This window comes from Bufo bufo, chromosome 2, assembly GCF_905171765.1.
Source record: "Bufo bufo chromosome 2, aBufBuf1.1, whole genome shotgun sequence".
In the NCBI taxonomy this organism is placed as follows: Eukaryota; Metazoa; Chordata; class Amphibia; order Anura; family Bufonidae; genus Bufo; species Bufo bufo.
In genome coordinates this window covers 841,273,039-841,345,127 of record NC_053390.1, presented here as the reverse complement: position 1 = coordinate 841,345,127, position 72,089 = coordinate 841,273,039, and the positions used below count along the sequence as shown (strand labels likewise).

Genomic DNA, 72,089 nt, shown 5'->3' with positions numbered 1-72,089 from the left:
ATGACAACCACGCCCCTTTGGGTGTGTCCTGGGGAAGGAGGCGGCCCTAGAGATGCTGATCACGTGTCTGAGCACTAATCCCACCGACACCGGGTCCTTCGCCGACTGCCAGGAACTCTGCAACCGAGACTCAGGTCACTGAGGGGTTAACTGCATGACCAGCCCAAACCGTTGACATCACAGAGCTCCGCCCCCTCATGTGACTGATCACATGACTGTGACATCACCACCACAGGTCCTTCACAGCTAATGATCTGGGCGCTGCAGAGAAGATCCTGGCCAGGTGAGTGTGGCTGCAGTCCGCGCAGTACACAGGACGGGGGGAGGGGCTTGTCTCCTACATACCGCCCCCCGTATTCTCTGCAGGAAGTCAGTGACGTACCGGTCCCTTCTGCAGAGCGGGCCTCGGGGGCAACAGATCGCGCTGAGCCACGCCCCTCCGCAACGGTGGCGTCACTGGCCAGGGCCTTGTTCACAATGATAATTAGCATAGTGAACGCCCATGGGGCGGGGTTCTGCCAGACTCCTGTACCGGAAGTGAGGCAGACGCACCGGAATCAGCTGGAGGAGGGGGAATGGAACTGCGCAAGCGCACACCCACTGGGTTCCCAGAGATAATTGCACTGCAGGAGAAGAAGCACCTACTTCATGTGCGAAACCGTACACCGCGCGTGCGAAATGTTCCATCAGATCTCCATACCCCTGAGGGCGCACATAGCAGAGCTGAGGGCGGGATATTGTAGACACCACATAGCAGAGCTGAGGGCGGGATATTGTAGACACCACATAGCAGAGCTGAGTGCTGGATATTGTACACACCACATAGCAGAGCTGAGTGCTGGATATTGTACACACCACATAGCAGAGCTGAGTGCTGGATATTGTAGACACCACATAGCAGAGCTGAGGGCGGGATATTGTAGACACCACATAGCAGAGCTGAGGGCGGGATATTGTAGACACCACATAGCAGAGCTGAGGGCGGGATATTGTAGACACCACATAGCAGAGCTGAGTGCTGGATATTGTAGACACCACATAGCAGAGCTGAGTGCTGGATATTGTACACACCACATAGCAGAGCTGAGTGCTGGATATTGTACACACCACATAGCAGAGCTGAGTGCGGGATATTGTAGACACCACATAGCAGAGCTGAGTGCGGGATATTGTACACACCACATAGCAGAGCTGAGTGCTGGATATTGTGGATACCACATAGCAGAGCTGAGTGCTGGATATTGTAGACACCACATAGCAGAGCTGAGTGCGGGATATTGTAGACACCACATAGCAGAGCTGAGTGCTGGATATTGTAGACACCACATAGCAGAGCTGAGTGCTGGATATTGTAGACACCACATAGCAGAGCTGAGTGCGGGATATTAGGGGATTCCACATAGCAGAGCTGAGTGCTGGATATTGTAGACACCACATAGCAGAGCTGAGTGCTGGATATTGTAGACACCACATAGCAGAGCTGAGTGCTGGATATTGTAGACACCACATAGCAGAGCTGAGTGCTGGATATTGTAGACACCACATAGCAGAGCTGAGTGCGGGATATTGTAGACACCACAAAGCAGAGCTGAGTGCTGGATATTGTAGACAACACATAGCAGAGCTGAGGGCGGGATATTGTAGACACCACATAGCAGAGCTGAGTGCGGGATATTGTACACACCACATAGCAGAGCTGAGTGCTGGATATTGTAGACAACACATAGCAGAGCTGAGGGCGGGATATTGTAGACACCACATAGCAGAGCTGAGTGCGGGATATTGTACACACCACATAGCAGAGCTGAGGGCGGGATATTGTAGACACCACATAGCAGAGCTGAGGGCTGGATATTGTAGACACCACATAGCAGAGCTGAGTGCTGGATATTGTACACACCACATAGCAGAGCTGAGTGCGGGATATTGTAGACACCACAAAGCAGAGCTGAGTGCTGGATATTGTGGATACCATATAGCAGAGCTGAGTGCTGGATATTGTAGACACCACATAGCAGAGCTGAGTGCGGGATATTGTAGACACCACATAGAGCTGAGTGCGGGATATTGTAGACACCACATAGCAGAGCTGAGTGCGGGATATTGTAGACACCACATAGAGCTGAGTGCGGGATATTGTACACACCACATAGCAGAGCTGAGGGCGGGATATTGTAGACACCACATAGCAGAGCTGAGTGCGGGATATTGTAGACACCACATAGCAGAGCTGAGTGCTGGATATTGTGGATACCACATAGCAGAGCTGAGTGCGGGATATTGTGGACACCACATAGCAGAGCTGAGTGCGGGATATTGTAGACACCACATAGCAGAGCTGAGTGCGGGATATTGTAGACACCACATAGCAGAGCTGAGTGCTGGATATTGTGGATACCACATAGCAGAGCTGAGTGCTGGATATTGTACACACCACATAGCAGAGCTGAGTGCGGGATATTGGGGTCACCACATAGCAGAGCTGAGTGCTGGATATTGAGGACACCACATAGCAGAGCTGAGTGCTGGATATTGAGGACACCACGTAGCAGAGCTGAGTGCGGGATATTGTGGTCACCACAAAGCAGAGCTGAGTGCTGGATATTGTGGATACCACATAGCAGAGCTGAGTGCTGGATATTGTGGATACCACATAGCAGAGCTGAGTGCTGGATGTTGTGGATACACATAGCAGAGCTGAGTGCTGGATATTGTACACACCACATAGCAGAGCTGAGTGCGGGATATTGGGGTCACCACATAGCAGAGCTGAGTGCTGGATATTGAGGACACCACATAGCAGAGCTGAGTGCTGGATATTGTGGATACCACATACAGAGCTGAGTGCTGGATATTGTGGATACCACACAGCAGAGCTGAGTGCTGGATATTGGGGTCACCACATAGCAGAGCTGAGTGCTGGATATTGGGGGTCACCACATAGCAGAGCTGAGTGCTGGATATTGGGGACACCACATAGCAGAGCTGAGTGCTGGATATTGGGGGACACCACATAGCAGAGCTGAGTGCGGGATATTGGGGACACCACATAGCAGAGCTGAGTGCTGGATATTGGGGGATACCACATAGAGCTGAGTGCTGGATATTGGGGGTCACCACATAGCAGAGCTGAGTGCGGGATATTGGGGACACCACATAGCAGAGCTGAGTGCTGGATATTGGGGACACCACATAGCAGAGCTGAGTGCGGGATATTGGGGACACCACATAGCATAGCTGAGTGCTGGATATTGTGGATACCACATAGCAGAGCTGAGTGCTGGATATTGGGGTCACCGCAGAGCTGAGTGCTGGATATTGGGGGTCACCACATAGCAGAGCTGAGTGCGGGATATTGGGGTCACTAGATAGCAGAGCTGAGTGCTGGATATTGGGGGACACCACATAGCAGAGCTGAGTGCTGGATATTGGGGTCACCACATAGCAGAGCTGAGTGCAGGATATTGGGGTCACCACATAGCAGAGCTGAGCGCGGGATATTGTGGACACCACATAGCAGAGCTGAGTGCTGGATATTGAGGACACCACGTAGCAGAGCTGAGTGCTGGATATTGTAGACACCACATAGCAGAGCTGAGTGCTGGATATTGGGGTCACCACATAGCAGAGCTGAGTGCAGGATATTGGGGGATACCACATAGCAGAGCTGAGTGCTGGATATTGGGGTCACCACATAGCAGAGCTGAGTGCTGGATATTGGGGTCACCATATAGCAGAGCTGATTGCCGGATATTGTAGACACCACATAGCAGAGCTGAGTACTGGATATTGGGGTCACCACATAGCAGAGCTGAGTGCTGGATATTGAGGTCACCACATAGCAGAGCTGAGTGCAGGATATTGTGGGATACCACATAGCAGAGCTGAGTGCTGGATATTGGGGTCACCACATAGCAGAGCTGAGTGCTGGATATTGGGGTCACCACATAGCAGAGCTGAGTGCAGGATATTGGGGTCACCACATAGCAGAGCTGAGCGCGGGATATTGTGGACACCACATAGCAGAGCTGAGTGCGGGATATTGAGGACACCACATAGCAGAGCTGAGTGCTGGATATTGGGGGACACCACATAACAGAGCTGAGTGCTGGATATTGTGGACACCACATAGCAGAGCTGAGTGCTGGATATTGGGGTCACCACATAGCAGAGCTGAGTGCGGGACATTGGGGTCACCACATAGCAGAGCTGAGTGCTGGATATTGGGGGATACCACATAGCAGAGCTGAGTGCGGGATATTGTGGACACCACATAGCAGAGCTGAGTGCTGGATATTGGGGGATACCACATAGCAGAGCTAAACGCGGGATATTGTGGACATCACATAGCAGAGCTGAGTGCGGAATATTGTGGACACCAATTAGCAGAGCTGTGTGCGGGATATTGCGGACACCACATAGCAGAGCTGAGTGCTGGACGTTGGGGTCACCACATAGCAGAGCTGAGTGCTGGATATTGTGGACACCACATAACAGAGCTTAGTGCGGGATATTGTGGACACCACATAGCAGAGCTGAGTGCTGGATATTGGGGACACCACATAGCAGAGCTGAGTGCTGGATATTGGGGACACCACATAGCAGAGCTGAGTGCTGGATATTGGGGGATACCACATAGAGCTGAGTGCTGGATATTGGGGGTCACCACATAGCAGAGCTGAGTGCGGGATATTGGGGACACCACATAGCAGAGCTGAGTGCTGGATATTGGGGACACCACATAGCAGAGCTGAGTGCGGGATATTGGGGACACCACATAGCAGAGCTGAGTGCTGGATATTGTGGATACCACATAGCAGAGCTGAGTGCTGGATATTGTGGATACCACATAGCAGAGCTGAGTGCTGGATATTGGGGTCACCACATAGCAGAGCTGAGTGCTGGATATTGGGGGTCACCACATAGCAGAGCTGAGTGCGGGATATTGGGGTCACTACATAGCAGAGCTGAGTGCTGGATATTGTGGACAGCACATAGCAGAGCTGAGTGCTGGATATTGAGGACACCACATAGCAGAGCTGAGTGCTGGATATTGTGGACACCACATAGCAGAGCTAAGTTCGGGATATTGAGGACACCACATAGCAGAGCTGAGTTCTGGACATTGGGGTCACCACATAGCAGAGCTGAGTGCTGGATATTGGGGATACCACATAGCAGAGCTGATTGTGGGATACTTGGGGCATATTACATATCAGAGCTGAGTGCGGGATATTGGTGACACCACATAGCAGAGCTGAGTGCGGGATATTGGGGGATACCACATAGCAGAGCTGAGTGCTGGATATTGGGGACACCACATAGCAGAGCTGAGTGCGGGATATTAGGGGATTCCACATAGCAGAGCTGAGTGCTGGATATTGGGGACACCACATAGCAGACCTGAGTGCGGGATTTTAGGGGATTCCACATAGCAGAGCTGAGTGCGGGATATTGGGGACACCACATAGCAGAGCTGAGTGCTGGATATTGGGGACACCACATAGCAGAGCTGAGTGCGGGATATTAGGGGATTCCACATAGCAGTGCTGAGTGTGGGATATTGAGGACACCACATAGCAGAGCTGAGTGCTGGATATTGGGGACACCACATAGTAGAGCTGAGTGCTGGACATTGTGGACACCACATAGCAGAGCTTAGTGCGGGATATTGTGGACGCCACATAGCAGAGCTGAGTGCTGGATATTGGGGGATACCACATAGCAGAGCTGAGTGTGGGATATTGGGGGATACCACATAGCAGAGCTGAGTGCGGGATATTGGGGACACCACATAGCAGAGCTGAGTGCGGGATATTGGGGACACCACATAGCAGAGCTGAGTGCGGGATATTGGGGACACCACATAGCAGAGCTGAGTGCGGGATATTGGGGACACCACATAGCAGAGCTGAGTGTGGGATATTGGGGACACCACATAGCAGAGCTGAGTGCGTGATATTGAGGACACGACATAGCAGAGCTGAGTGCTGGATATTGGGGTCACCACATAGCAGAGCTGAGTGCGGGACATTAGGGTCACCACATAGCAGAGCTGAGTGCTGGATATTGGGGGATACCACATAGCAGAGCTGAGTGCTGGATATTGTGGACAGCACATAGCAGAGCTGAGTGCTGGATATTGAGGACACCACATAGCAGAGCTGAGTGCTGGATATTGTGGACACCACATAGCAGAGCTAAGTGCGGGATATTGAGGACACCACATAGCAGAGCTGAGTTCTGGACATTGGGGTCACCACATAGCAGAGCTGAGTGCTGGATATTGGGGATACCACATAGCAGAGCTGATTGTGGGATACTTGGGGCATATTACATATCAGAGCTGAGTGCGGGATATTGGTGACACCACATAGCAGAGCTGAGTGCGGGATATTGGGGGATACCACATAGCAGAGCTGAGTGCTGGATATTGGGGACACCACATAGCAGAGCTGAGTGCGGGATATTAGGGGATTCCACATAGCAGAGCTGAGTGCGGGATATTGGGGACACCACATAGCAGAGCTGAGTGCTGGATATTGGGGACACCACATAGCAGAGCTGAGTGCGGGATATTAGGGGATTCCACATAGCAGTGCTGAGTGTGAGATATTGGGGACACCACATAGCAGAGCTGAGTGCTGGATATTGGGGACACCACATAGTAGAGCTGAGTGCTGGATATTGGGGGACACCACATAGCAGAGCTGAGTGCGGGATATTGAGTACACAACAAAGCAGAGCTGAGTGCGGGATATTGGGGACACTACATAGCAGAGCTGAGTGCGGGATATTGGGGTCACCACATGGCAGAGCTGAGTGCGGGATATTGGGGACACCACATAGCACACACCCCCCTCAAGCTGATTCCGGTGCGTCCGCCTCACGTCCGGTATTGCATTCTGGCAAGGTATAGGAGTCGTTAATTTCTAAGAATAATTTGTTTTCCCTTAGTCCTACCAGTGGCTTAGACTGGTATTCTGCCCCCCGTGGACTGGTAGGACAGGTGGAAACTTTATTGACACTTAATAATTAAATAATTAACTAGACCCTCCAACCCCAATAAAGAGGGGGTCACCCCCAGTCCCCTTGTGTAGTTACAAGTAGAAATAGGCAACAATAATGTATAACAACCAATAACAAAGGGGAGGGGGGATATTTGTGTGCCACTGTTAGGACTAAGGGAAAACAAATTATTGTTAGAGATTAACGACTCCATTACGTCCTAACCAGTGGCACAGATGGGGATTAGCAAGTAGAAACCCCCCAAGGGAGGGCCCTCATGCCTGGCGGAAGATAATACTCTCCGGCCAAATGAGGAATAGCTATCTATCCTAGAACCTACTCTATAGTGTGAGATTAAAGTGGAGTGAGAACTCCAAGAAGCCGACCTACAGATGACATCCAGCGGAATCGAGCTTCTTTCTGCAAAGGAAGTAGTCACCGCTCGAGTAGAGTGGGCCTTCACAAACTCAGGAAGCTCCGAACCCTGAGACACATAAGACTCCTGAATTGCCTCTTTGATCCATCGACTGATGGAGGGCTTAGAGGCTTTCCTACCCTTGTGGATACCGTTCCAGGTAAATCCTGAGACATCTCAAGACATCGAGGGTATGGAGCCCTCTTTCTTCTGAGGGGAGAGGAGCCAAAACTGGAAGAGAAATCACCTGGTTGATGTTGCTGAATGAAGGCACCTTTGGAATAAAGGTCGGTAGAAACTTGAGCAGCACCCGGTCTTGCAGGAACTTGGTGTACGGCTCAAAAGCAGAAAAAGCTTGGAGTTCCCCAACTCGTTTTGCAGAAGTGATAGCTAATAAAAAAGTAATTTTCCTGGCAAGAAATTTGAACTCCACCTCTTCTAAAGGCTCAAAGGGGGGGGGATGATAACCCCCTGAGCACGACCGTTAAATCCCATACCAGGATAAGTCTGATTACTGTAGGCTTTAACCTTGAAGCTCCCCTGAGGAACCTCTTGATAAGGGGTTCTTGAGAAATGGAGCTGTTGACAGGCCGAGATCGCAGAAGCTTGCACTCTGAGGGTCGAAGGTGACAACCCTTTATCCAGACCATCCTGCAGGAACTGTAGGATGGTAGGTATGGACACATCAGTGGATGACAGTTGACGACTTGAACACGAATTTGAGAAAATCTTCCAAATTCTTGAATAAGATCTGTTAGTAGTCTCAGATCTGGAGTGCTGTAGGGTTCTCAAGACAGACCCCGATAGCCCTTCTATTCTGGGAAGGGACTGATCAACCTCCAGGCTGTCAGGTTGAACATTTGAAGATTTGAGGAGATCTGAGTGTCCCCCGACACCAGTACTCCCTCTGGTGGAAGTCTCCAAAATTGACCCCGACTCATTTGAATGAGTTGGGTAAACCAAGCTCTTTTCGGCCAGTATGGAATAATAACGATGACTGACGCTTGGTCCTGCCTGATTTTCATCAATACCCTCGAAATCAAGGAAATTGGAGGGAAGATATAGGCCAGCCTGAACCTCCATGCAATTGACAGTGCATCTATTGCCACCGGGTTGTCCTCCCTGTAAAGGGAGCAGTACCTCTCCACCTTGGTGTTGAACCTTGTTGCCATGAGATCGATCTCTGGCATGCCCCATCTGAGCATTATCTCCTTGAAGACATCTGGATGGTGAGACCATTCTCCGGTTGGAAGACCTCGCCTCAGGCGATCTGCAATCATATTGTCTACTCCACGAATATGATGGACTCCCACGGTTCAATATTGTGGACTCCATATTGTGGACTCCCATGGTTCAATTCTGCCCAATCCAATATCACACCTATCTCTCTCAGGTGACTTTGTGCCTCCCTGCTTGTTGATGTACATTACAGCGCTCATGCTGTCTGACTGTACCTTGACCACTTTGCCTTGAATGAAGGGAGCGAAATGAAGAAGGGCTAGTTTGATCGCCCTGATTTCTAGGAGATTCGATGACCATAACATCTCCTGAACTGTCTTGTCCAGAATTTTAGCTCCCCAGCCTACTAGGGATGCATCTGTGGTAAGTATGATCCAAGTGGGTTGGATCAGGGACTTGCCGTCCTCCAGATGGGTCCACCACCTTAGGGAGGAGCGGGCACGGTAAGACAGGGAGTGCACGGAATTTAGTCCCTCCGGACTGTGATTCCACTTGGCTAGTACCTCCGATTGTAGCGGACGTAGGTGCCATAATGCCCAAGGAACCGCCTCTGCGGTTGAAGACATTAGTCCCAACATTCTCATCAAAGTATGGATGGTTACTTTCTGAGGTACTAAGAGAGAGCGGGATAAATTCTGAACAGATAGCCTTCTTTCGGGAGTAAGATGAATAGTAATTTACACTGAGTACACCACGAATCCCAGGAACTTCACTGAGGTAGCTGGCAGGAGATGCGACTTGTCTCTGTTGATTATCCATCCTAGCTGGTGGAGGAAGTCTACAGCCCATTGAAAGTGTTGGGACAGGATCGCTTGGGAAGGAGCTCTGAAGAGCCAGTCGTCCAGGTATGGAATGATGCTCAGACCCTGAAGTCTTAGAGCTGCCACCATGGAAACCACCACTTTGGTAAATGTGTGCCGGGCCAAAGAAATTCCAAACGGGAGGGCCACAAACTGAAAGTGTTTTAGGACTCCCCTGACCTGGACCGCAATCCTTAAGAATCTTCTAGACCCAGGATGGATGGGAATATGGAGGTAAGCATCTTTGAGATCCAAGGTTGCCAGGAAATCTCCTGGCAATAGAAGATTGGTCACTGACTGGATAGTTTCCATCCGGAAATGCTTGCGTTTGATGAACTGATTGAAATATCTCAGATCTATGATTAGAGGCCCTGGAGGATTTGCCCCCTCTACGGGAGCTCCAATCTCTCTGTCCCTCCATAATATGGTCAAGCTCTGTCTAAAAGAGTTTGCTGGGTTCATATGCCATGGTGCTGAGATTATGCTTGGAAGTTGTATCAGCCTTCCAGGGTTTTAGCCAGAGCGGACGCCTGCCTGCGGCTGAGAGCGCCATGGTTTTGGAAGCCAATTTTAGTTGTTGTGGAGCGGCGTCACACAAAAAATCTATGGCCAGACTGACCGTCTTACAAGAGGCCAAGATGTCATCCCTAGAGACCCCCTGGTCCAGTTCAGACTGAACTTGGGCGAACCTGGCCTTAAGAAAGTTCGCCTCTTCAGGACCGAAGCAGAAGGGACCGAGGCAGAAGCCGAAGCATAGGAATAAATGCGCCTAAAGGCGCAATCAGCCTTGCGGTCCATCGGATCCTGATGACTTGATCCGTCTTCTTGGAAAGCTTGGAAATGGCCATATCCACTTTTGGTACTGGCCCCCAAGAGGACAATTCATCTTCTCTTAACGAGAAGACAGACTTAAATCTTTTGGTCAGCACGGGACCTTTTTCTGGTTTGTTCCACTCCGTCTTCATTAATGACAGGAGGGAATCGTCTGCTTTAAAGGCCCTGGGCCCCTTAGAGGCGGAGGTAGAGGCTTCACCCTGATCAACATCCTGGTCCCCCGACCGATGGATCTCAGCAGCTGCTGGGCCTTCTCGGGAGGGAAGAAGTAGGAAAACCAATCCTCATCTTCAGAAGAATAGGAGATAGATCCATCTCTAGCATCCTGAGCCCCCGATACCTCCATGGCCCGATGAGGAGAGGAAGGTCTTTGGCGCTTAGATCTAAAGGCCTGCTTCAGCTCCTCTATGGAGGAGTTCACCTGGTTCATGTTGGACTCCATGTAGCCCAGTCAACTACATCATGAACTGTAGGTTCTTGCTGGGGAAGAAGCTTCGCTCTACAGGGCGGACATCGCGAGAATAAATTATCCTCAAGGACAATTTGACAGTTGTGGCATTGAAGATGGCGTCTTTTGCCAGAACTCTTCCTGCCCGGGTCCTGATCACCGTCCCCTGTAGACGACATGGCTGCAAGAAACTAACAGAATTAACTGTTGAGTCTGGAAGGAGGAAAGGAAGTCCAAGCAAATAGGCTTTTACCCAGAAAAACCGAGACCTGCTTCAAGCAAAACCGCAAGGGTCAAATAGCAGAGGACAGCACTAGCTGATCAAAGTAAAACTGCTTGGAAGAAGGGAAGCTTCACCAATATCCAAGACAGAGTATAGGATACCCATACACCTGCGCTCCAGGAGGCCGAATGACCGCTGGTGCAGGATTTAAATAGCAACCTTGGCGCCTAAAAATTGGCTCCGCCCAAAGGGAGAGGAGCTAGTGCTAAAATCTAATCATCAATAAAAATGACTAAAAAGAGAGAAAAATTCAAGTACAAGGCTAAGGGGGTGCCACTAATAACTTAATTCGCCAAAACCGGCGATAAAAATACATTCTAAAGGAGGGAAACACTTCCTCCTAAGAAACAGGAAAAGACGTCACAGCCGGAGACGTCACTCCCAAAATGGCGGCACCCACAGGAAACACGTGGGGCCGCCAATCCCTAGCTCCCAGCGCTCCACGAGCGGGCCGAACACAGACATCCTCACCGCCCCGAGACACAGCACGGGAGCGGCAGAGATTACCCTCGGGACAGCCGCCAGAGATGGCCGAGTTAACCCCAAAGGGGTAAGTGTCGGGTTCAATAGAACAGGGATCCCCAGAGGGGGATCTCCACCAGTCCAAACCTGTCCGGAGGACAGAAAAAAACACAAAGGGACTGGGGGTGATCCCCCTCTTTTATTGGAGGTGGGAGGGTCTAGGTAATCATTTAATTATTAAGTGTCAATAAAATTTCCACCTGTCCTACCAGTCCACGGGGGGCGGAATACCCCATCTGTGCCACTGGTTCGGACGTAAGGGAATCTGGCATATCAGCAGACTGGAGATAGAAGCAATATTCGGACTGAGCCCGGAGGGGGCGCTACTAAGAGGGAGGAAACTGTGCGGCGGCAGGCGCAATATGATTCAAGGGGGTCGATACATGGAGGACATTGCGCTGTGCGGCAGGGGGCGGAGTCACAGCGGAGATGAGAGCCGTCTGAAAGCACGTGATGCCGCACTGGGACCCACAATGCAGAGCGGCAGGAAGGTAGACAAAGACATAAACCAAGATGTAAACAGTGCGCGGGGGACCATCGGAGCCGCGTAGTAATGGCGAAAATACTTTAAAACACACGGGGGGGGGGGGGGGGGGGCTAGAATCACCTGATAACACTGAGTACACTTAAAACACCCACCAATTAAATACACCGGGTAGTAATAAAGGAGCCCTAACACATTTTACAAAATTTGATACCCAAACAATAGAACTACGGCTCCAATTATAAGTACAAAAATTCTCTTTATTAAATAAACACAATCACATTGTCATAAAAACAGCAGTAAACAGGTATGTTGTAGTGGGGAAAGACCCGAGGAGGACCGGGGGATCGACACACATGGGCTCAGATAAGTTAGTAAGGAGCGTCGCAACAAAGCCAGAAAAAGAAAAGAAAAAGTAACTCTGGATGGTTGGATCCAATGAGAAATATACATAGGCAGTGTTGAAATGAAGACAAGCTCAGAAAAAGTACCCAATATTAGTGCGCCGGTCCCTCAGTCTCCTTGTCCCAACGCCGTTTCGCCAGCAACCTGGCTTCTTCCGGGGATAAGAGACTAATGAGAACTGACTCATGATGCGAGCTCCTATTGGAGAGCTCAGCTTTTTCACACACCAAAGGAGGATCAGTGTACTGATTACATCTATGGGAGCGATATATAAAGGTAGAGTTCTCATTAGTCTCTTATCACTTAAATCAAAAAACATTTTGACCCCGGACAAACCCTAATCAGAGAGCAGTGAGACTATGGACTCTTTACTGTAAGAGCAGTGAGACTATGGACTCTATACTGTAAGAGCAGTGAGACTATGGACTCTTTACTGTAAGAGCAGTGAGACTATGGACTCTTTACTGTAAGAGCAGTGAGACTATGGACTCTTTACTGTAAGAGCGGTGAGACTATGGACTCTATACTGTAAGAGCAGTGAGACTATAGACTCTATACTGTAAGAGCAGTGAGACTATGGACTCTATACTGTAAGAGCAGTGAGACTATGGACTCTTTACTGTAAGAGCAGTGAGACTATGGACTCTTTACTGTAAGAGCAGTGAGACTATGGACTCTTTACTGTAAGAGCAGTGAGACTATGGACTCTATACTGTAAGAGCAGTGAGACTATGGACTCTATACTGTAAGAGCAGTGAGACTATGGACTCTTTACTGTAGAAGCAGTGAGACTATGGACTCTTTACTGTAAGAGCAGTGAGACTATGGACTCTATACTGTAAGAGCAGTGAGACTATGGACTCTTTACTGTAAGAGCAGTGAGACTATGGACTCTTTACTGTAAGAGCAGTGAGACTATGGACTCTTTACTGTAAGAGCAGTGAGACTATGGACTCTTTACTGTAAGAGCAGTGAGACTATGGAATCTTTACTGTAAGAGCAGTGAGACTATGGACTCTATACTGTAAGAGCAGTGAGACTATGGACTCTACTGTAAGAGCAGTGAGACTATGGACTCTTTACTGTAAGAGCAGTGAGACTATGGACTCTTTACTGTAAGAGCAGTGAGACTTTGGACTCTTTACTGTAAGAGCAGTGAGACTATGGACTCTTAACGGTAAGAGCAGTGAGACTATGGACTCTTTACTGTAAGAGCAGTGAGACTATGGACTCTTAACGGTAAGAGCAGTGAGACTATGGACTCTGTACTGTAAGAGCAGTGAGACTATGGACTCTTTACTGTAAGAGCAGTGAGACTATGGACTCTTTACTGTAAGAGCAGTGAGACTATGGACTCTTTACTGTAAGGGCAGTGAGACTATGGACTCTTTACTGTAAGAGCAGTGAGACTATGGACTCTTTACTGTAAGAGCAGTGAGACTATGGACTCTTTACTGTAAGAGCAGTGAGACTATGGACTCTTTACTGTAAGAGCAGTGAGACTATGGAATCTACTGTAAGAGCAGTGAGACTATGGACTCTATACTGTAAGAGCAGTGAGATTATGGAATCTACTGTAAGAGTATTGAGACTATGGACTCTTTACTGTAAGAGCAGTGAGACTATGGAATCTACTGTAAGAGTAGTGAGACTATAGACTCTTTACTGTAAGAGCAGTGAGACTATGGACACTTTACTGTAAGAGCAGTGAGACTATGGACTATTTACTGTAAGGGCAGGGAGACTATGGAATCTACTGTAAGAGTAGTGAGACTATGGACATTTTACTGTAAGAGCAGTGAGACTATGGACTTTTTACTGTAAGAGCAGTGAGACTATGGACTCTTTACTGTAAGAGCAGTGAGACTATGGACTCTTTACTGTAAGAGCAGTGAGACTATGGACTCTTTACTGTAAGAGCAGTGAGACTATGGACTCTATACTGTAAGAGCAGTGAGACTATGGACTCTTTACTGTAAGAGCAGTGAGACTATGGACTCTTTACTGTAAGAGCAGTGAGACTATGGACTTTACTGTAAGAGCAGTGAGACTATGGACTCTATACTGTAAGAGCAGTGAGACTATGGACTCTTTACTGTAAGAGCAGTGAGACTATGGACTCTTTACTGTAAGAGCAGTGAGACTATGGACTCTTTACTGTAAGAGCAGTGAGACTATGGACTCTTTACTGTAAGAGCAGTGAGACTATGGACTCTTTACTGTAAGAGCAGTGAGACTATGGACTCTTTACTGTAAGAGCAGTGAGACTATGGTCTCTTTACTGTAAGAGCAGTGAGACTATGGACTCTTTACTGTAAGAGCAGTGAGACTATGGCCTCTGTACGGTAAGAGCAGTGAGACTATGGACTCTTTACTGTAAGAGCAGTGAGACTATGGACTCTTTACTGTAAGAGCAGTGAGACTATGGACTCTTTACTGTAAGAGCAGTGAGACTATGGACTCTTTACTGTAAGAGCAGTGAGTGTATGGACTCTGTACGGTAAGAGCCGTGAGACTATGGAATCTTTACTGTAAGAGCAGTGAGTCTATGGACTCTGTACGGTAAGAGCAGTGAGACTATGGACTCTTTACTGTAAGAGCAATGAGACTATGGTGTCACGGCAGACAGGATCTCAGATACACAGATAAACCAACCAACACGTTTCTAGGCGAAAAGCTGGGGATCAGGTCACCTCCTAGCAAATCCCTAACTGCTCTCCCTATTCAGCTTTGCCCACATTCAGTCCTTGAAGGTAGGAATAATGTGTCCTCGTGCCTGGGCTGAAAATACCCTAGAATCCCTGAGATGGTGAAAGGGGAATAGGGGCAGCCTGCTCCCTCAGAACCTGGAAGGGACAGACGTAACACAAACAGCCTAGACAGTAAACCACGAAAAACAGAAACCAAATTTATCTTATCTGAGCCGGAACAGACATTCCTTCCTTCCTTGCTTCCAGGGCCAGACTGATCTCTATAATCCGCACGGAACACTGGGAGTGAATGTAATTTAAACCAGTGACCCCACCCAGTGCATCTGAAGGGAGGCGGATCCAGCACGACTCCAAAACAAAACAAAAAGCTAAACACGTGCTGCCAATCTGGCCGACCTACGCACATAGTCAGAGCGGGGCATGACATATGGACTCTTTACTGTAAGAGCAGTAAGACTATGGACTCTTTACTGTAAGAGCAGTGAGACTATGGTCACTTTACTGTAAGAGCAGTGAGACTATGGACTCTTTACTGTAAGAGCAGTAAGACTATGGACTCTTTACTGTAACAGCAGTGAGACTATGGACTCTTTACTGTAAGAGCAGTGAGACTATGGACTCTTTATTGTAAGAGCAGTGAGACTGTGGACTCTGTACTGTAAGAGCAGTGAGACTATGGATTCTTTACTGTATGAGCAGTAAGACTATGGACTCTTTACTGTAAGAGCAGTGAGACTATGGACTCTTTACTGTAGAAGCAGTGAGACTGTGGACTCTGTACTGTAAGAGCAGTGAGACTGTGAACTCTGTACTGTAAGAGCAGTGAGACTATGGACTCTTTACTGTAAGAGCAGTGAGACTATGGACTCTTTACTGTAAGAGCATTGAGACTATGGACTCTTTACTGTAAGAGCAGTGAGACTTTGGACTCTTTACTGTAAGAGCAGTGAGACTATGGACTCTTTACTGTAAGAGCAGTGAGACTATGGACTCTTTACTGTAAGAGCAGTGAGACTGTGGACTCTGTACTGTAAGAGCAGTGAGACTGTGGACTCTTTACTGTAAGAGCAGTGAGACTATGGACTCTATACTGTAAGAGCAGTGAGACTATGGACTCTATACTGTAAGAGCAGTGAGACTATGGACTATTTACTGTAAGGGCAGGGAGACTATGGAATCTACTGTAAGAGTAGTAAGACTATGGACATTTTACTGTAAGAGCAGTAAGACTATGGACTTTTTACTGTAAGAGCAGTGAGACTATGGACTCTTTACTGTAAGAGCAGTGAGACTATGGAATCTTTACTGTAAGAGCAGTGAGACTATGGACTCTTTACTGTAAGAGCAGTGAGACTATGGACTCTATACTGTAAGAGCAGTGAGACTATGGACTCTATACTGTAAGAGCAGTGAGACTATGGACTCTTTACTGTAAGAGCAGTGAGACTATGGACTCTACTGTAAGAGCAGTGAGACTATGGACTCTTTACTGTAAGAGCAGTGAGACTATGGTCTCTTTACTGTAAGAGCAGTGAGACTATGGACTCTATACTGTAAGAGCAGTGAGACTATGGACTCTTTACTGTAAGAGCAGTGAGACTATGGACTCTTTACTGTAAGAGCAGTGAGACTATGGTCTCTTTACTGTAAGAGCAGTGAGACTATGGACTCTATACTGTAAGAGCAGTGAGACTATGGACTCTTTACTGTAAGAGCAGTGAGACTATGGACTCTTTACTGTAAGAGCAGTGAGTGTATGGACTCTGTACGGTAAGAGCCGTGAGACTATGGAATCTTTACTGTAAGAGCAGTGAGTCTATGGACTCTGTACGGTAAGAGCAGTGAGACTATGGACTCTTTACTGTAAGAGCAATGAGACTATGGTGTCACGGCAGACAGGATCTCAGATACACAGATAAACCAACCAACACGTTTCTAGGCGAAAAGCTGGGGATCAGGTCACCTCCTAGCAAATCCCTAACTGCTCTCCCTATTCTGCTTTGCCCACATTCAGTCCTTGAAGGTAGAAATAATGTGTCCTCGTGCCTGGGCTGAAAATACCCTAGAATCCCTGAGATGGTGAAAGGGGAATAGGGGCAGCCTGCTCCCTCAGAACCTGGAGGGGACAGACGTAACACAAACAGCCTAGACAGTAAACCACGAAAAACAGAAACCAAATTTATCTTATCTGAGCCGGAACAGACATTCCTTCCTTCCTTGCTTCCAGGGCCAGACTGATCTCTATAATCCGCACGGAACACTGGGAGTGAATGTAATTTAAACCAGTGACCCCACCCAGTGCATCTGAAGGGAGGCGGATCCAGCACGACTCCAAAACAAAACAAAAAACTAAACACGTGCTGCCAATCTGGCCGACCTACGCACATAGTCAGAGCGGGGCATGACATATGGACTCTTTACTGTAAGAGCAGTAAGACTATGGACTCTTTACTGTAAGAACAGTGAGACTATGGTCACTTTACTGTAAGAGCAGTGAGACTATGGACTCTTTACTGTAAGAGCAGTAAGACTATGGACTCTTTACTGTAAGAGCAGTGAGACTATGGTCACTTTACTGTAAGAGCAGTGAGACTATGGACTCTTTATTGTAAGAGCAGTGAGACTGTGGACTCTGTACTGTAAGAGCAGTGAGACTATGGACTCTTTACTGTAAGAGCAGTGAGACTATGGACTCTATACTGTAAGAGCAGTGAGACTGGACTCTATACTGTAAGAGCAGTGAGACTATGGACTCTTTACTGTAAGAGCAGTGAGACTGTGGACTCTTTACTGTAAGAGCAGTGAGACTATGGACTCTTTACTGTAAGAGCAGTGAGACTATGGACTCTTTACTGTAAGAGCAGTGAGACTATGGATTCTTTACTGTATGAGCAGTAAGACTATGGACTCTTTACTGTAAGAGCAGTGAGACTATGGACTCTTTACTGTAGAAGCAGTGAGACTGTGGACTCTGTACTGTAAGAGCAGTGAGACTATGGACTCTTTACTGTAAGAGCAGTGAGACTATGGACTCTTTAATGTAAGAGCATTGAGACTATGGACTCTTTACTGTAAGAGCAGTGAGACTATGGACTCTTTACTGTAAGAGCAGTGAGACTTTGGACTCTTTACTGTAAGAGCAGTGAGACTATGGACTTTACTGTAAGAGCAGTAAGACTTTGGACTCTTTACTGTAAGAGCAATGAGACTATGGACTTTACTGTAAGAGCAGTGAGACTATGGACTCTTAACTGTAAGAGCAGTGAGACTATGGACTCTTTACTGTAAGAGCAGTGAGACTATGGTCTCTTTACTGTAAGAAAAGTGAGACTATGGACTCTTTACTGTAAGAGCAGTGAGACTGTGGACTCTGTACTGTAAGAGCAGTGAGACTATGGACTCTACTGTTAGAGCAGTGAGACTATGAACTCTTTACTGTAAGGGCAGTGAGACTATTGACTCTTTACTGTAAGAGCAGTGAGACTATGGACTCTTTACTGTAAGAGCAGTGAGACTATAGACTCTTTACTGTAAGAGCAGTGAGACTATGGACTTTTTATTGTAGAAGCAGTGAGACTATGGACTCTTTACTGTAAGAGCAGTGAGACTGTGGACTCTGTACTGTAAGAGCAGTGAGACTATGGACTCTGTACTGTAAGAGCATTGAGACTATGGACTCTTTACTGTAAGAGCATTGAGACTATGGACTCTTTACTGTAAGAGCAGTGAGATTTTTGGACTCTTTACTGTAAGAGCAGTGAGACTATGGACTCTGTACTGTAAGAGCATTGAGACTATGGACTCTTTACTGTAAGAGCATTGAGACTATGGACTCTTTACTGTAAGAGCAGTGAGACTTTGGACTCTTTACTGTAAGAGCAGTGAGACTATGGACTCTGTACTGTAAGAGCAGTGAGACTATGGACTCTTTACTGTAAGAGCAGTGAGACTATTGACTCTTTACTGTAAGAGCAGTGAGACTATGGACTCTTTACTGTAAGAGCAGTGAGACTATAGACTCTTTACTGTAAGAGCAGTGAGACTATGGACTTTTTACTGTAGAAGCAGTGAGACTATGGACTCTTTACTGTAAGAGCAGTGAGACTGTGGACTCTGTACTGTAAGAGCAGTGAGACTATGGACTCTGTACTGTAAGAGCATTGAGACTATGGACTCTTTACTGTAAGAGCATTGAGACTATGGACTTTACTGTAAGAGCAGTAAGACTTTGGACTCTTTACTGTAAGAGCAATGAGACTATGGACTTTACTGTAAGAGCAGTGAGACTATGGACTTTACTGTAAGAGCAGTGAGACTATGGACTTTACTGTAAGAGCAGTGAGACTATGGACTCTTTACTGTAAGAGCAATGAGACTATGGACTCTTTACTGTAAGAGCAGTGAGACTATGGACTCTGTACTGTAAGAGCAGTGAGACTATGGACTCTTTACTGTAAGAGCAGTGAGACTATGGTCTCTTTACTGTAAGAAAAGTGAGACTATGGACTCTTTACTGTAAGAAAAGTGAGACTATGGACTCTTTACTGTAAGAGAAGTGAGACTGTGGACTCTGTACTGTAAGAGCAGTGAGACTATGGACTCTACTGTTAGAGCAGTGAGACTATGAACTCTTTACTGTAAGGGCAGTGAGACTATTGACTCTTTACTGTAAGAGCAGTGAGACTATGGACTCTTTACTGTAAGAGCAGTGAGACTATAGACATTTTACTGTAAGAGCAGTGAGACTATGGACTTTTTACTGTAGAAGCAGTGAGACTATGGACTCTTTACTGTAAGAGCAGTGAGACTGTGGACTCTGTACTGTAAGAGCAGTGAGACTATGGACTCTGTACTGTAAGAGCAGTGAGACTATGGACTCTTTACTGTAAGAGCATTGAGACTATGGACTCTTTACTGTAAGAGCAGTGAGGCTTTGGACTCTTTACTGTAAGAGCAGTGAGACTATGGACTCTGTACTGTAAGAGCAGTGAGACTATGGACTCTTTACTGTAAGAGCAGTGAGACTTTGGACTCTTTACTGTAAGAGCAGTGAGACTATGAACTCTGTACTGTAAGAGCATTGAGACTATGGACTCTTTACTGTAAGAGCATTGAGACTATGGACTCTTTACTGTATGAGCAGTGTGACTTTGGACTCTTTACTGTAAGAGCAGTGAGACTATGGACTTTACTGTAAGAGCAGTAAGACTTTGGACTCTTTACTGTAAGAGCAGTGAGACTATGGACTTTACTGTAAGAGCAGTGAGACTATGGACTCTTTACTGTAAGAGCAATGAGACGATGGACTTTACTGTAAGAGCAGTGAGACTATGGACTCTTAACTGTAAGAGCAGTGAGACTATGGACTCTTAACTGTAAGAGCAGTGAGACTATGGACTCTATACTGTAACAGCAGTGAGACTATGGACTCTTTACTGTAAGAGCAGTGAGACTATGGTCTCTTTACTGTAAGAGCAGTGAGACTGTGGACTCTGTACTGTAAGAGTAGTGAGACTATGGACTCTACTGTTAGAGCAGTGAGACTATGGACTCTTTACTGTAAGGGCAGTGAGACTATGGACTTGTCACGACTGCTATCCCAGCAGCAGTCATGTCGCACCAGACGGAGGGGATGGGGGACCCTTATCTACGGATGGGGATAGTATGGCCACCCCTGGCTAACCCTAAGCTGGCACCTGTCTGCCCTGATACCCTAGATGGGGTGTGAACCCGTGCGACGAGCTGGATGCCTAAACCCTCAGTCGCCCTAACAAGCCTAGAGTGGGGAAAGGCAGATGGGAGCACTAGTCACCATTTCTCATGTCTAGGAGAACAGCAGGGGAAGACAGCAACAAACAAACTATAGCAGAGTTAGACTTATCCAGTCACGAGCAGAGAAGGGGATCCCAATCACGACAGTCCACGCCGGACAAGAGCTCCACAGAAACACCATCAAACGATCTCCTTCAATGGTCAGAATAGAACTGGAAGTATGGACTATATCTGGCAATGACTGCAAGTTAAAGTGAAACTAATATAGTAGCTGGGAGTGGCAGACAGGACTCACCTGAGAAGGATGCCTACAAATTCCCAGTCAGGACAAAAAGGTTCACAAGGCAAAACCCAGATGACATACCCTGAACCACGGAGCAAACTCACAAGCTATCGCGAGTAGCAAGTCGCTGCGACCTTCTCCTCCCAGACCTGTCTGGATCAGTCACAGTCGTGACAGTACCCCCCTTTCTATGAGGGGCCCTTGGACCCTCAAGACCAGGCCTCTCCGGATGGGAGCTATGAAAAGCCCGAATTAGTCTGTCCTCTTTTATCTCTGATGCTGGAACCCACATTCTCTCTTCGGAACCATAACCTTTCCAGTGCACCAGGTACTGAAGAGAGCGGCGAACATATCGTGAATCAACAATCTTTTCTACCTGAAACTCAAGACTGCCATCAACAACCACCGGTGGAGGCGGTAGTGGCAATGGTTCAGGAGGTTCTACATATCTCTTAAGCAGAGATCTGTGGAAGACATTATGGATCCTTAGAGTCTGAGGTAGCTCCAGACGAAAAGCCACCGGGTTAATGATCTTAATTACCCTATAAGGACCAATAAATCTCGGACCTAACTTCCACGAGGGAACCTTCAACTTGATATTTCTGGTAGACAACCACACCAAGTCATTCACCCCAAGGTCCGGACCTTCAGAGCGCTTCCTATCAGCCGCACGTTTGTATCTGCCACCAATTCTCTTCAAACTTTCTTGCACACTCTGCCACACTGAAGAAAGTGAAGACGCAAATCGTTCCTCCTCAGGAATCCCAGACGGCCCCCCCCTCACTAAACGTACAAAACTGAGGATGGAAACCATACGCACCAAAAAATGGTGACTTATCGGTGGATTCTTGACGACGATTATTAATGGCAAACTCGGCTAACGGTAAATAAGATGACCATTCCTCCTGATTTTCAGAAGCAAAGCATCTCAAATATGTCCCTAGGTTTTGATTGGTACGTTCAGTCTGACCGTTGGACTGTGGATGGAAAGATGAAGAAAATGACAGATGAACCCCTAAACGAGAACAAAAAGCTTTCCAAAATTTAGAAACGAATTGGGTACCACGATCCGAAACAATATCGGAAGGGACCCCGTGAAGCTTCACGATGTGGTCAATAAAAACCTGAGCCAGTGTGTTAGCATTAGGCAATGCGGCAAGAGCAATAAAGTGCACCATTTTACTGAATCTGTCAACAACTACAAGCATAACAGTCTTCCCCGCTGATACTGGCAGATCCGTAATGAAATCCATTGACAGGTGCGTCCAAGGCCTGTTGGGGATGGCCAGAGGTAAAAGACGCCCTGCTGGGCGTGTATGATCTACCTTAGAACGAGCACAGGTAGCACATGCAGACACAAAATTCAACACCTCCTGGCGCCATTTAGGCCACCAGAACCGACGAGACACTAACTTAGAGGTTGCCCTACTACCTGGGTGTCCTGCCAGTGTGGAGTTATGGTGTTCTTTTAGTATCTCCAGGCGTAAATTTTCTGGCACAAACAGTTTACCCGAGGGGCAGGAGGCCGGGGCGTCCCCCTGAGCTTCCAACACCCTCCCCTCCAAACCTGAGTGTAATGCAGAGACCACCACCCCCTTTTGCAAAATGGGCTCTGGTACCTCAACATCACCCCCTCCAGGAAAACTTCGAGACAATGCATCCGCCTTAGTATTTTTTGCCTTCGGGCGATAGATTATTACAAAATTAAACCTAGTAAAAAATAACGACCACCGAGCCTGTCTAGGGGTGAGACGTTTAGCAGACTCCAGATATAATAAGTTTTTGTGATCAGTAATCACCGTGACGGGATGAACCGCCCCCTCCAAAAAATGACGCCACTCCTCAAAAGCCAACTTAATAGCCAAAAGTTCCCTGTTGCCAATATCATAGTTCCTTTCTGCAGTAGACAATTTCTTCGAAAAGAAAGCACACGGACGCCATTCACCAGGGGACGGGCCCTGAGAAAGTACCGCTCCCACCCCCACCTCTGATGCGTCAACCTCTACAATAAAAGGAAGCGAGACATCTGGCTGTACGAGAATAGGGGCCGAGGTGAATCTCTCTTTCAGAGATGCAAAGGCAGTTTTGGCTGCATGTGACCATTTGGAAAAATCGGATCCCTTACGGGTCATGTCCGTCAGTGGTTTGACCACCAAGGAATAGTTCTTTATAAACTTTCTATAAAAATTGGCAAACCCCAGGAAGCGTTGCAATGCCTTCAGGTTCTCAGGCAGATCCCAGTCTATAATCGCCCGGACTTTCTCTGGATCCATGCGGAAACCTGAATCTGACAACACATACCCCAGAAATGGCAGTTCTTTTACGGCGAACACACATTTTTCTAACTTAGCAAACAATTTGTTGGCCCTTAATATCTGCAGCACTTGTCTCACATGGATCTTATGTGTATCCAGATCCGGGGAATAGACCAGGATGTCATCAAGATATATCACAACAAATCTCCCGATAAGGTGACTAAAAATATCGTTGACAAAATGTTGGAATACCGCAGGCGCATTAGTAAGACCAAAAGGCATGACCAGATTTTCATAATGCCCTTCCGGAGTATTAAAAGCAGTCTTCCACTCATCCCCCTCTTTGATGAGAACCAGGTTATAGGCTCCTCTGAGATCCATTTTGGAGAACCATTTAGCACCAGCAACCTGATTAAAGAGGTCGGGAATGAGAGGAAGAGGATAGGGATCTCGGATAGTTATCCGGTTTAATTCCCGGAAATCCAGGCAAGGACGTAGGCCCCCATCTTTCTTTTTAACGAAAAAGAACCCTGCAGCCACAGGTGAAGAAGAGGGTCTGATGTGTCCCTTAGCCAAACTCTCCGAAATATAATCTTTCATAGCCATCCTCTCCGGGCCGGAAAGATTGTATAACCGGGTTTTAGGTAGTTTTGCCCCAGGTAATAGATTAATCGGGCAATCATATGGACGATGAGGTGGTAACCCCTGACAACCCTTCTCAGAGAACACATCCATAAAATCTGACAGAAAGGCAGGTAAAGATGTTACAGAGAGTGTAGAGAACCTACTACTCAAGCAGTTGTCCTTACAATGTTCACTCCACTCCACAATCTCCCCGGCCTGCCAATCCACCACTGGATTGTGAGTCACCAGCCAGGGAAGCCCCAATACCATAGGAGCCGGAAGACCGTCCAGGACATAACAAGAGATATGCTCTTTATGGAGGTCCCCTACCTGCAGATGGATATTATGGATGATCTGAGTTAACTCTCTCTGAGTAAGAGGGGAGGAGTCGATGGCAAAAACAGGAATAGTTCTGCATACCGGTTCCGGAGTAAAACCCAGAGCCTGAGCAAAACGCGAATCCACCAAGTTGACCCCCGCCCCACTGTACAAAAAGACGGAACAGATCTCAGTTTTATTGCCCGCCTCAACGGTAGCGGACAACAAAAACTGAGACATGCGTATGGAGGAAACGAATACGCCCAGACTGTTCTCCTCCGCACAATCTGGGGACTCTAGTTTTTCCGGCGGCTCCTTTGTTTGTGGTCTCTTGGGTTCTGAGGGACAAACCTTTACAAAATGACCCCTCCCCCCACAACGAAAACAAACCTCTGACCTACGGCGGAACTTAGGAGGATTCACCCGTCTAGTGGCGCCCCCTATTTGCATTGGTTTGACTGGACCATAACAGACCGATCCCTGCCCTATAGAGGCCTCTGTAAAATTTAATAGTCTCTCCCTGAGTCGTCTGTCGATTCTTATGGACAGAGACATAGCAGCCTCAAGAGACCCAGGGACCTCGTATACCGCCAGCGCGTCTTTTAATTTTTCAGACAACCCCTGGCAGAACTGACTCCTAAGGGCCGAGTCGTTCCATAACGTATCAGTAGCCCACCTACGGAATTCGGAACAATATAGTTCAGCAGACCGGTTCTCTTGCCGAAGTCTACGTAGCTTAGACTCAGCCAGTGAGACCCTGTCCGGGTCATCATATACGAGACCCAGGGCTTCAAAAAACTCCTCCACTGATCGTAAGGCCGGAGAGTCTGATGGTAGGGAGAAAGCCCAAGCCTGCGGATCTCCTTGCAGGAGAGAAATTACAATGCCCACCCGTTGTTCCTCACCGCCGGAGGATCTAGGGCGTAACCTGAAGAACAATTTGCAAGCTTCTCTGAAGGTTACAAATTGGTCTCTCCCTCCTGAGAACCTATCAGGTAAAGCCACTTTTGGCTCAGGAGTACCTTGGTTTCCCGTAGCAACGGTGGAACCCAAGGATGGCTGCTGCAGCACTGTTGCTTTTAGTCCTGCCACTTCAAGGGATAACCCCTGTAATTGTTTCGCCAAAACCGAAACCGAATCCATAGTGGAACAGACAAAATACAAAGCAAAACAGCAAGCAGAAAAAAAGAAAATGTCACTTTTTTTTTTTTTTTTTTAAAGGCCAGATATACTGTCACGACTGCTATCCCAGCAGCAGTCGTGTCGCACCAGACGGAGGGGAAGGGGGACCCTTATCTACGGATGGGGATAGTATGGCCACCCCTGACTAACCCTAAGCTGGCACCTGTCTGCCCTGATACCCTAGACGGGGTGTGAACCCGTGCGACGAGCTGGATGCCTAAACCCTAACAAGCCTAGAGTGGGGAAAGGCCGATGGGAGCACTAGTCACCATCACTCATGTCTAGGAGAACAGCAGGGGAAGACAGCAACAAACAAACTATAGCAGAGTTAGACTTATCCAGTCACGAGCAGAGAAGGCGATCCCAATCACGACAGTCCACGCCGGACAAGAGCTCCACAGCAACACCATCAAACGATCTCCTTCAATGGTCAGAATAGAACTGGAAGTATGGACTATATCTGGCAATGACTGCAAGTGAAAGTGAAACTAATATAGTAGCTGGGAGTGGCAGACAGGACTCACCTGAGAAGGATGCCTACAAACTCCCAGTCAGGACAAAAAGGTTCACAAGGCAAAACACAGATGACATACCCTGAACCATGGAGCAAACTCACAAGCTATGGCGAGTAGCAAGTCGCTGCGACCTTCTCCTCCCAGACCTGTCTGGATCAGTCACAGTCGTGACAGGACTCTTTACTGTAAGGGCAGTGAGACTATGGACACTTTACTGTAAGAGCAGTGAGACTATGGACTATTTACTGTAAGGGCAGGGAGACTATGGAATCTACTGTAAAAGCAGTGAGACTATGGACTCTATACTGTAAGAGCAGTGAGACTGTGGACTCTTTACTGTAAGAGCAGTGAGACTATGGACTCTTTACTATAAGAGCAGTGAGACTATAGACTCTTTACTGTAAGAGCAGTGAGACTATGGATTTTTACTGTAAGAGCAGTGAGTCTATGGCCTCTGTACGGTAAGAGCAGTGAGACTATGGACTCTTTACTGTAAGAGCAGTGAGACTATGGACTCTTTACTGTAAGAGCAGTGAGACTATGGACTCTTTACTGTAAGAGCAGTGAGACTATGGACTCTTTACTGTAAGAGCAGTGAGTGTATAGACTCTGTACGGTAAGAGCCGTGAGACTATGGAATCTTTACTGTAAGAGCAGTGAGTCTATGGACTCTGTATGGTAAGAGCAGTGAGACTATGGACTCTTTACTGTAAGAGCAGTGAGACTATGGTGTCACGGCAGACAGGATCTCAGATACACAGATAAACCAACCAACACGTTTCTAGGCGAAAAGCTGGGGATCAGGTCACCTCCTAGCAAATCCCTAACTGCTCTCCCTATTCTGCTTTGCCCACATTCAGACCTTGAAGGTGGGAATAATGTGTCCTCGTGCCTGGGCTGAAAATACCCTAGAATCCCTGAGATGGTGAAAGGGGAATAGGGGCAGCCTGCTCCCTCAGAACCTGGAGGGGACAGACGTAACACAAACAGCCTAGACAGTAAACCACGAAAAACAGAAACCAAATTTATCCTATCTGAGCCGGAACAGACAATCCTTCCTTCCTTGCTTCCAGGGCCAGACTGATCTCTATAATCCGCACGGAACACTAGGAGTGAATGTAATTTAAACCAGTGACCACACCCAGTGCACCTGAAGGGAGGCGGATCCAGCACGACTCCAAAACAAAACAAAAAACTAAACACGTGCTGCCAATCTGGCCGACCTACGCACATAATCAGAGCGGGGCATGACATATGGACTCTACTGTAAGAGCAGTAAGACTATTGACTCTTTACTGTAAGAGCAGTAAGACTATGGACTCTTTACTGTAAGAGCAGTGAGACTATGGTCACTTTACTGTAAGAGCAGTTGGACTATGGACTCTTTACTGTAAGAGCAGTAAGACTATGGACTCTTTACTGTAAGAGCAGTGAGACTATGGTCACTTTACTGTAAGAGCAGTAAGACTATGGTCACTTTACTGTAAGAGCAGTGAGACTATGGACTCGTTACTGTTAGAGCAGTAAGACTATGGACTCTTTACTGTAAGAGCAGTGAGACTATGGACTCTTTATTGTAAGAGCAGTGAGACTATGGACTCTTTACTGTAAGAGCAGTGAGACTATGGACTCTATACTGTAAGAGCAGTGAGACTATGGACTCTTTACTGTTAGAGCAGTAAGACTATGGTCACTTTACTGTAAGAGCAGTGAGACTATGGACTCTTTACTGTAAGAGCAGTGAGACTATGGACTCTTTATTGTAAGAGCAGTGAGACTATGGACTCTTTACTGTAAGAGCAGTGAGACTATGGACTCTTTACTGTAAGAGCAGTGAGACTATGGACTCTTTACTGTAAGAGCAGTGAGACTATGGACTCTTTACTGTAAGAGCAGTGAGACTATGGACTCTTTACTGTAAGAGCAGTGAGACTATGGACTCTTTACTGTAAGAGCAGTGAGACTATGGACTCTTTACTGTAAGAGCAGTGAGACTATGGACTCTTTACTGTAAGAGCAGTGAGACTATGGACTCTTTACTGTAAGAGCAGTGAGACTATGGACTCTTTACTGTAAGAGCAGTGAGACTATGGACTCTTTACTGTAAGAGCAGTGAGACTATGGACTCTTTATTGTAAGAGCAATGAGACTATGGACTTTCTGTGACAGCACTGGAGGGGTCTGGGTGATGATGGTGTCATTGTGTTTGTCAGGTTCCTTTAAGGTGTCAGGATGTCCATGGAGAAGTGGGAGTATATAGAAGGACACAAGGATCGGTACGAGGACGCCATGATGGAGGACCACCGACCCCTCACATTAACGGGTAAGAGGAGTCTATATATGTATATGGGCACAGGCTGGCACTGGGGGGGTGTTATTACAGTCATGTGTATAATGTACACAGATTAATACTTCTATACTTTAATGTATGAAGATTACACAGTATAACATGTCACTCCCCTTTCTGGTAATGTTATTGGTTATCAACACTAAGCTCCTCCTACACAGGCTATACCTCTCCTCCAGACACTAAGCTCCTCCTACACAGGCTGCACCCCTCCTCCAGACACTAAGCTCCTCCTACACAGGCTGTACCCCTCCTCCAGACACTAAGCTCCTCCTACACAGGCTGTACTCCTCCTTCAGACACCAAGCTCCTCCTACACAGACTGTACCTTTCCTCCAGACACAAAGCTCCTCATACACAGGCTATACCCCTCCTCCAGACACTAAGATCCTCCTACACAGGCTGTACCCCTCCTCCAGACACTAAGCTCCTCCTACACAGGCTGTACACCTCCTCCAGACACTGCACCCTCCTCCAGACACTACGCCCCTCTACACAGGCTGTACCCCTCCTCCAGACACTAAACTCCTTCTACACAGGCTATACTCCTTCTCTAGACACTAAGCTCCTCCTACACAGGTTGTACCCCTCCTCAAGACACTTAGCCCCTACACAGGTTGTACCCCTCCTCCAGATACTAAGCCCCTACACAGGCTGTACCCCTCCTCCAGACACTAAGCTCCTCCTACACAGGCTGCACCCCTCCTCCAGACACTAAGTTCCTCCTACACAGGCTGTACCCCTCCTCCAGACACTAAGCTCCTCCTACACAGGCTGCACCACTCCTCCAGACACTAAGCTCTTCCTACACAGACTGTACACCTCCTCCAGACACTAAGCTCCTCCTACACAGGTTGTACCCCTCCTCAAGACACTAAGCTCCTCATAGACAGGCTGTACCCCCTCCTCCAGACACTAAGTTCCTCCTACACGGGTTGTACCCCTCCTCCAGACACTAAACTCCTTCTACACAGGCTATACTCCTTCTCTAGACACTAAGCTCCTCCTACACAGGTTGTACCCCTCCTCAAGACACTTAGCCCCTACACAGGTTGTACCCCTCCTCCAGACACTAAGCCCCTACACAGGCTGTACCCCTCCTCCAGACACTAAGCTCCTCCTACACAGGCTGCACCCCTCCTCCAGACACTAAGTTCCTCCTACACAGGCTGTACCCCTCCTCCAGACACTAAGCTCCTCCTACACAGGCTGCACCACTCCTCCAGACACTAAGCTCTTCCTACACAGACTGTACACCTCCTCCAGACACTAAGCTCCTCCTACACAGGTTGTACCCCTCCTCAAGACACTAAGCTCCTCATAGACAGGCTGTACCCCCTCCTCCAGACACTAAGTTCCTCCTACACGGGTTGTACCCCTCCTCCAGACACTAAGCTCCTCCTACACAGGCTGTACTCCTTTTCCAGACACTAAGTTCCTCCTACACAGGCTGTACACCTCCTCCAGACACTAAGCTCTTCCTACACAGGCTGTACCTCCCCTCCAGACACCAAGCTCCTCCTACACAGGTTGTACCCCTCCTCCAGACACTAAGCTCCTCCTACACAGGTTGTACCCCTCCTCCAGACACTAAGCTCCTCCTACACAGGCTATACTCCTTCTCCAGACACTAAGCTCCTCCTACACAGGTTGTACCTCTCCTCCAGACACTAAGCCCCTACACAGGCTGTACCCCTCCTCCAGACACTAAGCTCCTCCTACACAGGCTTCACCCCTCCTCCAGACACTAAGCTCCTCCTACACAGGCTGTACCTCCCCTCCAGACACCAAGCTCCTCCTACACAGGCTGTACCCCTCCTCCAGACACTAAGCTCCTCCTACACAGACTGTATCGGACGTGTCTGAATTGGCAGTTCTGCTGTTTTCTCTCTGGTTCCCTCCTTCCTGATCTCATTGGACCCCCCATCCTAGGACATGACTTCTACACTGAGGAAGGAGGGAAAGCCAAGTCTCTGGATGGAAGAGCAGCTCTAGGACTGCGGTTTTCATGTGGGTGATTAGCTTGGGGTTCAGCTGGTGAGGAGCAGAGCATTGTTATCTAGGCCCCAATCACTAAACCTAGAGGTGAAGGAGCTGAGAGAAGTGTCTGATCTATAGACAGATCTACAGGAGGCCATGTATTCAGTCACTGTGTGCTTATGTCTCCACAGATGGATCCAGGAGGAGAAATCCTTCAGAAAGATGTCCCCGTCCTCTGTATTCCCAGGACTGTCCAGAGGAGAAGGTCCCAGAGAACCATCAGGTAGATGGAGCTGATATTAAGGATGAGGTTAAAGATGAAGCAGAAGAGGAGATGGATTTATGGACCGATCAGCAGTGTAAGGAGGGGGGCTGTCATGTCTGTTTTGAAGGTCACTTAGATACTACTACCACCATCTGATCATCACATTTAATTATTCTCTTCTTTCATTGTCCCACAGATGGATCCAGGAGGAGAAATCCCCCTGAGAGATGTCCCCGTCCTCTGTATTCCCAGGACTGTCCAGAGGAGAAGCTCCCAGAGAACCATCAGGTAGATGGAGCTGATATTAAGGATGAGGTTAAAGATGAAGCAGAAGAGGAGATGGATTTATGGACCGATCAGCAGTGTAAGGAGGGGGGCTGTCATGTCTGTTTTGAAGGTCACTTAGATACTACTACCACCATCCGATCATCACATTTAATTATTCTCTTCTTTCATTGTCCCACAGATGAATCCAGGAGGAGAAATCCCCCTGAGAGATGTCTCCGTCTTCTGTATTCCCAGGACTGTCCAGAGGAGAAGCTCCCAGAGAACCATCAGGTAGATGGAGCTGAGCCCTATACACATCTATATAGGGGGTCCTGCAGTTATAGAGGGGTCATAGATTGTGGGGGTCTCTTATGTGGATCTGTTAGATTTCCCACCTGTCTGCTGTATTGTCCTGAATTGTTACAGATGACAAATCAGGAGGAAGATGTGACTGATATTAAAGTGGAGGATGAAGAAGAGCGGATGATGGGCGATCCCCCGTGTAAGAGTGAGGTGGAGGAGGACCTTCCAGTCCACGTGACCACAGGTATGTGATACTAGATGGAGAAGGTGGATTCAGAGGTCCCAGAGGTTTTTTGCGTTCCGTATATGGGCCGTTTTTTGTGTTCCGTATTCGGTCCATATACGGAACCATTAATTTCAATGGTTCTGCAAAAAAAAACTGAATGTACTCCGTAAGCATTCTGTTTCCGTATTTCCGTTTTTCAGTTCCGTTGAAAGATAGAACATTATTGCCCACAAATCACGTGCCGTGGCTCCGTTCAAGTCAATGGATCTGCAAAAAAAACGGAACACATACAGAATGCACTTCGTATGTCTTCCATATCTGTTCTGTTTTTGCGGAACTATCCATTGTAAATTTTATGCCCAGCCCAATTTTTTCTATGTAATTACTGTACATGCCATACGGAAAGGAAAAACAGAACAAAAACAAAAAACGGAACAACGGATCCGTGAAAAACGGACAGCAAAATACTAAAAAAGCCATACGGTTGTGTGAAAGAGGCCTAAGGCTGAGGATGGAGACAATTATCAGGAATGAATGTTTGTCCGATCGCCTGTTCCTGATAATTGCCCGGTGTAAAGATGCTGCAGTCACTCATTTGTGGTATAATCGTATATTCATCCGGCGCCTATTATCGTCATTTATCGGCCGCACATCTCTCTGTGTAAGTCTACTTTCACACTGGCGTTTTGGTTTCCGTTTTTGAGATCCATCATGGGCGAGCGGTCCAAAACGGATCCGTCCTCCATTGACTTTCAATGGTGTTCATGATGGATCTGTCTTGGCTATAGAAGACAAAATACAACCGGGTCCGTTCATGACGGATGCAAGCGGTTGTATTATTGTAACAGATCCGCAAAAAACGCTAATGTGAAAGTAGCCTAAACCGGGTGCAGTGCTGACAAATAGTGCAGCTACAATACAGACATCTGTCCATCCAGTGCAGTCTGTTATCCTGCAAGTTGATCCAGAGGAAGGCAAAAAAACTGTGAGGTAGAAGCCAATTTTCCCCACTTTAGGGGAAACAAATTCCTTCCCGACTCAAATCAGAATAACTCCCTGGATCAACGACCCCCTCTAGTAACCATAACCTGTAATATTATTACACTCCAGAAATACATCCAGGCCCCTCCTGAACTCTTATTGTGAACTCACCATCACCACCTCCTCAGGCAGAGAGTTCTATAGTCTCCATGCTCTTACCGTAAAGAATCCATAGTCTCACTGCTCTTACCGTAAAGAGTCCATAGTCTCACTGCTCTTACCGTAAAGAGTCCATAGTCTCACTGCTCTTACCGTAAAGAGTCCATAGTCTCACTGCTCTTACAGTAAAGAGTCCATAGTCTCACTGCTCTTACCGTAAAGAGTCCATAGTCTCACTGCTCTTACAGTATAGAGTCCATAGTCTCACTGCTCTTACAGTAAAGAGTCCATAGTCTCACTGCTCTTACAGTATAGAGTCCATAGTCTCACTGCTCTTACAGTAAAGAGTCCATAATCTCATTGCTCTTACAGTAAAGAGTCCATAGTCTTACTGCTCTTACAGTAAAGAGTCCATAGTCTCACTGCTCTTACAGTAAAGAGTCCATAGTCTCACTGCTCTTACAGTAAAGAGCCCATAGTCTCACTGCTCTTACTGTAAAGAGTCCATAGTCTCACTGCTCTTACAGTAAAGAGTCCATAGTCTCACTGCTCTTACAGTATAGAGTCCATAGTCTCACTGCTCTTACAGTAAAGAGTCCATAGTCTCACTGCTCTTACAGTATAGAGTCCATAGTCTCACTGCTCTTACAGTAAAGAGTCCATAGTCTTACTGCTCTTACAGTAAAGAGTCCATAGTCTCACTGCTCTTACAGTAAAGAGTCCATAGTCTCACTGCTCTTACAGTAAAGAGCCCATAGTCTCACTGCTCTTACAGTAAAGAGTCCATAGTCTCACTGCTCTTACAGTAAAGAGTCCATAGTCTCACTGCTCTTACAGTAAAGAGTCCATAGTCTCACTGCTCTTACCGTAAAGAATCCATAGTCTCACTGCTCTTACAGTAAAGAGTTCACAGTCTCACTGCTGTTACAGTAAAGAGTCCATAGTCTCACTGCTCTTACAGTAAAGAGTCCATAGTCTCACTGCTCTTACAGTAAAGAGTCCATAGTCTCACTGCTCTTACAGTACAGAGTCCATAGTCTCACTGCTCTTACAGTAAAGAGTCCATAGTCTCACTGCTCTTACAGTACAGAGTCCATAGTCTTACTGCTCTTACAGTAAAGAGTCCATAGTCTCACTGCTCTTACAGTAAAGAGTCCATAGTCTCACTGCTCTTACAGTAAAGAGTCCATAGTCTCACTGCTCTTACTGTAAATAGTCCACAGTCTCACTGCTCTTACAGTAAAGAGTCCATAGTCTCCCTGCTCTTACCGTAAAGAATCCATAGTCTCACTGCTCTTACAGTAGAGTCCATAGTCTCACTGCTCTTACAGTAAAGAGTCCATAGTCTCACTGCTCTTACAGTAAAGAGTCCATAGTCTCACTGCTCTTACAGTAAAGAGTCCATAGTCTCACTGCTCTTACAGTAAAGAATCCATAGTCTCACTGCTCTTACAGTAAAGAGTCCATAGTCTCACTGCTCTTACCGTAAAGAGTCCACAGTCTCACTGCTCTTACAGTAAAGAGTCCATAGTCTCACTGCTCTTACAGTAAAGAGTCCATAGTCTCACTGCTCTTACCATTAAAGAACCCATAGTCTCATTGTTCTTAGCGTAAAGAGTCCATAGTCTCACTGCTCTTACAGTAAAGAGTCCATAGTCTCACTGTTCTTACAGTAAAGAGTCCATAGTCTCACCGCTCTTACAGTAAAGAACCCATAGTCTCACTGCTCTTACCATTAAAGAACCCATAGTCTCACTGCTCTTAGCGTAAAGAGTCCATAGTCTCACTGCTCTTAGCGTAAAGAGTCCATAGTCTCACTGCTCTTATTGGAAAGAGTCCATAGTCTCACTGCTCTTACAGTATAGAGTCCATAGTCTCACTGCTCTTACAGTACAGAGTCCATAGTCTCACCGCTCTTACAGTAAAGAGACCATAGTCTCACTGCTCTTACAGTAAAGAGTCCATAGTCTCACTGCTCTTACAGTATAGAGTCCAAAGTCTCACTGCTCTTACAGTAAAGAGTCCATAGTCTCACTGCTCTTACAGTATAGAGTCCATAGTCTCACTGCTCTTACAGTAAAGAGTCCATAGTCTCACTGCTCTTACAGTAAAGAGTCCATAGTCTCACTGCTCTTACAGTATAGAGTCCATAGTCTCACTGCTCTTACAGTAAAGAGTCCATAGTCTCACTGCTCTTACAGTATAGAGTCCATAGTCTCACTGCTCTTACAGTAAAGAGTCCATAGTCTCACTGCTCTTACAGTAAAGAGTCCATAGTCTCACTGCTCTTACAGTATAGAGTCCATAGTCTCACTGCTCTTACAGTAAAGAGTCCATAGTCTCACTGCTCTTACAGTAAAGAGTCCATAGTCTCACTGCTCTTACAGTATAGAGTCCATAGTCTCACTGCTCTTACAGTATAGAGTCCATAGTCTCACTGCTCTTACAGTAAAGAGTCCATAGTCTCACTGCTCTTACAGTATAGAGTCCATAGTCTCACTGCTCTTACAGTAAAGAGTCCATAGTCTCACTGCTCTTACAGTAAAGAGTCCATAGTCTCACTGCTCTTACAGTATAGAGTCCATAGTCTCACTGCTCTTACAGTAAAGAGTCCATAGTCTCACTGCTCTTACAGTAAAGAGTCCATAGTCTCACTGCTCTTACAGTATAGAGTCCATAGTCTCACTGCTCTTACAGTAAAGAGTCCATAGTCTCACTGCTCTTACAGTAAAGAGTCCATAGTCTCACTGCTCTTACCGTAAAGAGTCCACAGTCTCACTGCTCTTACAGTAAAGAGTCCATAGTCTCACTGCTCTTACAGTAAAGAGTCCATAGTCTCACTGCTCTTACAGTAAAGAGTCCATAGTCTCACTGCTCTTACAGTATAGAGTCCATAGTCTCACTGCTCTTACAGTAAAGAGTCCATAGTCTCACTGCTCTTACAGTAAAGAGTCCATAGTCTCACTGCTCTTACAGTATAGAGTCCATAGTCTCACTGCTCTTACAGTAAAGAGTCCATAGTCTCACTGCTCTTACAGTAAAGAGTCCATAGTCTCACTGCTCTTACCGTAAAGAGTCCACAGTCTCACTGCTCTTACAGTAAAGAGTCCATAGTCTCACTGCTCTTACAGTAAAGAGTCCATAGTCTCACTGCTCTTACAGTAAAGAGTCCATAGTCTCACTGCTCTTACCATTAAAGAACCCATAGTCTCATTGTTCTTAGCGTAAAGAGTCCATAGTCTCACTGCTCTTACAGTAAAGAGTCCATAGTCTCACTGTTCTTACAGTAAAGAGTCCATAGTCTCACCGCTCTTACAGTAAAGAACCCATAGTCTCACTGCTCTTACCATTAAAGAACCCATAGTCTCACTGCTCTTAGCGTAAAGAGTCCATAGTCTCACTGCTCTTAGCGTAAAGAGTCCATAGTCTCACTGCTCTTATTGGAAAGAGTCCATAGTCTCACTGCTCTTACAGTAAAGAGTCCATAGTCTCACTGCTCTTACAGTAGAGAGTTTATAGTCTCACTGCTCTTACAGTAGAGAGTCTATAGTCTCACTGCTCTTACTGTAAAGAGTCCATAGTCTCACTGCTCTTACAGTAAAGAGTCCATAGTCTCACTGCTCTTACAGTAGAGTCCGTAGTCTCACTGCTCCTACAGTAAAGAGTCCATAGTCTCACTGCTCTTACAGTAAAGAGTCCATAGTCTCACTGCTCTTACAGTAAAGAGTCCATAGTCTCACTGATCTTACAGTATAGAGTCCATAGTCTCACTGCTCTTACAGTAAAGAGTCCACAGTCTCACTGCTCTTACAGTAAAGAGTCCACAGTCTCACTGCTCTTACAGTAAAGAGTCCATAGTCTCACTGCTCTTACAGTAAAGAGTCCATAGTCTCACTGCTCTTACAGTATAGAGTCCATAGTCTCACTGCTCTTACAGTAAATAGTCCATAGTCCCACCGCTCTTACAGTAAAGAGTCCATAGTCTCACTGCTCTTACAGTATAGAGTCCATAGTCTCACTGCTCTTACAGTACAGAGTCCATAGTCTCACCGCTCTTACAGTAAAGAGACCATAGTCTCACTGCTCTTACAGTAAAGAGTCCATAGTCTCACTGCTCTTACAGTATAGAGTCCATAGTCTCACTGCTCTTACAGTATAGAGTCCAAAGTCTCACTGCTCTTACAGTAAAGAGTCCATAGTCTCACTGCTCTTACAGTAAAGAGTCCATAGTCTCACTGCTCTTACAGTAAAGAGTCCATAGTCTCACTGCTCTTACAGTATAGAGTCCATAGTCTCACTGCTCTTACAGTAAAGAGTCCATAGTCTCACTGCTCTTACAGTATAGAGTCCATAGTCTCACTGCTCTTACAGTAAAGAGTCCATAGTCTCACTGCTCTTACAGTAAAGAGTCCATAGTCTCACTGCTCTTACAGTATAGAGTCCATAGTCTCACTGCTCTTACAGTAAAGAGTCCATAGTCTCACTGCTCTTACAGTAAAGAGTCCATAGTCTCACTGCTCTTACAGTATAGAGTCCATAGTCTCACTGCTCTTACAGTATAGAGTCCATAGTCTCACTGCTCTTACAGTAAAGAGTCCATAGTCTCACTGCTCTTACAGTATAGAGTCCATAGTCTCACTGCTCTTACAGTAAAGAGTCCATAGTCTCACTGCTCTTACAGTAAAGAGTCCATAGTCTCACTGCTCTTACAGTATAGAGTCCATAGTCTCACTGCTCTTACAGTAAAGAGTCCATAGTCTCACTGCTCTTACAGTAAAGAGTCCATAGTCTCACTGCTCTTACAGTATAGAGTCCATAGTCTCACTGCTCATACAGTAAAGAGTCCATAGTCTCACTGCTCTTACAGTAAAGAGTCCATAGTCTCACTGCTCTTACAGTATAGAGTCCATAGTCTCACTGCTCTTACAGTAAAGAGTCCATAGTCTCACTGCTCTTACAGTAAAGAGTCCATAGTCTCACTGCTCTTACAGTAAAGAGTCCATAGTCTCACTGCTCTTACAGTAAAGAGTCCATAGTCTCACTGCTCTTACAGTAAAGAGTCCATAGTCTCACTGCTCTTACAGTATAGAGTCCATAGTCTCACTGCTCTTACAGTAAAGAGTCCATAGTCTCACTGCTCTTACAGTAAAGAGTCCATAGTCTCACTGCTCTTACAGTAAAGAGTCCATAGTCTCACTGCTCTTACAGTATATAGTCCATAGTCTCACTGCTCTTACCGTAAAGAGTCCATAGTCTCACTGCTCTTACAGTAAAGAGTCCATAGTCTCACTGCTCTTACAGTAAAGAGTCCATAGTCTCACTGCTCTTACAGTATAAAGTCCATAGTCTCACTGCTCTTACAGTAGAGTCCATAGTCTCACTGCTCTTACAGTAAAGAGTCCATAGTCTCACTGCTCTTACAGTAAAGAGTCCATAGTCTCACTGCTCTTACAGTAAAGAGTCCATAGTCTCACTGCTCTTACAGTAAAGAGTCCATAGTCTCACTGCTCTTACAGTAAAGAGTCCATAGTCTCACTGCTCTTACAGTAAAGAGTCCATAGTCTCACTGCTCTTACAGTATAGAGTCCATAGTCTCACTGCTCTTACAGTATAGAGTCCATAGTCTCACTGCTCTTACAGTAAAGAGTCCATAGTCTCACAGCTCTTACAGTATAGAGTCCATAGTCTCACTGCTCTTACAGTAAAGAGTCCATAGTCTCACTGCTCTTACAGTAAAGAGTCCATAGTCTCACTGCTCTTACAGTATAGAGTCCATAGTCTCACTGCTCTTACAGTAAAGAGTCCATAGTCTCACTGCTCTTACAGTAAAGAGTCCAAAGTCTCACTGCTCTTACAGTATAGAGTCCATAGTCTCACTGCTCTTACAGTAAAGAGTCCATAGTCTCACTGCTCTTACAGTAAAGAGTCCATAGTCTCACTGCTCTTACAGTATAGAGTCCATAGTCTCACTGCTCTTACAGTAAAGAGTCCATAGTCTCACTGCTCTTACAGTAAAGAGTCCATAGTCTCACTGCTCTTACAGTAAAGAGTCCATAGTCTCACTGCTCTTACAGTAAAGAGTCCATAGTCTCACTGCTCTTACAGTAAAGAGTCCATAGTCTCACTGCTCTTACAGTATAGAGTCCATAGTCTCACTGCTCTTACAGTATAGAGTCCATAGTCTCACTGCTCTTACAGTATAGAGTCCACAGTCCCACCGCTCTTACAGTAAAGAATCCATATTCTCACCGCTCTTACAGTAAAGAGTCCATAGTCTCACTGCTCTTACAGTAAAGAGTCCATAGTCTCACTGCTCTTACAGTAAAGAGTCCATAGTCTCACTGCTCTTACAGTAAAGAGTCCATAGTCTCACTGCTCTTACAGTAAAGAGTCCATAGTCTCACTGCTCTTACAGTATAGAGTCCATAGTCTCACTGCTCTTACAGTAAAGAGTCCATAGTCTCACTGCTCTTACAGTATAGAGTCCATAGTCTCACTGCTCTTACAGTAAAGAGTCCATAGTCTCACCGCTCTTACAGTATAGAGTCCATAGTCTCACTGCTCTTACAGTAAAGAGTCCATAGTCTCACCGCTCTTACAGTATAGAGTCCATAGTCTCACTGCTCTTACAGTATAGAGTCCATAGTCTCACCGCTCTTACAGTAAAGAGTCCATAGTCTCACTGCTCTTACAGTATAGAGTCCATAGTCTCACTGCTCTTACAGTATAGAGTCCACAGTCCCGCCGCTCTTACAGTAAAGAATCCATAGTCTCGCTGCTCTTACAGTATAGAGTCCATAGTCTCACTGCTCTTACAGTATAGAGTCCATAGTCTCACTGCTCTTACAGTAAAGAGTCCATAGTCTCACTGCTCTTACAGTATAGAGTCCATAGTCTCACTGCTCTTACAGTATAGAGTCCATAGTCTCACTGCTCTTACAGTATAGAGTCCACAGTCCCACCGCTCTTACAGTAAAGAATCCATAGTCTCACCGCTCTTACAGTAAAGAGTCCATAGTCTCACTGCTCTTACAGTAAAGAGTCCATAGTCTCACTGCTCTTACAGTAAAGAGTCCATAGTCTCACTGCTCTTACAGTAAAGAGTCCATAGTCTCACTGCTCTTACAGTAAAGAGTCCATAGTCTCACTGCTCTTACAGTATAGAGTCCATAGTCTCACTGCTCTTACAGTAAAGAGTCCATAGTCTCACTGCTCTTACAGTATAGAGTCCACAGTCTCACTGCTCTTACAGTATAGAGTCCATAGTCTCACTGCTCTTACAGTAAAGAGTCCATAGTCTCACTGCTCTTACAGTATAGAGTCCATAATCTCACTGCTCTTACAGTAAAGAGTCCATAGTCTCACTGCTCTTACAGTATAGAGTCCATAGTCTCACTGCTCTTACAGTAAAGAGTCCATAGTCTCACTGCTCTTACAGTATAGAGTCCATAATCTCACTGCTCTTACAGTATAGAGTCCATAGTCTCACTGCTCTTACAGTACAGTGTCCATAGTCTCACTGCTCTTACAGTAAAGAGTCCATAGTCTCACCGCTCTTACAGTAAAGAGTCCATAGTCTCACTGCTCTTACAGTAAAGAGTCCATAGTCTCACTGCTCTTACAGTATAGAGTCCATAGTCTCACTGCTCTTACAGTATAGAGTCCATAGTCTCACTGCTCTTACAGTAAAGAGTCCATAGTCTCACTGCTCTTACAGTATAGAGTCCATAGTCTCACTGCTCTTACAGTAAAGAGTCCATAGTCTCACTGCTCTTACAGTACAGAGTCCATAGTCTCACTGCTATTACAGTAAAGAGTCCATAGTCTCACTGCTCTTACAATAAAGAGTCCATAGTCTCACTGCTCTTACAGTACAGAGTCCATAGTCTCACTGCTATTACAGTAAAGAGTCCATAGTCTCACTGCTCTTACAATAAAGAGTCCATAGTCTCACTGCTCTTACAGTAAAGAGTCCATAGTCTCACTGCTCTTACAGTACAGAGTCCATAGTCTCACTGCTATTACAGTAAAGAGTCCATAGTCTCACTGCTCTTACAATAAAGAGTCCATAGTCTCACTGCTCTTACAGTAAAGAGTCCATAGTCTCACTGCTCTTACAGTAAAGAGTCCATAGTCTCACTGCTCTTACAGTACAGAGTCCATAGTCTCACTGCTATTACAGTAAAGAGTCCATAGTCTCACTGCTCTTACAATAAAGAGTCCATAGTCTCACTGCTCTTACAGTACAGAGTCCATAGTCTCACTGCTATTACAGTAAAGAGTCCATAGTCTCACTGCTCTTACAATAAAGAGTCCATAGTCTCACTGCTCTTACAGTAAAGAGTCCACAGTCTCACCGCTCTTACAGTATAGAGTCCATAGTCTCACTGCTCTTACAGTAAAGAGTCCATAGTCTCACTGCTCTTACAGTACAGAGTCCATAGTCTCACTGCTCTTACAGTAAAGAGTCCATAGTCTCACTGCTCTTACAGTAAAGAGTCCATAGTCTCACTGCTCTTACAGTATAGAGTCCATAGTCTCACTGCTCTTACAGTACAGAGTCCATAGTCTCACTGCTCTTACCGTAAAGAATCCTCTTCTATGTTTGTGTACAAACCTTCTTTCCTCCAGACGCAGAGGATGTCCCCTCGTCACAGTCACAGTCCTGGGGATAAATACAAACCGGATTCCAAAAAAGTTGGGACACTAAACAAATTGTGAATAAAAACTGAATGCAATGATGTGGAGATGGCAAATGTCAGTATGTTATTTGTAATAGAACGTAGATGACAGATCAAACGTTTAATCCGAGTAAATGTATAATTTTAAAGGAAAAATACGTTGATTCCAATTTTCACGGTGTCAACAAATCCCCAAAAAGTTGGGACAAGTAGCAATAAGAGGTTGGAAAAAGTAAATTTGAGCATAACGAAGAGCTGGAAGACCAATTAACACTAATTAGGTCAATTGGCAACATGATTGGTATAAAAAGAGCTTCTCAGAGTGGCAGTGTCTCTCAGAAGCCAAGATGGGTAGAGGATCACCAATTCCCACAATGTTGCGCAGAAAGATAGTGGAGCAATATCAGAAAGGTGTTACCCAGCGAAAAATTGCAAAGACTTTGCATCTATCATCATCAACTGTGCATAACATCATCCGAAGATTCAGAGAATCTGGAACAATCTCTGTGCGTAAGGGTCAAGGCGGTAAAACCATACTGGATGCCCGTGATATCCGGGCCCTTAAACGACACTGCACCACAAACAGGAATGCTACTGTAAAGGAAATCACAGAATGGGCTCAGGAATACTTCCAGAAACCATTGTCAGTGAACACAATCCACCGGGCCATCCGCCGCTGCCAGCTGAAACTCTACAGTGCAAAGAAGAAGCCATTTCTAAGCAAGATCCACAAGCTCAGGCGTTTTCACTGGGCCAGGGATCATTTACAATGGAGTGTGGCAAAATGGAAGACTGTTCTGTGGTCAGACGAGTCACGATTCAAAGTTCTTTTTGGAAATCTGGGACGCCATGTCATCCAGACCAAAGAGGACAAGGACAACCCAAGTTGTTATCAACGCTCAGTTCAGAAGCCTGCATCTCTGATGGTATGGGGTTGCATGAGTGCGTGTGGCATGGGCAGCTTGCATGTCTGGAAAGGCACCATCAATGCAGAAAAATATATTCAGGTTCTAGAACAACATCTGCTCCCATCCAGACGTCATCTCTTTCAGGGAAGACCCTGCATTTCTCAACAAGATAATGCCAGACCACATTCTGCATCAATCACAACATCATGGCTGCGTAGGAGAAGGATCCGGGTACTAAAATGGCCGGTCTGCAGTCCAGATCTTTCACCTATAGAGAACATTTGGCGCATCATAAAGAGGAAGGTGCAACAAAGAAGGCCCAAGACGATGGAACAGTTAGAGGCCTGTATTAGACAAGAATGGGAGAGCATTCCTATTTCTAAACTGGAGAAACTGGTCTCCTCGGTCCCCAGACGTCTGTTGAGTGTTGTAAGAAGAAGGGGAGATGCCACACAGTGGGGAAAATGGCCTTCTCCCAACTTTTTGGGGATTTGTTGACACCATGAAATTCTGATTCAACATATTTTTCCCTTACAATGGTACATTTTCTCAGTTTAAACTTTTGTTCCGTGATTTATGTTCTATTCTGAATAAAATATTAGAAGTTGGCACCTCCACATCATTGCATTCAGTTCAGTTTTTATTCACGATTTGTATAGTGTCCCAACTTTTTTGGAATCCGGTTTGTAGATGATGGGAGTGATCTCTGTAGTGACCCCTGATATATTTATACATAGTAATTAGATTTCCCCTCAGTCTTTTTTTTTCTAAAGTGAATAACCCTAATGTTGATAATCTTTCGGGGCCTCATGTTTTTCTTTCCCTCTTGATTTTCTTCAAATAATTTAAGAAATAAAAGTTACATTTTAATTGAAGAAAGAACATGTAAACTAGAAAAGCTACAATTTCTGGGGAAATTGTGTTAAGTGTTCTTGCCTCCACCAGTAGTCCACAACTGGAGTGGGTGGAGTAACTGGGTGGAGTGGCTGGAGTAACTGTGGAAAGACTGGAGTGGGCAGAGTAACTGTGCGGAGGGTTTGGAGTGAGTAAAGATAGTGAACATTGCACTAACCAATTGATTGATCAAATTTACAAAGTGCACATGGCAAGCTTGAGTGAGTGAGAAATGCATTTCAGCTTTTATTTATTTCTATCGCACATTTATTTGCAATGTTGTTGCCTAAAGTGCTTCACAGTTACATTAAAACATTTATAAACACATTAGCAGCCGATCTGTGTAGGTGGCCTGAAAATGAGGGAGTGGCGGCAGTTTAGAAATCATGTCCTGATTTTTCAGCTCCCACTCTAGCTTTTGTCACTCTCCTGGTTGCTCACACCCCTGGGTTGCTATGGAAACTCACTCTACAGCAAGGGCAGAGAAGAGCGGTTAAAAACAAACTGCTCCTACTTGCTCACTTCACTGGCGGTTGCCATCTTCAGACGGTTGTAGTTTAAAAATGATAAATCCTACAGTGAAGAGCTTTATATTGTGAGAATCACAAGACCCAGACCTACATGTTGATGCATAGTATGTCTCTGAAATATTAAAAATGAAGGCACAGTCGCAGTTTAGAAATGACTCTTCAAAATCTGAGGTGGCTAGAGTGGAGTTTCAATGAATGTCAATGAGCGGCGTGAGTTGCAAACAAATAGTCATATTGTGAAAACTATCAGGACTATGGCTTAGCCGTGGACATGTTTAGTGGCAGCAGGGATAGCTGAACGTTTTCATATAATCTGTGTAGGTGGGCTTGGAAATGAGGGAGTGGTGGCCGGTTAGAAATCATGTCCTGATTTTTCAGCTCACACTCTAGTTTTGAACATTCCGTCATTCATTCCTATGGGACCAATTTCGCCACAAAAATGCCGATATATCGTGAACCATTCGGCGAAACTTTCCACAAAGTAATAGCACACCAATCGGGAACAATCCGCATGTTTCAGTATATTACTGTCTATGTAGTGTAAATACTGTGGGAGGAGTTAGGGTGGTCAATTTGGCTATAATAATCTAATCTATAAAGCTGAGTGTGTGTATGTTTGTATGTCCGCTAAAGGAATCCGCACCGTCGCATTTACAATCACGAAATTCGGTTTTAGACCGGGTCTCAGCTCTCTAAGAGGTACCGTTACTGAGATATTCCCCAAAAATGCATTAGCCAATAGAAGCTCGGTCACATGACCCTTATCAGCCAATAGAAGCTCGCAGGTCCTCCAGTCTCCACATACAGTTTTACTCCAGGTTTCCATAACAACCCAGCTATTTATCTTCACTGCTGTAGGAGAGCTTTAAAGGAAATCTGTCACCAGGATAATTGCTATTGAAGTAAAGCCGTGGCCCAATAGCACTTAGTACCTTATTTCCAGATGGGCCTTTGTTCCAGCAATAGATGATTTTATCCTCCGAAATTCCAGTTTATTTGGTATGCAAATGATCCAGTAAAGAGCCCGGACACGACTTAAAACCCCGCCCCCAAGTCTAAGTCACGCCCCTGATCAGGTCAGGTCACGCCTCCTCCCACTCCTGAGCCAACAGGGGTTGAAAAAATTAAGGTAAAGATCAACTTCTGTCAGCTGCAGAGGTGGGAGGTCAGGTGACGTTCTCCCTGCAGCTCACACTCGGACAGCACAGTGCTGCTGTCTTAGAGTGAGCTGTTCAAAAGGACACGACCCCGATCCAGTAAAGGCTATTGTTAAGGGGCGGGACCCTGTGGAGGTCACTGTCAAGGGGGTGGTATGCTGTGAAAGTCACTGGTAAAGGGGAAGGTTGCTGTAAAGGTCAAAGTTAAGGGGTTGGGCTGCTGTGGAGGTCCAATTTTAAGGGATGGGGCACTGTGGGGGGGGGGGCAGTGTTAAGGGGTGGGGGGCTGTGGAGGTCACTGTTTTGGGGGCAGGGTGCTGTAGATGTCACTGTTATAGTGGATAGTGTTGATACCTTTTAATGGCACACACAAACATTAAATGAAATAGATTAAATATACCCGAGCGAAGCTGCGTCCTTCAGCTAGTAGCAAATATAACTACGTCCTTCAGCTAGTGTATATATATATATGTGAGATAACAGTAAGTGGTCTCGCCATGCAACGGGTTTAATAGTCAGGTGACTAAATGTAATTAACCTTAAAGGAATACGCCATTACTATTACTATGAGGAGCACTATTACTATGAGGGGCACTATTATTATGAGGAGCACTATTACTATGAGGGGCACTATTATTATGAGGGGCACTATTATTATGAGGAGCACTATTACTATGAGGGGCACTATTATTATGAGGGGCACTATTACTATGCGGAGCACTATTACTATGAGGGGCACTATTAATATGGGAGCACTATTACTATGGGGAGCACTATTACTATGGGGGGCACTATTAATATGGGAGCACTATTACTATGAGGGGCACTATTACTATGCGGAGCACTATTACTATGGGGGGCACTATTAATATGAGGAGCACTATTACTATGGGGAGCACTATTACTATGGGAGGCACTATTAATATGGGAGCACTATTACTTTGGGGGCACTATAACTATGAGGAGCACTATTAATATGGGAGCACTATTACTTTGGGGGTACTATAACTATGAGGAGCACTATTACTATGAGGGGCACTATTACTATGGGGGGCACTATTACTATGGGGGGCACTATTACTATGAGGAGCACTATTACTATAGGGGCACTATTACTATGGGGGCACTATTACTATGGGGGGCACTATTACTATGTGGGGCACTATTACTATGAAGGCCACTATTACTATGAGGGACACTATTACTATGGGGGGCTTTATTACTATGAGGAGCACTATCACTGTGGGAGCACTATTACTATGAGGACCACTACACTGCGTGCAGAATTATTAGGCAAATGAGTATTTTGACCACATCATCCTCTTTCTGCATGTTGTCTTACTCCAAGCTGTATAGGCTCGAAAGCCTACTACCAATTAAGCATATTAGGTGATGTGCATCTCTGTAATGAGAAGGGGTGTGGTCTAATGACATCAACACCCTATATCAGGTGTGCATAATTATTAGGCAACTTCCTTTCCTTTGGCAAAATGGGTCAAAAGAAGGACTTGACAGGCTCAGAAAAGTCAAAAATAGTGAGATATCTTGCAGAGGGATGCAGCACTCTTAAAATTGCAAAGCTTCTGAAGCGTGATCATCGAACAATCAAGCGTTTCATTCAAAATAGTCAACAGGGTCGCAAGAAGCGTGTGGAAAAACCTAGGCGCAAAATAACTGCCCATGAACTGAGAAAAGTCAAGCGTGCAGCTGCCAAGATGCCACTTGCCACCAGTTTGGCCATATTTCAGAGCTGCAACATCACTGGAGTGCCCAAAAGCACAAGGTGTGCAATACTCAGAGACATGGCCAAGGTAAGAAAGGCTGAAAGACGACCACCACTGAACAAGACACACAAGCTGAAACGTCAAGACTGGGCCAAGAAATATCTCAAGACTGATTTTTCTAAGGTTTTATGGACTGATGAAATGAGAGTGAGTCTTGATGGGCCAGATGGATGGGCCCGTGGCTGGATTGGTAAAGGGCAGAGAGCTCCAGTCTGACTCAGACGCCAGCAAGGTGGAGGTGGAGTACTGGTTTGGGCTGGTATCATCAAAGATGAGCTTGTGGGGCCTTTTTCGGGTTGAGGATGGAGTCAAGTTCAACTCCCAGTCCTACTGCCAGTTTCTGGAAGACACCTTCTTCAAGCAGTGGTACAGGAAGAAGTCTGCATCCTTCAAGAAAAACATGATTTTCATGCAGGACAATGCTCCATCACACGCGTCCAAGTACTCCACAGCGTGGCTGGCAAGAAAGGGTATAAAAGAAGAAAATCTAATGACATGGCCTCCTTGTTCACCTGATCTGAACCCCATTGAGAACCTGTGGTCCATCATCACATGTGAGATTTACAAAGAGGGAAAACAGTACACCTCTCTGAACAGTGTCTGGGAGGCTGTGGTTGCTGCTGCACGCAATGTTGATGGTGAACAGATCAAAACACTGACAGAATCCATGGATGGCAGGCTTTTGAGTGTCCTTGCAAGGAAAGGTGGCTATATTGGTCACTGATTTGTTTTTGTTTTGTTTTTGAATGTCAGAAATGTATATTTGTGAATGTTGAGATGTTATATTGGTTTCACTGGTAAAAATAAATAATTGAAATGGGTATATATTTGTTTTTTGTTAAGTTGCCTAATAATTATGCACAGTAATAGTCACCTGCACACACAGATATCCCCCTAAAATAGCTAAAACTAAAAACAAACTAAAAACTACTTCCAAAAATATTCAGCTTTGATATTAATGAGTTTTTTGGGTTCATTGAGAACATGGTTGTTGTTCAATAATAAAATTAATCCTCAAAAATACAACTTGCCTAATAATTCTGCACTCCCTGTATTACTATGAGGAGCACTATTACTATGAGGGGCACTATTACTATGAGGAGCACTAATACTATAGGGGGCAATATTACTATGAGGGGCACTATTACTATGAGGAGCACTATTACTATGAGGGGCACTATTACTATGGGGGCACTATTACTATGAGGGGCACTATTACTATGGGGGCACTATTACTATGAGGGGCACTATTACTATAGGGGCAGTATTACTATGGGGGCACTATTACTATGAGGGTCACTATTACTATGAGGAGCACTATTACTATGTGGGGCACTATTACTATGCGGAGCACTATTACTATGGGGGGCACTATTACTATGATGGGCACTATTACTATGGGGGGCACTATTACTATGAGGGGCACTATTACTATGGTGGCACTATTACTATGTGGGGCACTATTACTATGGGGGGCACTATTACTATGAGGAGCATTATTACTATAGGGGCACTATTACTATGGCGGCACTATTACTATGTGGGGCACTATTACTATGAAGTGCACTATTACTATGAGGGGCACTATTACTATGGGGGGCACTATTACTATGAGGAGCACTATCACTGTGGGAGCACTATTACTATGAGGGGCACTATTACTATCAGGAGCACTATTACTATGAGGGGCACTATTACTATGAGGAGCACTATTACTATGAGGGGCACTATTACTATGGGGGGCACTATTACTATGGGGGGCACTATTACTATGGGGGGCACTATTACTATGGGGGCACTATTACTATGAGGGGCACTATTACTATGAGGGTCACTATTACTTTGAGGAGCACTATTACTATGCGGGGCACTATTACTTTGCGGAGCACTATTACTATGGGGGGCACTATTACTATGGGGGCACTATTACTATGAGGGGCACTATTACTATGGGGGCACTATTACTATGTGGGGCACTATTACTATGGGGGGCACTATTACTATGTGGGGCACTATTACTATGCGGAACACTATTACTATGGGGGGCACTATTACTATGTTGGGCACTATTACTATGGGGGGCACTATTAATATGAGGGGCACTATTACTATGGGGGCACTATTACTATGTGGGGCACTATTACTATGGGGGGCACTATTACTATGGGGGGCACTATTACTATGAGGAGCACTATTACTATAGGGGCACTATTACTATGGGGGCACTATTACTATGTGGGGCACTATTACTATGAAGTGCACTATTACTATGAGGTGCACTATTACTATGGGGGGCACTATTACTATGAGGAGCACTATCACTGTGGGAGCACTATTACTATGAGGGGCACTATTACTATGAGGAGCACTATTACTATGAGGGGCACTATTACTATGGGGGGCAATATTACTATGAGGGGCACTATTACTATGAGGAGCACTATTACTATGAGGAGCACTATTACTATGAGGGGCACTATTATGGGGGCACTATTACTATGAGGGGCACTATTACTATGAGGAGCACTATTACTATGAGGAGCACTATTACTATGAGGGGCTAGACCCAAGGGGTCTAATATATTATTGTTGTCGTCTGATGTGACGCATTTTCTGTGGTTGCAGTAGTTGTCGGCTGATATGACACAATTTCCGTGGCTCCAGGGGTTGTCGACTGCAGGGGCTTTGCTAGAGTCTCAAAATATCCGGGTCCCGAGCCCCAATGAATATTCCCTCCTCCCGCGCACACCGCATTTTCCTGTACTCGCTATACCGCAGCACGTTCCTCTCACATCCAGGGCCTTCAGGTGACATCTCCTCCGATGTAGATCTTCTCATCATCTCCATTCGGTCCAGACATTTTCTCTCAGCCGCCTCGTCTCTGCAGAGTGTGACACACCGACATCTCAGCTTCTATCATCATCCTCCAACCTCCAGTCCCCACAGTGTTATCCTTCTGCTCGCTGGGCCCCCCAATACCCCCAAATACTATCCTGAGGAAATAATAGTGCTCCTCATAGTAATAGTGCCCCCCATACTAATAGTGCCCTCATAGTAATAGTGCTCCTCATAGTAATAGTGCCCCTCATAGTAATAGTGCCCCTCATAGTAATAGTGCCCTCATAGTAATAGTGCTCCTCATAGTAATAGTGCTCCTCATAGTAATAGTGCCCTCATAGTAATAGTGCTCCTCATAGTAATAGTGCCCCTCATAGTAATAGTGCCTCTCATAGTAATAGTGCCCTCATAGTAATAACTGCTCCTCATAGTAATAGTGCTCCTCATAGTAATAGTGCCCCCCATACTAATAGTGCCCTCATCGTAATAGTGCTCCTCATAGTAATAGTGCCCTCATAGTAATAGTGCTCCTCATAGTAATAGTGCTCCTCATAGTAATAGTGCCCCCCATACTAATAGTGACCTCATAGTAATAGTGCTCCTCATAGTAATAGTGCCCCTCATAGTAATAGTGCCCCTCATAGTAATAGTGCCCTCATAGTAATAGTGCTCCTCATAGTAATAGTGCTCCTCATAGTAATAGTGCCCCCATACTAATAGTGCCCTCATAGTAATAGTGCTCCTCATAGTAATAGTGCCCCTCATAGTAATAGTGCCCCTCATAGTAATAGTGCCCTCATAGTAATAGTGCTCCTCATAGTAATAGTGCTCCTCATAGTAATAGTGCCCTCATAGTAATAGTGCTCCTCATAGTAATAGTGCCCCTCATAGTAATAGTGCCCTCATAGTAATAACTGCTCCTCATAGTAATAGTGCTCCTCATAGTAATAGTGCCCCCCATACTAATAGTGCCCTCATCGTAATAGTGCTCCTCATAGTAATAGTGCCCTCATAGTAATAGTGCTCCTCATAGTAATAGTGCTCCTCATAGTAATAGTGCCCCCCATACTAATAGTGCCCTCATAGTAATAGTGCTCCTCATAGTAATAGTGCCCCTCATAGTAATAGTGCCCCTCATAGTAATAGTGCCCTCATAGTAATAGTGCTCCTCATAGTAATAGTGCTCCTCATAGTAATAGTGCCCCCCATACTAATAGTGCCCTCATAGTAATAGTGCTCCTCATAGTAATAGTGCCCCTCATAGTAATAGTGCCCCTCATAGTAATAGTGCCCTCATAGTAATAGTGCTCCTCATAGTAATAGTGCTCCTCATAGTAATAGTGCTCCTCATAGTAATAGTGCCCCCCATACTAATAGTGCCCTCATAGTAATAGTGCTCCTCATAGTAATAGTGCCCTCATAGTAATAGTGCTCCTCATAGTAATAGTGCCCCCATAGTAATAGTGCCCCTCATAGTAATAGCCCCCCCCCCCATAGTAATAGTGCTCCTCATAGTAATAGTGCCCCCATAGTAATAGTGCCCCTCATAGTAATAGTCCCCCCCCCATAGTAATAGTGCTCCTCTTAGTAATAGTGCCCCCCATAGTAATAGTCCCCCCCATAGTAATAGTGCTCCTCATAGTAATAGTGCTCCTCATAGTAATAGTGCCCCTCATAGTAATAATGCTTCTCTTAGTAATAGTCCCCCCATAGTAATTGTGCCCCCATAGTAATAGTGCTCCTCATAGTAATAGTGGCCCTCATAGTAATAATGTCATTTGCTACTGTTATTTGTGATTTGCCGCTGTTGTGATTGGCTGCGTTTGTGATTTGTATGATTTGCAGCAGTTGCGATTTGCCGTTGTTGTGATTTGTGTCATATGCCGCTGTTGTAATTTGTATGATTTGCCGCTATTTTGATTTTTGTGATTTGCTGCAGTTGTGATTTTTGTGATTTGTCTCTGTTGTGATTTCTGTGATTTGTCTCTTTTGTGATTTCTGTGATTTGCCGCTGTTTAAATTTGTGTGATTTGCCGCTATTATGGTTTGTGTCATTTGCAGCTGTTGTGACTGGTTTGATTTGCCGCTATTGTGTCTTGTGTCATTTGCCGCTGTTGTGATTTTTGTGATTTGTCTCTGTTGTGATTTGTGTCATTTGCTACTGTTATTTGTGATTTGCCGCTGTTCTGATTGGCTGCGTTTGTGATTTGTATGATTTGCAGCAGTTGCGATTTGCCGTTGTTGTGATTTGTGTCATATGCCGCTGTTGTAATTTGTATGATTTGCCGCTATTGTGATTTTTGTGATTTGCCTATGTTATGATTTGTCTTTGTTGTGATTTGTATAATTTGCTGCTGTTATTTGTGATTTGCCGCTGTTGTGATTGGCTGCGTTTGTGATTTGCAGCAGTTGCGATTTACCGCTGTTGTGGTTTGTGTCATTTGACGCTGTTGTGACTTGTGTCATTTGCCACTGTTGTGACTTTTGTGATTGGCCTCTGTTGTGATTTGCTGCTTTTGTGATTTGCCTCTGTTGTGAATTGCTTGATTTGCCGCTGTTGTGATATCTGCGATCTGCCGCTGTTGTGTTTGTGTGATTTGTGGCTATTGTGATTTTGTGTGATCTGCTGCTGTTGTGATATCTGCAATTTGCCGCTGCTGTGATTTGTGTGATTTGCCGCTGTTGTGGTTTGTGTGATCTGCCGCTGTTGTGATATCTGCGATCTGCCGCTGTTGTGATATCTGCGATCTGCCGCTGTTGTGATATCTGCGATCTGCCGCTGTTGTGATATCTGCGATCTGCCGCTGTTGCGATATCTGCAATTTGCCGCTATTGTGATTTTGTGTGATTTGCCGCTGTTGTGATATCTGCGATCTGCCGCTGCTGTGATTTGTGTGATCTGCCGCTGTTGTGAATTGCTTGATTTGCCACTGTTGTGATATCTGCGATCTGCCGCTGTTGCGATATCTGCAATTTGCCGCTATTGTGATTTTGTGTGATTTGCCGCTGCTGTGATTTGTGTGATTCGCCGTTGTTGTGGTTTTGCAGGAGTTACAGTTTTTTGCGTCATATAGCAGTAACTAGAACTCCAATAAAATACGCGTAGTAGTACCTCTTGTCTGTAGTACCTCTTGTCAGTGAGATTTTCACATTTATTGATGCAGTGTGGCGGCCGATATTTAGCGACTCCTGATCAGATCTTTTTTAATGCATGTATTTATATCCGATTATTTTGTATGTTTGATGATTTTGACAAACGGGAAGTGTTGCCCGAAACACGTGAAGAAAGTTTTTATCTGCATGAGAATCGCTAAAGTGTCCGGGATCAAGATGGGCAGTGCTGGATCTTCCTCTCCGCGTCCGGCAGTTCTGTCTCAGGCAGATATGGAAATGATTACAGGGTCGTCTGATTAGACGCTGGGTCTTAACACGAGAGGATGTAAAAGTGCTTCCCCGGGAGGAAACTGAATACACGTGAACGGACAGGCGTTGGTGGCATGATGCAGACCGCAGCAGCTGTACAGAACATGATGTTAGGCAGACAGACAACATCAGTGGCAAGATGGACAGCAAGGAGAGGTCTATACATCGGAATGAGCCGGAGGAGTGTGAAAATCCTCCTGGTCCATTGATAAACTGCTCCATTATATTGAGGAGACTGTTGGTGTGGCTTCTGCTGCTTGTGGCATCAGGAGTGGGGTGACTCTGCGGGGGGTGGAGAGGGGCCTCCCTTTCAGACACGCTGTTGACAGGCGTCTGCTCGCTGTAAGCTGTGGCAAGCTGTGTACACAGTGTTTCCTGGTAGTAACGTATTTTGTCCTCTCTTTCTGCCAGAGGAAAACATTCCCCCAATTTGTCTTGGTGGTGAGGGTCTAAAAGCATGGCTATCCAGTAATCATCAGACTGCCTGATGGCTCCGAACCGCCGGTCACTGTGTAAACAAGCGAGTCTACAGGTCGCCATTCTGGCCAGCGTGCCCGAAGAGCCAGTTCTCTCCACCCCGCCACTGAGACAATTGGGTATCTGCCGTAGGATGTGGTGGGGTTTTCTTGCCACTTAGGAACAAGGAAGGTACCCCACCAGGAAATGGCAGTGAAGACTGAGAGGACTCCACTAAAAGCTTTCTTTGGGGCTGCAAGGAGGAGGAGCAGGAGGAACGCTGTGACCACTGGTTCCCTGGCACGGTGCGGGACTCTGAAGTCACCTCCATGTCATCCTGCTGTGACTGAGAGGAGGAATGAGCCATCCAATCCACAGTCTCATCCTCTTTCTTCTTAACTGTAATATTCTGCCTTTCTGAAGCTGGGGACAACTGCGGTCCACTACTACCACTACCATTTCTACTACTACATCTGACTGGATAGCTGATGCTGCTGCTACCCACATTCTGGCTCTGGATCTTTTGTTTGAAACCCTTCTGTAGCCCGGACCTTCTTAGGCCTCTCAGATAATGTTGTGCATTACCCTGTGTATTGGTGTACTAATCACATATAAAGGGTGCTAGTTTGAATGTAATCAACCCCCCACTACCCCGACCGTGTGGAAACTGAGAACACGTAAACTTGGGCTAACACTCAATTTCAACATAACACACACAGGTAGATTGCTGCTATACCCTGGGTATTGGTACTGTAATCACGTACATTTATATATATGCTGCTTAATTGTATTGAACCCCACAGAAAATGGAGAAACAAAATGAAAGTATTTGCTTGCAGGTGGCTGCTTTTGAGGTCTGCACTTCTGATAGCAGACACGGCTTCTGTCCCCTCTCTCGCTGTCTGTCCGCTGCTTATCTCTATTCTACACAACACATATAATTCTTCTTTGGAATCCCACGCTTTCCATTCACTCTCCCTGGCAATAAGCGTGATTGGTTTCTCACTCTCCCCGATTGATCTCTTACTCTCCCCGATTGGTCTCTCACTCTCCCCGATTGGTCTCTCACTCTCCCCGATTGGTCTCTCACTCTCCCCGATTGGTCTCTCACTCTCCCCGATTGGTTTCTCACTCTCCCCGATTGATCTCTCACTCTCCCCGATTGGTCTCTCACTCTCCCCGATTGGTCTCTCACTCTCCCCGATTGATCTCTCACTCTCCCCGATTGGTTTCTCACTCTCCCCGATTGGCCTCTCACTCTCCCCGATTGATCTCTCACTCTCCCCGATTGATCTCTCACTCTCCCCGATTGGCTTCTCACTCTCCCCGATTGGCCTCTCACTCTCCCCGATTGGCCTCTCACTCTCCCCGATTGGCCTCTCACTCTCCCCGATTGGCCTCTCACTCTCCCCGATTGGCCTCTCACTCTCCCCGATTGGTCTCTCACTCTCCCCGATTGGTCTCTCACTCTCCCCGATTGGTCTCTCACTCTCCCCGATTGGTCTCTCACTCTCCCTGACTCCCTAAGATGGTTTTCCTAGCAGACACTGTAAGATCCATCCACCCTCATTCACAGACTCGCACAGAATGGCGTTCTGCTCGGGCACCTCTCTGCCGCTGAAGCACTGATTGGCTCATCCAGGCTGTCTGTCAGCCTGGGAGCCAATCAGGACAAGCTTTCCCCCCACTTCCGCTTAGGGTCACATGAGACCCTTCTTCTTCCTCACTGGTACTTTTTCCCGCCAACATGTGCAGTAAAATAGCACTTCACACCGTTTTAGTGGATTCATCCGAAACTAACCCCGAAAGATTCGAATTCATCTACCATCCAAAAAATAGCAACGTTTGGACCAAACCCAGTTCAGTCCGAACTGGTTCACTCATCCTTACTGTTGAGGAGCAGAACATGGTTATTTAGGCCCCAATCGCTAAACCTAGAAGTGAAGGAGCTGAGAGAAGTGTCTGGTCTATAGACAGATCTACAGGAGGCCATGTATTCAGTCACTGTGTGCTTGTGTCTCCACAGATGGATCCAGGAGGAGAAATTCTTCAGAGAGATGTCCCCTTCATCTGTATTCCCAGGACTGTCCAGAGGAGAAGGTCCCAGAGAACCATCAGGTAGATGGAGCTGATATTAAGGATGAGGTTAAAGATGAAGCAGAAGAGGAGATGGATTTATGGACCGATCAGCAGTGTAAGGAGGGGGGCTGTCATGTCTGTTTTGAGGGTCACATAGATACTACTACCATCATCACATTTAATTATTCTATTCTTTCTTTATCCCACAGATGGATCCAGAAGGAGAAATCCTTCAGAGAGATGTCCACTTCCTCTGTATTGTCAGGACTGTCCAGAGGAGAAGCTCCCAGAGAACCATCAGGTAGATGGAACTGAGGTCTCACCAGAATCTGACCAGAAAGTGATTGAACCAAAGATCATTCTACATTTTTCTGGTTTAGGATGAAAATCTGATTGATATTAAGGCTGAGGTTAAAGATGAAGCAGAAGAGGAGACAGATTTATGGACCGATCAGCAGTGTAACGAGGGGGACTGTCATGTCAGGGTCACCTGGATACTACTCCCATCATCTCATCATCACATGTAATAATCTCTCCTGTCCCTGTGTGTTTCCTACAGATGGAATCATAGAAAGAAATCCCCCCGAGAGATGTCCCCGTCCTCTGTATTCCCAGGACTGTCCAGAGGAGAAGCTCCCAGAGAACCATCAGGTAGATGGAGCTGAGCCCTATACACATCGATATAGGGGGGTCCTGCAGTCATAGAGAGGTCATAGATTGTGGGGGTCTCTTATGTGGATCTGTAAGATTTCCCACCCGTTTGCTGTATTGTACTGAATTGTTACAGATGACAAATCAGGGGGAAGATGTGACTAATATTAAAGTGGAGGATGAAGAAGAGCGGATGATGGGCGATCCCCCGTGTAAGAGTGAGGTGGAGGAGGACATTCCAGTCCATGTGACCACAGGTATGTTATACTGGATGGAGAAGGTGGATTCAGAGGTCCCATCTTGGAGCTACACTAAGGTTGAGGATGGAGGCAATCATCAGGAATGAGTGTTTGTCCGATCGCCTGTTCCTGATAATTGCCCGGTGTAAAGATGCTGCAGTCACTCCTTGGTGTTATTGTATATCTATCCGGCGCCTATTAACGTAATTTATTAGCCGCACATCTCTCTATGTAAACTGGGTGCAGTGCTGAGAAATAGTGGAGCTGTATGGGGAGGAATGATCGTAGTAACGATGATGCAGATGATGAACAGCAGTGACTGGGAATGAACTTCCTAATTTCCGACCATTGTCCGCTCTGTCGCCCCCTTGTAATCGGTCAGCTCAGGGCTCCGCTGTGCAGGGGATCCACTTGTCACAGAGCAGTCAGAGATCAGACTTTACATAGATATAAAGCAGAAGAAGCGCAGAGATAAAGTCCTGATTGTATGCAGAAGATTGTTGGGTAGGGCCTGTAGAATCTGTTCCCGGCACTCGCCCATGTAAATCCATCTCCACAATCGGGTACATAAGGGGGCATAACCTGCTCCCCCCTATGATGGAGTGCCGGATTTACATTGGGGAGTGCCGGGAGTGTATGACTTGGACAATTAGATGCTGAGCACCACTGATGGAGCTTTCATTGGACATCCTGGTGTTGGATGGTGGGAGTAGTATTGAGTTCATGAGAAGGACGACCTGTTCAATCTTCCACGGCACACTCCCCATACCACAAGCTCTGAAGTGTTGTGTCTCATTGCACAACCTGCGAAGGTAAGTCCAAGAGTATGGGGCTAATCATTTCAGTTCATTATACTAAACATTATTACCCTATAAACCATCATTTTCCTAATTTTGTAAGTGCTGTGATATGATGGATCATCCATTGATCCATTTGTATCACCATATTTACCCGACGGTGATGTGTTCGCAGTAACAGGAAAACCACTTTATCGAGCACAAGGATTAAAGTTCCCTCGGCTGCAGCCTTGGATTCAGATAAACAGATAGAACTGTTGTCAGGAGTCAGTGTCGGAGAGACAGGAGCTCGGTCATGGCGCTGTCATCAGACTTTTCCTGTTTTAACAAGTTGGCTTTATCCTCGTGTTTAAATTACAACATGTTTTAGCGGCAGTGTTCTTCAGAATAATGGCGGTAAAAGATGGGGTCAGTGGTTATGTCGGGGGATGGAAGGAGAATTCTAAGCTAGAGTCTAGGTACATCGGCCAGATGAGTGCGAGTTGGATGGATGAATCCATACGTGAATGTTCAGACATGAAACAGGAAAGATGTCCCATAATTGTGACTCCCAGAAGAATATTACTTCTGATCACTCGGCTGTATTGGAACTCAAGAGTCATGTGCTGGCCACAGATTGCCTGTTATTGAGGTCCTTCCTGCGATATTACTTACCTGGTTTGTTGTTCCTGCTTTTCTTCTGATTACCCGTCCGTCTCATCCCTTGGTCTTGGCGTTTCCTCCTGGTTCTGACTTCGGCTTCTCCTGACGATCCTCCGCTTGCTCCTCTGGTACCGTGCTGCTCTCTTGGTTTCTGACTCGGCTTGTTTGACTACTCTGTTGCATGTATTATCTGTCTTCCCTGCACTTATCCTAGCTGAGGGTTTGTCGACCAGTTGTCCCTTGTTACTAGGACTTACAAGGTAAGTAGGCAGGGACAGGGGCGCGGGTTGAGCTCGGTGGTCACTTCCCCACCCCCTGTGTGTGTGACACCGGCGTCACTTAGTCACCGTGGTACCTGCCCCACTGACAGTGGGGCTGGTCAGCTTATCATGGGGTAAGGACACCAGGCCCAGGCCAATCAGGCTTTGCGTCAGCATCATGTGCATGCTGTCAGAGGGCTGTTTAGGCAGGCAGCTGCTGGATTCCTCTGACTTTTATCTCCTGGCAACCCAATCTCGTATTTGACTCTATGTATCTTGTGTTGGTTCTAACATATCTCTTTGGTATGGACTCTGGCTTGGTTTTTAACTAAGCTTTTGGATTCTGGTCTTGATTTTACCTGCCTGGTTCTGACCTCTTTCTTTCTGACTACTCTTTTTCTCCACTAGGTTTAGGCCTCTGTACTTAAGTCAAGTTAGGGATCACCACCAAGTTTGGGGCTGCCATTTAGGAAGGCTTGTGCAAGTAGGTAGGCACAGTGATGCAGGTAATATTCAAGGCTGCACTGTTCCCTACCCTACATGACAGAATCACAGGCCTTACCAAAACCTGTATTTGGTGTTTTTCTTTCTGTCTTGCATCCTATGCAGGCCTTGGTTCACCAAATGCTCAGTCTCGTCCGGCTGGTCCAGGACCTTGCAGCAAGTGTCCAACACCAGGAGACTATTAAGTCTCCACCCACTGCCTGATTAGATGCAGTTTATGTCTTTCAGAGAGAGTTGCATCTTGGACCTGACTCCTTTGGTTTACTTTATGATAAACCCGACATTTACTTTTGCCAAGTCCTTTTCCTTTGGCTCAACCCCTCCTTAACCACCTCAGCCCCTATAGCTTAAACACCCTGAAAGACCAGGCCACTTTTTACACTTCTGACCTACACTACTTTCACCGTTTATTGCTCGGTCATGCAACTTACCACCCAAATTAATTTTACCTCCTTTTCTTCTCACTAATAGAGCTTTCATTTGGTGGTATTTCATTGCTGCTGACATTTTTACTTTTTTTGTTATTAATCAAAATTTAACGATTTTTTTGCAAAAAAATGACATTTTTCACTTACAGGTGTAAAATTTAGCAAAAAAAAACGACATCCATATATACATTTTTCTCTAAATTTATTGTTCTACAAGTCTTTGATGAAAAAAAAATGTTTGGGTAAAAAAAAATGGTTTGGGTAAAAGTTATAGCGTTTACAAACTATGGTACAAAAATGTGAATTTCCGCTTTTTGAAGCAGCTCTGACTTTCTGAGCACCTGTCATGTTTCCTGAGGTTCTACAATGCCCAGACAGTACAAACACCCCACAAATGACCCCATTTCGGAAAGTAGACACCCTAAGGTATTCACTGATGGGCATAGTGAGTTCATAGAACTTTTTATTTTTTGTCACAAGTTAGTGGAAAATGATGATTTATTTATTTTTTCTTACAAAGTCTCATATTCCACTAACTTGTGACAAAAAATAAAAACTTCCATGAACTCACTATGCCCATCAGCGAATACCTTGGGGTGTCTTCTTTCCAAAATGGGGTCACTTGTGGGGTAGTTATACTGCCCTGGCATTCTAGGGGCCCAAATGTGTGGTAAGTTGTTTGAAATCAAAATCTGTAAAAATTGGCCGGTGAAATCCAAAAGGTGCTCTTTGGAATATGGGCCCCTTTGCCCACCTAGGCTGCAAAAAAGTGTCACACATCTGGTATCTCCGTACTCAGGAGAAGTTGGGGAATGTGTTTTGGGGTGTCATTTTACATATACCCATGCTGGGTGAGTTAAATATCTTGGTCAAATGCCAACTTTGTATAAAAAAATGGGAAAAGTTGTCTTTTGCCAAGATATTTCTCTCACCCAGCATGGGTATATGTAAAATGACACCCCAAAACACATTCCCCAACTTATCCTGAGTACGGAGATACCACATGTGTGACGCTTTTTTGCAGCCTAGGTGGGCAAAGGGGCCCATATTCCAAAGAGCACCTTTCGGATTTCACAGGTCATTTTTTACAGAATTTGATTTCTAACTCCTTACCACACATTTGGGCCCCTAGAATTCCAGGGCAGTATAACTACCCCACAAGTGACCCCATTTTGTAAAGAAGACACCCCAAGGTATTCCGTGAGGGGCATGGCGAGTTCCTAGAATTTTTTATTTTTTGTCACAAGTTAGCGGAAAATTATTATTATTATTATTTTTTTCTTACAAAGTCTCATATTCCACTAACTTGTGACAAAAAATAAAAACTTCCATGAACTCACTATGCCCATCAGGGACTACCTTGGGGTGTCTTCTTTCCAAAATGGGGTCACTTGTGGGGTAGTTATACTGCCCTGGCATTCTAGGGGCCCAAATGTGTGGTAAGTTGTTTGAAATCAAAATCTGTAAAAATTGGCCGGTGAAATCCGAAAGGTGCTCTTTGGAATATGGGCCCCTTTGCCCACCTAGGCTGCAAAAAAGTGTCACACATGGGGTATCGCCGTACTCAGGAGAAGTTGGGCAATGTGTTTTGGGATGTCATTTTACATATACCCATGCTGGGTGAGAGAAATATCTTCTCAAAAGACAACTTTTCCCATTTTTTTATACAAAGTTGGCATTTGACCAAGATATTTATCTCACCCAGCAATGGTATATGTAAAAGACACCCCAAAACACATTGCCCAACTTCTCCTGAGTACGGCGATACCAGATGTGTGACACTTTTTTGCAGCCTAGGTGGGCAAAGGGGCCCATATTCCAAAGAGCACCTTTCGGATTTCACCGGCCAATTTTTACAGATTTTGATTTCAAACAACTTACCACACATTTGGGCCCCTAGAATGCCAGGGCAGTATAACTACCCCACAAGTGACCCCATTTTGGAAAGAAGACACCCCAAGGTATTCCCTGATGGGCATAGTGAGTTCATGGAAGTTTTTATTTTTTGTCACAAGTTAGTGGAATATGAGACTTTGTAAGAAAAAAATAAATAAATAAAAAATCATCATTTTCCACTAACTTGTGACAAAAAATAAAAAATTCTAGGAACTCGCCATGCCCCTCACGGAATACCTTGGGGTGTCTTCTTTCCAAAATGGAGTCACTTGTGGGGTAGTTATACTGCCCTGGCATTTTCCAGGGGCCCTAATGTGTGGTAAGTAGGTAAATGACCTGTGAAATCCTAAAGGTGCTCTTTGGAATATGGGCCCCTTTGCCCACCTAGGCTGCAAAAAAGTGTCACACATCTGGTATCTCCGTATTCAGGAGAAGTTGGGCAATGTGTTTTGGGGTGTCTTTTTACATATACTCATGCTGGGTGAGAGAAATATCTCGGCAAAAGACAACTTTTCCCATTTTTTATACAAAGTTGGCATTTGACCAAGATATTTATCTCACCCAGCATGGGTATATGTAAAATGACACCCCAAAACACATTGCCCAACTTCTCCTGAGTACGGAGATACCACATGTGTGACACTTTTTTGCACAAAGGGGCCCACATTCATTTTATGAGGGCATTTTTAGACATTTGGATCCCAGACTTCTTCTCACGCTTTAGGGCCCCTAGAATGCCAGTGCAGTATAAATACCCCACATGTGACCCCATTTTGGAAAGAAGACACCCCAAGGTATTCAATGAGGGGCATGGCGAGTTCATCGAATTATTTTTTTTTTGGCACAAGTTAGCGGAAATAGATTATTTTTATTTTTATCTCACAAAGTCTCCCTTTCCGCTAACTTGGGACAAAAATTTCAATCTTTCATGGACTCAATATGCCCCTCACGGAATACCTTGGGGTGTCTTCTTTCCGAAATGGGGTCACATGTGGGGTATTTATACTGCCCTGGCATTCTAGGGGCCCTAAGGCGTGAGAAGAAGTCTGGAATATAAATGTCTAAAAATTTTTACGCATTTGGATTCCGTGAGGGGTATGGTGAGTTCATGTGAGATTTTATTTTTTGACACAAGTTAGTGGAATATGAGACTTTGTAAGAAAAAATATAAATAATTTCCGCTAACTTGGGCCAAAAAAATGTCTGAATGGAGCCTTACAGGGGGGTGATCAATGACAGGGGGGTGATCAATGACAGGGGGGTGATCAATGACAGGGGGGTGATCAGGGAGTCTATATGGGGTGATCACCCCCCTGTCATTGATCACCCCCCTATAAGGCTCCATTCAGATGTCCGTATGTGTTTTGCGGATCCGATCCATGTATCAGTGGATCCGTAAAAATCATATGGACATCTGAATGCAGCCTTACAGGGGGGTGATCAATGACAGGGGGGTGATCAATGACAGGGGGGGTGATCAATGACAGGGGGGTGATCAGGGAGTCTATATGGGGTGATCACCCCCCTGTAAGGCTCTATTCAGATGTCCGTATGTGTTTTGCGGATCCGAGCTATGTATCAGTGGATCCGTAAAAATCATACGGACATCTGAATGCAGCCTTACAGGGGGGTGATCAATGACAGGGGGGTGATCAGGGAGTCTATATGGGGTGATCACCTCCGTCATTGATCACTCCCCTGTAAGGCTGCATTCAGACGTCCGTATGAATTTTACGGATCCACTGATAGATGGATCGGATCCGCAAAACACATACGGACGTCTGAATGGAGCCTTACAGGGGAGTGATCAATGACGGAGGTGATCACCCCATATAGACTCCCTGATCACCCCCCTGTCATTGATCACTCCCCTGTAAGGCTCCATTCAGACGTCCGTATGTGTTTTGCGGATCCGATCCATCTATCAGTGGATCCGTAAAATTCATACGGACATCTGAATGGAGCCTTACAGGGGGGTGATGAATGACAGGGGGGTGATCAGGGAGTCTATATAGGGTGATCAGGGGTGATCAAGGGTGATCAAGGGTGAATAAGGGGTTAATAAGTGACAGGAGGGGGGGTGTAGTGTAGTGGTGCTTGGTGCAACATATTACTGAGCTGCCTGTGTCCTCTGGTGGTCGATCCAAACAAAGGGGACCACCAGAGGACCAGGTAGCAGGTATATTAGACGCTGTTTTGATAACAGCGTCTAATATACCTGTTAGGGGTTAAAAAAAATCACATCTCCAGCCTGCCAGCGAACGATCGCCGCTGGCAGGCTGGAGATCCACTCGCTTACCTTCCGATCCTGTGAACGCGCGCGCCTGTGTGCACGCGTTCACAGGAAATCTTGCGTCTCGCTAGATGACGCGTAGATGCGTGACTGTGCGCAGGGCTGCCACCTCCGGAACGCGAATCTGCGTTAGGCGGTCCGGAGGCGGTTAAAAGGAAGATGGACGTTGAGCCAGGGATTTGTTCTGATTTCCACATCTGGAGTCGGGAAGGATTATTTTTCTTCCCCTGGATCATTGCAGCAGGATTACTGGTTGGACTTGATGGACTTTTTTCAACCTTAATAACTATGTAAGCTGGTCTTGCTCTGTCAGAAACACAGACCTATCGAGGACTATTGTGCAGATTTCTGTAAGTGATGTGTCGCATCTACATGGAATGACTGAGCCTTTGTGTCAATGTCAATTTCTCCAGGGTCTTTGACACATTAAAAGAGCAATTAGTGAGTTATCTTTCAACTGATTTTCTTGATGAAACTATGAAATTAGCTGTGCGTTTGGACAGATGACTTAGGAAAACGCTTAAGAAAACGTTCATCCGCATCCATTCCAATTTCCGTCCAGATTTGTCTTCCACCTTGAAGGTAGCTGCTGCCACTGATGAACCTGAGAAGCTGGGAGTTACTATGTCTCCTCAAGACAGAGACTGCTTCAGGAAATAGGGGATTATGCTTCTATTGTGGTGACGCTGACCATTTACTCAAGACCTGTCTGAAACGTCCACCACCAGAAAGGTGGTTCTCGGGAAGGCCACGCAGGTACTTCGTAAAAACTGTATCAAGATCCTATTACCAGTGTGTATTTCTTAACAACAATATGAAATTGCTTTTCTGGATCTGCTGCCAGTTTTATTGATTTGGATTTTGCTATGTTCTTGGGTATTCGGTTACTTACTGTCCCTGGTCCTCAATGTGTCATTGCTACTGACAATACACCTGTGGCCAACGGTTATGTTGAGTAATGTGTCCCCAACATTTCTATGCTTATTGGTGGTCATTCTAAGGTCTATTCTCTGCCCGCTGATGTGATTTGGGGTCTGTCATGGTTTCAACTACCTAATCCTGTTATTAACTGGTCCTCTGGAGAAGTGGGGACCCAAATGTTTCTGTACCTGTCTGTCTATGGTTCTTGCCTGTCCTTGATATGGAGTACGTCTCTGAATATATTAGGGGCTTTGCGTCCGTTTTTGCTAAATCTGGTTCTCTTTCACCGTTTAGGTCATGTGATTGTGCCATTGTTTTGTTACCTGGGGTTAAGTGTCCCAAAAGCAGGATTTATCATCTCACTGGTTCAGAATATCAAGCCATAAGGCATTTCATTCAGGAGAGCCTACTAAAGGGTCATAATTAGTCTTCTGTGCCCCCTATGGGAACTGGTAAAAAAAATTCTTAGCAAAAGGATAGTGGACTCGATGGTTTACCAAGCTAGAAATCAAGGGTGTCTATAATATTGTGGTAAGGAAGGGGACAGGTGGAAAACAGCGTTTAATACCCCAGAGGATCATTCTGAATACCTGATCATGCGATCGGTCTTTGTAACACACCTGTGGTCTTTCAGAATCTGGTAAATGACATTTTCAGAAAGGATATCAGGAGGTTTGTTGTTCTAGATCTTGATGGTATACTGAGTTATTCATTGGATTGGGCATCCCACATATGTCTTAGAACTGTGTTACAGATACCCCATGATAACTAGTTGTATGTTAAACTCAAGTGTTTTTTTGAGGTTCAAGAAGCACCCCTTCTCTGATACATTCTTGCCCTAAAAGCATTTACTATGGATCCAGCCAAGAACCAAGCTTTTATGGATGGGGACTGCTCCTCTTCTCTCAAAGCTTTGTAAAGATTTCTTGGTTTCACTAACTGTTACTGCAAATTAATTTAAAAAAAATATTCTGTAATAGCAAAGTATCTTACTGGCATTACTAAGAAGGGGTGGATCTGCTTCATTAGCACTAAAGGCGTGAAAGCTCTGGTTTTGGTACTGCCGGATAAGAATAGGACATTAGTGGTGGAGGTGGATGCTTCCAAGGTGGGGTGGGAGCTGTGTTGTCCCAGGTAACTTCTCCACTTTCTCACATTAGACCACGTGCTTTTTTCACATAAATTCTCTCCCGCTGAAAAGTGTTATGTTATTGGAAATTGTGAGTTTATGGCCATTAAGTGGGCCTTTGAAGAATGGCACCAGTTTCTTGAGGTGGCTCAACACAAAGTAACGATCCTTATGGACCACAAGAATTTGATCAGAACAGAAGACGTCTGAATCCTAATCAGGCTCAGTGGGCATGCATTATTTTTCACCGATTTTAATTTAGGGTGGATGGATGAAATAATATTAGGGCCGATGCTTTATTTAGAAATTGCGGTGTAAAGCACTTCTCAGAGTACAAACCAGAATCTGTTTTGTCCACCAGTATCGTCAATTCCACTATCTCCCCTGATTTGGCCTCTCAAATCGGAACCAACCAGGATCTGGGCCCCAAGAACCTTCCAGAGGATACATTTTTTGTTACCTGCCACTTCTGTCTACACCTGAGTGAGCTTTATGACTCAGTGTTAACTGGACACCCAGGGATTGCTGACATAAAAAGGCTGGTCTCTAGATATTACTGGTGGTCCTCTAAGTCTAGGGATATTTCTGCTCATGTATCTACCTGTGAGGTTTGTGCTCATTTCAAGACTCCCAGGAAATGTCCTGCTGGTGACTATCTCCAAGTTGGGGGCCGCGATTTAGGGCGGATCATCCGAGTAGGTAGGGACAGTGGTGTGAGTAGAGCACAGGGCGGCACTGTTCCCTACCCTATGTGACAACTTCATTATGGGGAATAAATAGTATATTTAGCTATAAATCTGAGGTTAATTGATGGTATAATAATAGTATCACTGGTCACCCTACACCTAAACATCTCCCTAAAAAGAGGTGCTTTCCTGGGGACTAAATATTTGTGTTTGTGGACCCCTGATAGTCAGTTTATGTTCTCGTTTGTAGAGAGGTTTGACCGCTATATAGATGATTTATTCTTTGTATGAGAAGGCGCTGAGCGAGACTGTATATTGATACAAATGATGTGACTTTACCGCCAACTGTGCATAAAATGCTGAAGACAGAGTGGAAACTATTCCGTCAAGGAAAAACACTGCAGGTAATTCTCTACTTGAAAAAGTTTTAGAAAACTGGTGGGAATGAAAAACAAAAACAAATTGCAGTGTCATAAAAGTCACAAATAGCTGTGATGGTAAGGGTTAATGTCAGACTGGGGCCACGATTAGATTGTGGATCTGACATCAGGCGTGTACAGCAGCAACTGCACTCCCAGCGAGTATGACGGAGGGGTTCACGTAACCCACTGGAAGGCATATGTTAGCAGCGCTATACCACCGAGTGCCTGATATCAAAGCAGGCAGGACAGTGATGCTGGAGGGACCTTGTAAGTTGTAAGATGACCAATTGGCACTTCTGGACAAATGTGTTCGCAGAGGACGTCGGGTCTAGGTTTAAGTAATAAAAGTAGTCACTGAGTGTAGAGCGGAATTCTGGACTTTTGCTGAATGTGTCAATGATAAAAGTGGATTTGCAATATATAGGCGACGTAAAGGAAGGATTTCTGCTTCTCCTTCCTGCTGGATCCACTTCTGGTTTTGGTTAAAAAAAACTCCATTTAAAACTGTACCCTAAACTGTAAAAACAGAAAATCATCACTTGTGTTTCCAGCCTTATAGGAATGTAATATATTTTTGTGTTTTTGGCTTCAAAATCACAAAATCCATTTTTAATCCTTACAGGAAATCCCAGTAAGAACATTATATTATCTCTCCATTATAAAGCAGATGATGAAGGTATCGTACAGCGCTCTTCAGGAGAAATCCTCACTACCCGTAATGTACACCCAGGACCTCACAGTACAGATCTATCACATAATCATGAGGAACCTGCTGACCAATCACAGATTGCTACCACAAGTACTGGGAAGAACGAGGGTCAAAGGTTTCAGTGTGATGAATGTGGGAAACAGTATTCATGCAGATCAGTCCTTGTCAGACACCGAAGACTTCACACTGGAGAGAAGCTGCATTCATGTTCAGAAAGTTGGAAATGTTTTACTGATCAATCAAGTCTTTTTAGAGACAGAAGTCACACAGAAGAGAAGCCGTATTCATGTTCACAATGTGGGAAATGTTTTAGAGAGAAATCATGTCTTGTTATACATAAGAAAATTCACAAAGGAGAGAAGCCATATTCATGTTCAGAATGTGGGAAATGTTTTAGAGACAAAACACGTCTTAAAATACATGAGAGGAGTCACACAGGAGAGCAGCCGTATTCATGTTCAGAATGTGGGAAATGTTTTAGAGACAAATCAAGTCTTACAATACATAAGAGAAGTCACACAGGAGAGAAGCCATATTCATGTCCAGAGTGTTGTAAATGTTTTATGCTTAAATCACAGCTTGTAATACATGAGAGAAGTCACACAGGAGAGAAACCATATTCATGTTCAGAATGTGGGAAATGTTTTAGAGACAAATCAAGTCTTACAATACATGAGAGGAATCACACAGGAGAGAGGCCGTATTCATGCTCAGAATGTGGGAAATGTTTTATGCGTAAATCACATCTTATAACACATGAGAGAAGCCACACAGGAGAGAAGCCATATTCATGTCCAGAATGTGGTAAATGTTTCAGAGATAAATCAAGTCTTAATACTCATAAGAGAAGTCACACAGGAGAGAAGCCATATTCATGTCCAGAATGTGGGAAATGTTTTAGAGATAAATCAAGTCTTAATACTCATAAGAGAAGTCACAAAGGAGTGAAACCATATTCATGTCCAGAATGTGGGAAATGTAGAGACAAATCAAGTCTTAAACTACATGAGAGAAGTGACACAGGAGAGAAGCCATATTCATGTCCAGAATGTGGAAAATGTTTTAGAGACAAATTAAATCTTAAAATAAATGGGACAGATCACACAGGAGAGCAGCCTTATTCATGTTCAGAATGTGGGAAATGTTTTCTGCATAAATCAAGTCTTATAATACATGAGAGAACACACACAGGAGAAAGGCCGTATTCATGTTTAGAATGTGGGAATTTTTTTATGTGTAAATCATATCTTATAATACATGAGAGAAGTCATACAGGAGAGAAGCCGTATTCGTGTTCAGAATGTGGAAAATGTTTTAGAGATAAATCAAGTCTTAATACACATAAGAGAAGTCACACAGGAGAGAAGCCGTATTCATGTCCAGAGTGTTGTAAATGTTTTATGCTTAAATCACAGCTTGTAATACATGAGAGAAGTCACACAGGAGAGAAACCATATTCATGTTCAGAATGTGGGAAATGTTTTAGAGACAAATCAAGTCTTACAATACATGAGAGGAATCACACAGGAGAGAGGCCGTATTCATGCTCAGAATGTGGGAAATGTTTTATTCGTAAATCACGTCTTGTAACACATGAGAGAAGCCACACAGGAGAGAAGCCATATTCGTGTCCAGAATGTGGTAAATGTTTCAGAGAGAAATCAAGTCTTAATACTCATAAGAAAAGTCACACAGGAGAGAAGCCATATTCATGTCCAGAATGAGGTAAATGTTTTATGCTTAAATCACAGCTTATAGTACATGAGAGAAGTCACACAGGAGAGAAACCATATTCATGTTCAGAATGTGGGAAATGTTTTAGAGACAAATCAAGTCTTACAATACATGAGAGAAATCACACAGGAGAGAAGCCGTATTTATGTTCACAATGTAGAAAATGTTTTAGAAAGAAATCAAGTCTTAAAAGACATGAGAAAAGTCACATAGGAGAGCAGCTGTAGTCCTGTTCAGAATGTGGGAAATGTTTTATATATAAATCATGTCTTGAAATACATGAGAGATTTCACACAGGAGAGCAGCCATATTCATGTTCAGAATGTGGTAATTGTTTTGGAAATAAATCTTGTTATACATGAGAGAAGTCACATAGGAGAGAAGCCGTATCCATGTTCAAAATACCAGAAATGTTTTATGCATAATTCTAATCTTAAACATCAGAGAATTCACACAAGAGAGAAGCTGTGTTCATGTTCAGCATGTGGGAAATATTTATACACAAAATCACATCTTGGTAGAAATGAGAGAAGTCATATAGAAGATAAGCTATATTGAAATAGTGATCATAATCATAGAGTTAAAAGGGTTTTCTGAGATATTTTTACTGATGACACCTGGAACCTTCGTCTATCTGTTGTTTGAGAAGGCACTGGCACTCGCAGCAAAGTCAGAACCTTCTCGCACCCATCCCTAATGCATGTAATGTCGCGTCCATTGGTCATATGGCCTAGTGCAGAAGTATTGGGGCCCTGTACACAGGGTATTTGTAGTATGTCCATTGTGTATGTATATTGCTGTAATTCCTTTTAACAGGCTGCTTACACCTTAGTGTAGACACACCCAGTCACCCCAAGTGGTGTTGGTGCAAAATACTTATATATAGAACAGGTTGCAGGAAATGCAAGGGATGGGAGTTTCACTCAGCGAGAGCAAGGTCAGTCTAGACCAGAACACTGACGTGGAAGTTTAGTCTGTAGCCAGGGGAAACAAATGCTTAGTCAGACACCTCAACCAGACTACAGAGTCAGACAAGGGAGTCACTTAACTGAAGCTAGGGATGGACCTACTGAACCCATAAGTAAATGAGAGCTGACAAGTGGCTACACCTCTGAGTTGTGCACAGACCAAGGGTAGGGCTGAAATAGGACAATAGAAGTCAATCAGTGTGGCAGAGAGTATGTGGGAAGTCTGGTAGAGGTGAGCGTGATATCTCAGCCCATGGACGCTACTAGCACGCAGTAGAAACAGGATTAGCCTACGGTACCTGTCCACCATCTGCAATTAAGCGCAAAACTGTATTTGGAGATATATTCCTCTATGTACAGTGTGGACAATACTAATGGAAACTGTGAGTAAGCTAAGGAAGATATATGTACCGGCCATGTGAAACAGACATTTACTTATGTATACTCCACACCTGGAAGATAGACATTCAACCAGGAGTTACAATAGCCTGAGTATGACCAGAATCTATACCGCACCAAGAACTTGTTACTAGGATTACAGATACAACAGCCTGAGTGTGACCAGAATCTATACCGCACCAATAACCTCTTACTAGGATTACAGATACAACATCCTGAGTGTGACCAGAGTCTATACCGCACCAAGAGCCTGTTACTAGGATTACAGATACAACTGCCTGAGTGTGACCAGAGTCTATACCGCACCAAGAGCCTGTTACTAGTATTAGATACAACAGCCTGAGTGTGACCAGAATCTATACCGCACCAAGAACCTGTTACTAGGATTACAGATACAACATCCTGAGTGTGACCAGAGTCTATACCGCACCAAGAGCCTGTTACTAGGATTACAGATAAAACTGCCTGAGTGTGACCAGAGTCTATACCGTACCAAGAGCCTGTTACTAGGATTACAGATACAACATCCTGAGTGTGACCAGTGTCTATACTGCACCAATAACCTCTTACTAGGATTACAGATACAACATCCTGAGTATGACCAGAGTCTATACCGCACCAAGAGCCTGTTACTAGGATTACAGATACAACATCCTGAGTGTGACCAGAGTCTATACCGCACCAAGAGCCTGTTACTAGGATTACAGATACAACATCCTGAGTGTGACCAGAATCTATACCGCACCAAGAGCCTGTTACTAGGATTACAGATACAACATCCTGAGTGTGACCAGAGTCTATACCGCACCAAGAGCCTGTTACTAGGATTACAGATACAACATCCTGAGTGTGACCAGAATCTATACCGCACCAAGAGCCTGTTACTATGATTACAGATACAACATCCTGAGTGTGACCAGAGTCTATACCGCACCAAGAGCCTGTTACTAGGATTACAGATACAACATCCTGAGTGTGACCAGAGTCTATACCGCACTAAGAGCCTGTTACTAGGATTACAGATACAACATCCTGAGTATGACCAGTGTCTATACCGCACCAAGAGCCTGTTACTAGGATTACAGATACAACAACCTGAGTGTGACCAGAGTCTATACCGCACCAAGAGCCTGTTACTAGGATTACAGATACAACATCCTGAGTGTGACCAGAGTCTATACCGCACCAAGAGCCTGTTACTAGGATTACAGATACAACATCCTGAGTGTGACCAGAGTCTATACCGCACCAAGAGCCTGTTACTAGGATTACAGATACAACATCCTTAGTGTGACCAGAGTCTATACCGCACCGAGAGCCTGTTACTAGGATTACAGATACAACATCCTGAGTATGACCAGTGTCTATACCGCACCAAGAGCCTGTTACTAGGATTACAGATATAACATCCTGAGTGTGACCAGAGTCTATACCGCACCAAGAGCCTGTTACTAGGATTACAGATACAACAACCTGAGTGTGACCAGTGTCTATACCGCACCAAGAGCCTGTTACTAGGATTACAGATACAACATCCTGAGTGTGACCAGAGTCTATACCGCACTAAGAGCCTGTTACTAGGATTACAGATACAACAACCTGAGTGTGACCAGAGTCTATACCGCACCAAGCGGCTGTTACTAGGATTACAGATACAACAACCTGAGTGTGACCAGAGTCTATACCGCACCAAGAGCCTGTTACTAGGATTACAGATACAACAGCCTGAGTGTGACCAGAGTCTATACCGCACTAAGAGCCTGTTACTAGGATTACAGATATAACATCCTGAGTGTGACCAGAATCTAAACCGCACCAAGAGCCTGTTACTAGGATTACAGATATAACATCCTGAGTGTGACCAGAATCTATACCGCACCAAGAGCCTGTTACTAGGATTACAGATACAACATCCTGAGTGTGACCAGAGTCTATACCGCACCAAGAGCCTGTTACTAGGATTACAGATAAAACATCCTGAGTGTGACCAGAATCTATACCGCACCAAGAGCCTGTTACTAGGATTACAGATAAA

General features: G+C 45.3%; 1 protein-coding gene across 1 annotated transcript; it reads left to right on the top strand.

The window, feature by feature from the left end:
* Positions 1-11,810: 11,810 nt before the first annotated feature.
* Positions 11,811-69,030, top strand: LOC120991117 (zinc finger protein 665-like). Its single transcript, XM_040420006.1, has 10 exons — positions 11,811-12,040; positions 28,312-28,421; positions 30,617-30,784; positions 30,887-31,054; positions 55,324-55,491; positions 55,586-55,677; positions 55,757-55,835; positions 55,936-55,968; positions 65,656-65,835; positions 66,867-69,030. Exons 2-10 carry the CDS (start codon positions 28,331-28,333, stop codon positions 68,675-68,677), a joined length of 2,790 nt encoding a protein of 929 aa, XP_040275940.1. The 5' UTR covers positions 11,811-12,040; positions 28,312-28,330; the 3' UTR covers positions 68,678-69,030.
* The last annotated feature ends 3,059 nt before the right edge of the window (positions 69,031-72,089 follow it).

Excerpts from the sequence above, each read along its gene's own strand:
- LOC120991117 (XM_040420006.1), top strand. The coding sequence starts at position 28,331 with ATGTCCATGGAGAAGTGGGAGTATATAGAAGGACACAAGGATCGGTAC. Across the intron at positions 55,492-55,585 it reads TTTATGGACCGATCAGCAGT|ATGGATCCAGAAGGAGAAAT; the intron begins GTAAGGAGGGGG and ends TTTATCCCACAG. Across the intron at positions 55,678-55,756 it reads AGCTCCCAGAGAACCATCAG|GATGAAAATCTGATTGATAT; the intron begins GTAGATGGAACT and ends TTTCTGGTTTAG.